The sequence below is a fragment of the Daucus carota genome, chromosome 7, assembly GCF_001625215.2.
Source record: "Daucus carota subsp. sativus chromosome 7, DH1 v3.0, whole genome shotgun sequence".
In the NCBI taxonomy this organism is placed as follows: domain Eukaryota; kingdom Viridiplantae; phylum Streptophyta; class Magnoliopsida; order Apiales; family Apiaceae; genus Daucus; species Daucus carota.
In genome coordinates this window covers 3,100,007-3,157,003 of record NC_030387.2, presented here as the reverse complement: position 1 = coordinate 3,157,003, position 56,997 = coordinate 3,100,007, and the positions used below count along the sequence as shown (strand labels likewise).

At 34.9% G+C, this 56,997-nt stretch overlaps 4 protein-coding genes, 1 long non-coding RNA gene and 1 other non-coding gene across 7 annotated transcripts; 5 read left to right on the top strand and 1 right to left on the bottom strand.

The window, feature by feature from the left end:
• The first annotated feature begins 8,339 nt into the window (after positions 1-8,339).
• On the top strand, positions 8,340-8,446 carry LOC135148094 (small nucleolar RNA R71). The gene has a single exon (XR_010285989.1). It is a non-coding gene; the product is annotated as a small nucleolar RNA R71 (small nucleolar RNA).
• A 13,803-nt stretch (positions 8,447-22,249) lies between these two features.
• On the top strand, positions 22,250-24,353 carry LOC108193291 (uncharacterized). Of its 2 annotated transcripts, XR_001801133.2 has the most exons (7): positions 22,250-22,479; positions 22,565-22,623; positions 22,788-22,848; positions 22,957-22,994; positions 23,426-23,567; positions 23,788-23,850; positions 24,080-24,353. It is a non-coding gene; the product is annotated as an uncharacterized LOC108193291 (long non-coding RNA). The 2 variants fall into 2 exon arrangements; XR_001801131.2 differs by having other exon boundaries at positions 22,251-22,623.
• Positions 24,354-26,408: 2,055 nt separating this feature from the next.
• Positions 26,409-27,814, top strand: LOC108194435 (putative fasciclin-like arabinogalactan protein 20). The gene has a single exon (XM_064081752.1). It carries the CDS (start codon positions 26,414-26,416, stop codon positions 27,599-27,601), a length of 1,188 nt encoding a protein of 395 aa, XP_063937822.1. The 5' UTR covers positions 26,409-26,413; the 3' UTR covers positions 27,602-27,814.
• Positions 27,815-28,119: 305 nt separating this feature from the next.
• LOC108193274 (beta-glucuronosyltransferase GlcAT14A) lies at positions 28,120-32,035 on the bottom strand. Its single transcript, XM_017359864.2, has 4 exons — positions 31,298-32,035; positions 29,362-29,437; positions 29,160-29,275; positions 28,120-29,051 (listed from the first exon to the last, which is right to left on the bottom strand). The coding sequence occupies exons 1-4, from the start codon at positions 31,776-31,778 to the stop codon at positions 28,522-28,524; spliced, it is 1,203 nt and encodes a 400-aa protein (XP_017215353.1). The 5' UTR covers positions 31,779-32,035; the 3' UTR covers positions 28,120-28,521.
• Positions 32,036-40,337: 8,302 nt separating this feature from the next.
• LOC108195552 (uncharacterized) lies at positions 40,338-46,761 on the top strand. Its single transcript, XM_017362526.2, has 13 exons — positions 40,338-40,943; positions 43,013-43,446; positions 43,528-43,740; positions 43,834-43,926; positions 43,998-44,117; positions 44,187-44,621; positions 44,733-45,005; positions 45,121-45,389; positions 45,485-45,649; positions 45,798-45,899; positions 45,991-46,057; positions 46,135-46,233; positions 46,361-46,761. Exons 2-13 carry the CDS (start codon positions 43,018-43,020, stop codon positions 46,448-46,450), a joined length of 2,355 nt encoding a protein of 784 aa, XP_017218015.2. The 5' UTR covers positions 40,338-40,943; positions 43,013-43,017; the 3' UTR covers positions 46,451-46,761.
• On the top strand, positions 41,412-42,803 carry LOC108194434 (uncharacterized). Its single transcript, XM_017361377.2, has one exon. It carries the CDS (start codon positions 41,412-41,414, stop codon positions 42,801-42,803), a length of 1,392 nt encoding a protein of 463 aa, XP_017216866.2.
• Positions 46,762-56,997: the final 10,236 nt, after the last annotated feature.

The following is a 56,997-nucleotide window of genomic DNA, read 5'->3' as shown; positions in this document are numbered from 1 at the left end:
TGCAAGAGGCATTGTACTTTTATGGTCCCCACACTGGACTAATGAAAACTAGCTACTAGCTAACCAAATTTGTATATGCATTCGAGGTCAGCCGGTCTTGGTTTATTACTTTTCTGCTTCCATCTGAAAAAATACTTACACCTGTGTGAGTAGATCATTCAACACCCTCTGCTCGTCTGCTGCATAGCCTGCATGTGAATTGGGGATCTCGCCCGAAGAACTTGAAGACAATACACAACTATTCACCAAATTTTTGCTTGTACTTATATAGCGTTTGTGACAACTAGATGGTTGAGAAACCAGCCATCTGGTTGGGTTTAGGACATAGGAGCCCGTAGACGGTAGAATAAATAACAGTGAAACATCTGGTTATGTCCGGTAAATATTTTTCAAACATCTATCTAGCACTAATAAACAAATCATGTCCATCTTATAATCTCTAGTATTTTACTCAGAAAACTAGTTATTATATATTGCAATGATAATCATAATTTTTTGTTACTATATCTGATAAATGTGATAATAGTTATTTTTTGTATTTTGAGGGAGATTTGGTAACCTGGCTGGGCAATGGACAGCTGGATGACTGGATGTAAAAGCAGTGTACTAAAAGGTGATGAAAATACTGTGGAAAACGCAAAAGTAGCACAATTCAATGATAAAGGACTATTAGTGTCTGAGGATTAAACTGTTCCATACCCTCTGAACTAAATCTCCTCCTCAGCTCTGCCTTAGATTTTCATGTCTCCAGTTTTTTCTCTCTGCATCTAACATCTCTGTGGTGTCTTATGTCTGTATATATATACTCATCTCTTGCTTTGACTCTTTATTACCTTCTCCATTCTCATTTGTGATCTTAAAATAGTATACTACATATGTTATGCAGTGCATGAATAAAATCTGTGCATTTTATTCTCAGTGATTGTTTTTTTTCTAAACCTAACATAAGTGTTAGGGAGCTTTCTTCAGTCCAGTCCGAGGCGGTTCGAGGGCTGATCACACAGCCGCTGACTCGTTTGTTCATGAACACATCTGCAAGGAGATGAATTACGATGTGTTCTTGATCGAACGATGTAGAGGCTGTGTTCAGTTATTGCTGTCACGTCTTGGACTGAAGGGAGCTCCCTGGCTATCTTTTGTATTGCCTGCCTTTGTTTTTTTTTGAAACATGTATATTACTAGCTAGACCATATGCTTGTTATATCATAACATGTTTTTCATTTCCGGATCACAATTCAAAATGATGAAGATTGAGAAACCCTAGATCTGATATATACAACTAGTATTAATCAAAATAGTTTTGTATGCTGCCTTTCCGAAAACTAATTATTTTTGCCCTTAGTAACGGACTAGGGTTTTCGTTCAACGAGATAAGATTTAATGCACGTTGTATATTGAATTGTGTTTGTATTATGTTTAGCTGCTTGTATATTCACTACTGACTCATAACCACTGCTCTTGTTAGTTACTTCTAATTTATAGCTAGGTTGTGCCAGAGCAATTGATCAAGCTCAAGGAATTCGGTGAGGTCAGAAGAGCAACACACAAGTTCAAGCTAGCTTATGGATCAGTACACTTATGGATCAGTTAGCTGAAGAGTAGCAGTGTTGTAATAGTTTCTCATTTCATTTTCTTTATCTTCAAGCTAGCTTTCCGGTGTACAAGATGAAGACAGAGCGAGTGTGTGTTTCCAGCACTTTGTTATAAATCCTATATAAATAACATCGTCTCGGAACTAAAGTTCGAATTTTTGTGTGTGTAGGTGCACATTTGTTTACAGTAATATTGTCCGACTTCTGGATTCTCCAGGAATTGTAAATTATTACACATTTTAAATTGGTAGGATCTGTTTGCATTGAAGTTTAAGATTTGCGATACTTAAGTTGGATCATTGAGAGTCTGAGACAACTTGAGGATGGATTTGTTGGTACATGATGGTAGAAGATCACCATGGACTGTTCTCAGAAAAATGGATTTAATGCACCTTTTTGTGTTTCTAGGGCTACTACGTTGTTGATTCTAATAATTTACAAATCTTTGTTCATATTAAACTTTTTCCCGAACCTAAACTTGAATATTGATCGTTTCTTAAGATGAGAAATCTGTTCCCATAGCAGAATTTCTTACAATCAGACATTTAATCTGATGAAATAGACTAACTGTTATGCTAATGTGAGAATTGAGATCTAACATTTTAATTGTTAGTCCGGAATATGCTAAACTTATCTCAACAGTATACATGTGATAACTCCTTTTTTCGTATAGGGTTCCAATGCATTGTTCCGAGAAACACAGGTCACGACCTGACCTGCAAAACAACGCCGCACGAGGATGTGTCCCGTGAAGCACTTCCGGCGTGATAATCAGTGATCGGAATGCTTGACAAGTAGGGTAATCAGAGAGCCTGAACTCTAAACATGCGTGGTGTATTGTGCTTTTGTGGAGAGAGTTCTGTGAGAGAAAATTGCACTTACCTCTTACTTTGGCTGGGGAGCCCTTTATATAGGCCCTTGTCTGTTACTGTAGCTACAGTGGCGGGCGCGGGTCTATACCTGCTCCCCAACATGGTTGTCTGTTTGGTGTATCAACTGTCTTTTCCTGTGTCATTTAGGGGGGATTTGTGCATGCTTTTTATCTTGTTTGCCTTGTACATTGTAATAATGAGTTTTGCTTTGGGATGTCCGCGCATTGTAGCCGGGGGCGGACACTGTAGCAGGGACTCAGCGGTTGCTGTAGCATGATACTATATCAATATGATTTCACATTTACATGTTTCGAGTTGAAAATTTAGTTTCATGAAAATTACGTATTTTCTTGTATACTTTCAAAGAAAAAAATGACAAATCTAAAAACCAAGACAAGGCAAACGAAGACAACTTTTATTTTCTGTCGAAAAAAAAGACAACTTTTATTTAGCAACAAAATACATAGAGAGATAAGTAAGCATATGATATTATTTCCGGTTAATTGGCGAATGGGGATGCCGTGCAAATAATTATTAAAGTTGTCACGATTCACGAATCTCCTTAGCAACAACAAAATCCTTTATTCACCAAACAGATATTATCCTTCACGAAGATTCCAAGAAAGAATTGGGTCAAGCAGATCTAGTTTAAGATTTGGCTCCCTATTTTAAGGACAATCAAATACGGAGAGTACGTTAAAGTCCAGGTCATATAGCGTGGAGAAATATTTAACGTACATACTTGCCATCGTTACGACGGTTAAGCATTCCATCGATTCATTAAATATCGTGAAAATTTTCAAAACTGAATTGAACTATGATTGTAAGTCAAACTAATCCAACCAAGTTATTTCTATTTGGTTTATATTTTGGTTACTAAAAACCGAATTTCATTTTGAACTCATGTATTATAAATCTATGCATGCTAAATTCAAGAATGAAGATATCCCTCTTTCGATTGGTAATCAATCTCTAACATTTCACAGATAATCAAAATTCGAAGAGTTCAAGATTTAAACAAACTCATGCCTGCAAATCTGCAAGACGAACCTCCAAAATTTATAAATTTTAAAATAATTTGTACTGCAATATATTAGTGGTCTTTTAATGTTCAACAACCTAAATGCATAATATAGGCTGGTAACTCAAGTAACTTGAGTTTTGCAATCTTCGTCATTCTCCCGCTATTCTGTACCAGCAGGTTACTCCCTCTATCCCAAATAAGATGATCATGTTGACTTTGAGCACACAATTTAAAGTTCATTGACCACGTAGCTACGTGACTTATTTTTAAAATTTTATTTTTGCAAATAAAAATTAAAATATAAAATTTTCATTTACAAAAGAAAAATTAAAAAAATAAATTTCGAAAGTAGACAGTCAATGCACCTAAAGTTGCGTGCCCAAAATCAACTAACTCATCTAATTTGGGATGGAAGTAGTATCTGTTATCATGTATATGTGTTGCAAAACATAGATAATGGATTATTGGGATGGAGGTAGTATCTGTTATCGTGTATATGTGTTGCAAAACATAGATAATGGATTATTACAAAATGTGTGAAGCTATAACTCCAACTACTTACAATTAAATGGATCTGGACTACGTATCGCGGAGCTAAAGAAAGTGTGGCTATGCATGAATTTGTATGCACTATCTACTTGTGTGAGCAATGCATGCACATATATTAGAATGTTAAAATTAATGCTAATTAGCATAAGAGAAAATAGCATAAAAATAGCTGAATATAGATATATACTGCAAGCCTTTCGAAGCTTCATGTAATAGGTATCGAGGGGTAAGAAGAATACATAGCCACTTCTCGATCTCTTTGAGCTTGTTGAAAATATTAATTCCCCTAGTTTCTGAGATAAGTCATTCTTCACCACCAAAAAATTTAGGGACCAAAATTTGCATAATCCATGTATGGTTATTAGTATACATCGGTCCAGTAAGCCTAATTCTATCCTAAGTGACTACATCCGTACCTAAACTAATAGTTCTATCAATCATGCACTCACACTCACAGATAAATGTCATCAAACATTTGTTTAAAATTTTTTTACATCCAATACATACACTAAATCGACAAAATTATTTTTCGTGATTTGTTGTTATTTGCATTATTGTTAAAATTTGAGTTTTTTAAAGTTATTTTCTTACTCAAGTTGACTAAAATTTGAGTTTGCATTGCTACAAGTTATATTTTATTAAATTCAATGAAATAAAAAAAGTTAGAGTCCATTTTCTCCTTTCGCTCATGGGCCCTCAAAAAGTATAGAACCGGCCTGTTCACCACAAGCTCACAACTACACATACTAATTTACTTCTCTCAAAAAACACTCTGCTCTGTCACTGTATATTTGATTGTTAATTTTTGTACGTAGTATTCTCTTATCCTTCCGCGCCACATGATTTTCTATCTTCTCAACATAAGAATTCTTCTCTGTCAGCTCTTTGCTTAAGACTCGCAATGTTGCCTCAGAGCTGTGAAAACTCAATTGTAATCTTGTAAGACCTCTGCTCCATTTGTTCACGAGCCTCAAGCGCGGAATTTGAACTCAAATCAGTCCGTCTTAAAAGCTCTTCAACAATTTCATTTGTTCGCTTAATAACTCCATATGCAACAGCCTGCAATCCAGTGTATTTTTGAGACCTAGGCAATCCAGTAACGGTGAAGCTATTAAAATTGATAATTTTTCCTTAAATCTTATCGATTCCAGATTTTCTCCTCAAGGTTCACCTCTTTTTTTCCAAAATCTCAACACACTATGCTTATTGCATTCACCGATTTTTAAAGCCTTTGAATTATATAACTATATTAATTATATGTTCGATGTTCCTATTTCTTTGCTGCAGATATTGTTCTTAGATCAAGAATCAACTTCACGCATGAGACATGTTCAAAACATTACTAATCCATAGATATTATGATTGGTAATGCCTGTAATAATACCCATCCTGCTTACTAATTAATTGACTTTCTTGACATCTAGTCAAATCATTCGGTGAGCAAATTATGATTGTTATCTATAGCAACAAATTCTCAGCACATATTATATGATTGTTTTATTATATTTTTTGCCTTGCAAATTTAAATTTGGTAATTAGTTAATTTTATTCATTACATGTGTTTTTTACTTTCTTCTTTCAGAGTTATACAGTTTTTACGTAACAACAAGAGATGAATGATCACAAAGATAGCACAAATGCCACTAAGAACGAAATTGAGCTGACTCAATTTCCATTCACGCAACACATGAACAATCATGAAGCTAGCACAAATGGCACCAAGAATAAAATTGATATGACTCAATTTCCACATATGTATTGTAAGTATTCTTGAAAAAAATGCAACACTTCAAGTTTAAGTTTATGTTATTTATAAACATGTTAATGTCTATAAAAAAGTTGAAGTTAATTACTCGCTCGTTTTCACTAATTTATCCATGATCAGAAATTCATGTTTTATTCACTCATATTAGTTATGTTAATAATTACATAACACTTGTATAATTTTTTGGGTTAATTATTAAATATGTCACTTACTGCATCCAAATGTATCAGGTGAGTCAATTATTAGATAACTGACTCAAATGAGTTACTCATTTAAAAATTTGTATAAAAAATATCACTTTATCGTTAATCAAAATTCTTAAAAGTATTATATATTAAGTTTCGTACATTTTTTATGAATGATATTACATTTAAATGAAAGGCTTTGAGTTCTCCTATTTTAGATAACATTGTTAGATTTTTAAAATTTTATCAACTATTTTTTTTAATTTTTTGATTGTTTTATTTAATTTAAATAAAAATTAATAGTAGTTAAAATTTTAAAAATCTAAAAATATTATCTCAAATACTAGAACTCAGAATCTTTCATTTGGATATAATACCATTTACAAAAAACATGTGCAAACCTCAATATATAATATCTTAAGAATTTCGACTAACTATAGAGTGATATTTTTGATAAAAATTTTCAAATGAGTGACTCATTTGAGTCAGTTTTTGTAATCAGTGAATCATTTGATACATTTGGACGCAGTATGTGACCTACTTGATAATTAACCCATAATATTTTTAATATTTTAACATTAATAATATCTACTCCCTCCGTCCCGGTCATTTCTATACAGTTTCCTTTTTGAGATGTCCCATCATTTCTATACATTCCTAAAATAGCAACTTTTAGTAGTGTAAAACACTATTACACCAACTACTTTCTTCCACTATCTTCATTTTATAATAATATAAACACTATTACACCCACTACTTTCCTCCATTATCACAAATCCATAATTAAATACAAATGGGTCCCGCCACTTTACCCACTTTTCATCTAACTTAAATCATTTTTTACCCTTTTTCTTGGTCTCCGTGTCCACACCAAATGTATATAAGCTGTTGGGACGGAGGGAGTAATTTATCATATATATATATATATATATATATATATATATATATATATATTAAATGTGGACAATAACTTAGGATAAGTAAATTAGATATGACGACATAATAAATGGAACAAAGACAATAATATCTAGAAAAATAAAGAAACGAGTATTAAATCTCACATAAAAGATAATTTATTTTATACAATTTATGATGCTTTTATCTTAGGTGGTAATTTCTGATGCAACACCACACTGCACTCCTCTATTAAGGCTACAGTCTCCAACTCCTCAAGCTTCAGCTTACGAGATATAATACCCTTCATGAACTTAGCATAGCTCGTCATTTGTTCTAGAGCTTCCGCAAAAGGTATGTTGATTTGCAATTTCTTGAAAACCTCCAGAAATTTGGGAAATTGCTTGTCGAGCTTCTGCTTTTGAAGTCTTTTAGGATATGGAGGAGGTGGGAAAACTTGCTTGAACCCATCATTATGCTTCAGAACAGCTTTTTCGGTGGAATCCTTGCTTGCTTCCACGTTGCATTTATTCAGATCAGCCCCAACAGCAGTTTTTCCACTTTCTGACTCAGAGGAGAGCACGGTGTTTCGTCCTACTGTTTGCTCTCTTCTTTGTTCTGCTCTGCTGCTGATTTTTGTTCCTTCGTGACCTTCCCAGACCTAAGAGTGACTGCTTGTACCTATCTTTCACTTCCTTCTTCCCCGGATTGGCCTCAGTATCACTACGAAGTGTTCCTTGTGGTCTATTTAGCAACGCATTAGCAATCTGCCCAATCTGGTTCTCCAAAGTTTTGATTGACACCGCTTGGCTTTTACACATTAATATCAATTCTTCCAATTCAGATTTTTAATTGGAAAACTGTCCAGCCATTTCGTGATTTTGTTGCTGGAATCACGATGGATGGAATTGTTGCTTCGGTGCAAACTGCTGTCGAAAACCAGAAGGGTCGAATGATCTAGCTCCATGCTGCTGAAAAGGTGGTTGCGGTTATTGCATGAAATTTTGATTGTTGATTCAGCTGAAATTCAAATGATTCTGATTGTTCTGATGATAAGTGGCAGGGGCTGGCTGTTGAGACCTCTGAAAATTGCTCACAAATTGTGTTGATTCACTAGATATGGCACATTGATTTATAGAATATGTAACTACACAAAGCTCGCAAACAGTAGGTGGCTGATGAACTCCCAAATTTGCTAAAGAATCCACCTTTATAGCAAGATCCTTAAGCTGAACGATTATGGATGTAGTAGCATCCACATCCAGAATTCCTGCTGCTTTGTCTTGATGTAGGCGCTGAGTCGGAGTCTGATATTCATTCGCAGCCATCATCTCGATCAACTCATAAGCTTCATCATAGCTTTTAGCCCATAAAGCTCCACCTGGTGCTGCATCAAGCATTGGTCTCGATTGAGCTCCCAATCCATTGTAGAATCAATTAATCACCATCCAATCAGGCATTCCATGATGAGGACACTTTCGAAGCATTTCTTTGTAGCATTCCCAAGCTTCACATAAAGTTTCACCCGACTGTTGAGAAAATTGAGTAAGAGCATTCTTGATTGCAGGTGTTTTGGCCATAGGGAAGAATTTAGTAAAAAATTTCTGAGCCAGATCCTCCCATGTCGTAATAGATCCTACACGTAGAGAATGCAACCATCCCTTAGATTTGTCCCTCAGAGAGAATGGGAAAAGCCTCAATTTCACAGCATCTTCAGAAACATAATTGAACTTGAAAGTATCACAAATCGTGATGAAATCCCGAATATGCATATTAGGGTCTTCCGTTGGAGCACCCCCAAACTGGATTGAGTTCTGTACCATCTGAATAGTGCCCAGTTTGATTTCAAAACTGTTAGCCGCGATGGATAGCGTGACAATGCTAGATTGGATGTCATTGATTTTTGGTAGAGAAAAATCCTTTAATGCCTTAGTATCTGCTGCTGCTGGTTGTTCACCCATTGTAATACTCACTATCGTTTTTGCTTTTACCAATGCTTCTTTACGAGATTGAGAACACGTTCGCATACACTTCGCTCAAGCACCTGAAACACAAACAAACGAAATAAAAGGGAGAAAAAAATCCAAGTCAGTGAACTTTAACGACCACTGATGACAAGCACATAAACTAAAATATAACACCGAGTCCCCGGCAGCGGCGCCAAAAACTTGTTCGCACAAAATCACGCAAGCGTACGTCGTCACAAGTAATATAGAATTAAATTAAGTTCATTCCCATAGAGACTGGTGTAATCAAGTATTATGCACTTATGCAACAATGTATGATTATTATTCACTGCTGCTAAGACAAGTATCAACTTGGAGGTTGTTTATCTAACTTACTAATCCACTTGTAGACTTACAGAACCCGTGATGATTGTGATGTTTAAACTCCGATAAACGATACCCTACTATTCCACATTCACAATTCAGATAGAAGTCGAACATACACAAATTATTCTTAGACCCTATATGTCTATAAGATTTGAAAACATAACGGATTAAGAGCAAGTTATCTATTAAGATTACATAGAGCGATGCAAGATGGTTAAAATTACACCACGAATCATATATGTCGTATACATAAACCTATGCTCGCATGGCAAGTTCTAAATCCATATATCCACTTTCGCTTCAATTGAGATTAACAAACAACTTAAATGTTAGCTACGCATCCAAGAATAATAAGCACAACCAATACGAGGAAATCAAACATTCATCACATACATAGTTAAGGCAAATCAACTACTGAAATCCATAGATAAATCCGCTAGAATCCCATGAGAACGATTAGTTCATAATCGAACGTCTCGTCATCATGGGTTCGAATGTAAACATGCTATGAATAAGTCTAAAACAATATCAAAGTATGAGAATCGAAGTGGGGAAACGAATTCGAAAACGAGCATCCAAAGTTACACCTACTTCGAAGAATTACAAAAGAATACTATGAGCTAAATCTTCTCCTTGCTGCCGTCACGTGCTTTCTGGATTGATTCGGGCTTCTTGTTACTTGTATCTTCTATATACTTCGTGCCCTAAGTTACCGGATCAGCAGCCCATCAAAAACAAGCCAAAACGGGCTTTTCCCACCAGGCCGCGGGGAAGGCGCGCCGTAGTGTAGGAGCATGGCGCGGGCGCGCCGCCCTTGGCCTGGCGTGTCCACGCTCCGTTTTCTTCGTGTTTTGCTTCCTTTTCTCGCCTTCCAACCACCCAGTAAGCTTGGAATTCTCTGTCTCCCTCCCAAGTAATGCTCTACACACATCAAACAAGAAAAAAAATCAAAAACACCACATATTTGTGGCCAATTCATCAATTTAAGCCGAAACGAAGGCTTCCAAGTGGATATAAAATCCACTTATCAGTTGGAAATCAGAATTTACAGCCTGCAGATGATATCATATTTTATGATGTCAGAGTTTGAAGACGCCTGATTTCTAGGGGCAGATCTGGATTAAACGAGAAAGATAAATTTTAAGGAGATTGCACAGCTCAGGACAACAGAAGATAGCTGCTACTAATTGATAGATTTTAGGAAGCAGATCATTATTAAATCAATCAGAATATATCGTGTAACTGTGTATATAAACACAATTTAGGGTTTACTCTAGATGAGTTGAGCATCGAGCATATTATTCTTTGTAACCTAGCAGCTCTTAGTGATAAGGATATAAATCACTAAGAGATTATTTGTATGCTACTGTGATCAAGTTTTAGTGAAGTTAATAAGAGTTAAGTTGAATTACTCTATTGTTCTTTAGTATTGTCTTGATTGTGTTCACTATATATAATTATATAGTGTTTATCTACGGCCTAACATTAAATATTAGTACTATGTCGGTTAAAGCATGAAAGTGAAGTCTTAGATGATCCTTATTAAATAAAATATAAAGCTTAGAGATATTAATAGGATTTTTAACATGAAAATAAAATGGAATGTTTTTCTTTAGCCAAATGGTGACTAGATTTTAATAGGCATGAGTGGGAGTGTTAGTTCTTGTTTTGAGAGAGAGGGGGAGGGAGAGACACAGAATTAAAGTGAAAGTGCTTTAGTTTAATTTTTTTTAATAGATATTCTACTATCTTGCCAAAATAAAATTGTTAAAAATTAAAGTCATTTTGATAATAAAAGTATCTTTACAAGGATATATGCTCAAATTAGAAGAAATATAAAAACTATGAAGACACAATGATTCCTCTTTCCGATACAACAATTCTTGAGGCACCCTCCAGGCTCGCATCCCATAAATTCATGTCCCCACACCATCTAACCACTACGTACACTTGCAACAAGTAATAACAATAATAATGCAAATTTATCCTCACCTATGGGTTTCCAATTCAAAGAACCAAGTATTATCCTACTCATACTCTTTATTACAAAGTTTTATACTTTAATCCTTAACGATTAAGATCACAACCATAAAGTTTTATTATTATAACTAAAAACATTATATAAGTTAAAAGAATCTCCTCCTCTTACGATGCTTGCAGAGCCACTGATATGGATCCTCGAGCTTATACACTGAATCACAAAGCTAATCATCATGTTAGGCCTGACCCTTGCTCTTGGTTTTCTTTTTACTAGCTAAAGTGCTCATCCTTCTCACACTAAATTTTTTTAAAAAGATTTCAAAAAAAAAAAAACAGCTAGAAGGAGAAACTAAATGCTCAGCAAGTATATAGAAACTAATATTTGTGATAAGAAAGAATAATTAATACTCGACATGAGTGAGTTGTAGCTCTGTATCAATCTTAAATGTCGAAACCTACTGTAACATATTCCATCAATCAAAACAACCAAATAATTTTTTTTCTGTAGTTCATTAACAAGAAGAATATAAAATTATAATCTGAATTTTCATCCCCTCACCAGATAATCTAGTCATATTTCCATCCCGGTACCTCCATGATGCGATCAACTATCACAGAGCAAATATTGTTATAAAAGGATACCGCACCTGGCCCGATAACAAACATAGCACCATATTACTCTTTCTTTGTTAGTATTGAATTTGTAACCATAGTATCTCTAGATTAATTGATCACATTCGTCCGTTCTGGATAGATCTTCATTATATTTTAATCTTATCTTATACATGAATTTGGCCAGGCTACTTTAGTTGAGGATGCCTTTTCATTAGGAGTTAGCCTAAATTATTGTACTAGAATTCATGTACTAGATGACTTTAAATGTGGATGATGCTTCTTTGTTGAGCATGTTCATTTTCATAAGATTGTTGTTCTAATTCTTGAGATTTTAAAACTGGGTGGCGTTTCACGTTTTGGGTGATGCTTATTCATTGAGCATTGTCATTTTTATGATATTGTTGCTCTAGTACTTGGGATTTTAAAACCAGATTACGTTTCACATATTGGGTGAAGTGTATTTTACTTATACACGCTTGCAGCGTCGAATCCTCAAATTCATTTATTCTAATTAAAAAAATTTTAACAACCCTTCTTATTATACATGCCTAGGCCAGTGCTTGATAGTGACCCGCATATTGGGATTTCAGTAAATCTGTTAAAATTATAATGATAGTGTAGAAATATCTCATAAATATAAAAGGAAGTTTTTTAATAACTCATATAAACACTATTATTAGCTACTATTAATTACTATCACATATATAGAAAAAGAAATTATAATTTTTTGCGGATACCTTAATCTTCATAATAATATTTAACAGACTTAGATTTATATGTATATACATATATTTGAAGATAATAAACACCGGTGCTCCCTAGCTCAGCTGGTTGTATGGTTGAATTTGTTACTCCAACAACAAGGAGACGCGGGATCGAAGCCCGGCACATGGGGTTCAAAGCACACATCAATCTAAGTAGATTTTCATGTATATATGTGATTAACTAACTCTTGAAAATATGTATATATTGTATATATTTGTGTAATCCTCTTTAAAATTTTCAAACTTTTTTAATTTTATGAATGAAGTTGTGTTTTATTATGTTTTTAGGCTTCTCTTACTAAGCATCTGTGAACCTTCCCATATGTTGAACTATTGGTATTGTATTTTTTTCCGTACTGCTTCACATCTCCATACATGTTTGAACATAAGTGGGGGGCTACTAATAAAAGTAATAACAACATACATCACATCTATACTATACTATTAAAGCCGAAACATTAAAAGTTTGGTCGGTCGGTCGGTACTTGGGCCTAATTATGGGTTTTTTATATAATTAGTTATCCTTTTTACCTAAAAGTTTGGTCAGTTTGGGCCTAATTATGGGCCTTTTTATATAATTAGTTATCCTTTTCAACTAAAAGTTTGGTCAGTCGATACTTAGGCCTAATTATGGGCCTTTTTATATAATTAATTATCCTTTTTAACTAAAATTATTATTATTTTTATATTTTCTAACTAAAAATCTCAAAATTCTAAAAATAACATCGAACAAAATAGCAACTATCCTTTTTAACTAAAATACGTTATTTTTTTTTTCAGATTTCTAACTAAAAAACCGATTTTCTAAAATATAACACATGTAACATACATGTAAAAATGATATTATTGCCCGCAAGGGTTGGTTCAGCTGGTTAAAGAGAGGACATGTATCCTCTTGGTCACAGGTTCGACTCCTGAAAGGAGCAGAATTTGTGATTATGCCTCCTCGATCAGAGCACCCGAAGGGTAGTGGCTGCGGGTTCCTACGTTAAAAAAAATGATATTATTATAATCTATACTATACTATTAAAGTTGGAAATCGGAAGTTGGATTCGTCGGTATTGGGCCTAAATACAAGTCTATCTATATAATTAATTATTCTTTTTAACTAAAATATATTATCTCTTTTATGTTTAATAACTAAAAAAATTCAATATTCTAAAATAACATCAAGCAACATAGTAGTTATCTTTTTAACTAAAACATGTCATATCTTTTAAATTTTCAAACTAAAAAAACCGATCATCTACAATTAATACGGGTAACGAGTGTTGTAAAAAGTGGGAATCAGATTTAATCGGTAAAGACACCGAACAAAGATTAATCGAGAATTAATTGGACTGATCGGGGATTAATAGAATGATTAATAGCGGAACAAGGATTAATCGATGATTAATCTTTATTAATCACCGAGTTTTGGAACAAAGCGGATGACATATTTATAATATAAGAATATAATATTATTATATATAATTAATAATAAATAGCCGGTGATACTTTTCCACCAAAATATATTAGCATTATTTTTAAATACTCTAATGATCTCAGTTTAAAATTAATATTATAAATCTATACTATATTGTACTCCCTCTGTCCCTCTGAATTCTTTACAGTTTCCTCTTTTGGACGTCCCACTCATTTTATTATATTACAAAATTTTCCTAAAATAGCTAATGGGTCCCACCACTTTCTCACTTTTTCTTCCTTTTCAAACTACTTTTACTTCACTATCTCCCTTTTATATTAAAAATCAATGGGTCCCACCACTTCACCCACTTTTTGTTCTCTTTTCCACTACTTTATACATATTTCTTAACCTCCGTGCCCAAACTCAATGTAAAGAATTGAGGGGGACGGAGGGAGTATATTATTATTATACTATTAAAGCTCGGTCGAGTTTGGTGATCCGGTTGATATTCGACCCGACCTTCTTAATTTATAACATATTATAATATACTTTTCATTATCTATTAAACCAAACCATTAATAATTAGGTTTTGTATGCTGAGTCGGTATTTGGGTTTACACGTCTCTTTAACTTATAATATGTTCTATATTAAATTATTAAATTTTAACATTTTCATTAAAATATAAATGTTCGAACTAATTTTTAATTAGTCATTTGACGTACCTGACTATTAAGAATTTATTTAGCTGGTTAAATAAAAAAATTTATTTAGCTACATTATTCTATCATAATTTTATTTTCACAATGAAATTAGTTAAATTAAAATATATACGATAAAATAACAAATATTATAGCCGCCCGTGCTTTGCACGGGTTATAAGCTAGTCGTTCCTAAATCTTGAGATTATGATTTACCCCTACATTTGGTGGTTTGTTATATATTTTTGCTAATCAATACATGTATAAATTCCTCTAGGCCTTCATTATTTTTTAGACGTATCTTATATATACATGATATTAGCTAGGACACTTTGGTTAGGGATGCCATTTTAATTAGGAGGTTATCCTAAATTATTGTCCTAGAATTCATGTATTGGACGACACTTAATATAGTCGGTGAAGATGGTCATTTTCATGATTTTATTGCTTTAGTACTTGTAACTTTAAAACAGGGTGACGTTTCGCATTTTGGGTAAAGCCTATCTCCCTTGTACACGCTTGGAGTGTAGGATCCTCAAATACGCTTCTTCCTGTTAAAAGAATTTAGAATAACGCTTCTTATTATACGTGCTTGGCCCAATGATCGAAAGTGATAATCATATTGGGATTTTAGTCAATCTTTTAAAATTAAAATAGTAGTGTAAAAATAGTTAATAAATATTGAAAGACTTTTTTAATAACTCTTATAAGCACTAACATTAGCTACCATTAATTCCTACCCCATATACGGACCAACATATTATAGTTTTTTACGCATACTTTAATATTCATGATAATATTTAATAGACTTAGATTTATATGTATATACATATATTTTAAGATAATCAACACCGGTGCTCCCTAGTTCAACTGGTTGTACAGGTGAATTTGTTTCCCCAACAACGAGGAGACGCGGGATCGAAGCCCGGCACTAGGGTTGAAAAACGTACATTAATCGAAGTATAATTTCATGTACATACCTGAGTAATTAATTCGGTAGATTATGTATATTGTATATATTTGTATTTTCCTCTAAAACATTCAATTTACGAGCTTTTTTCATTGTTTGGTCGAGTTTCTTGACTTTTATTGAATTGAGTTGTTTTTTTATTATGTTTTGAGGCTTATCTTAATAAGCATATGCGAGCCATCCCATTCGTTGAACTATTGGTATTGTATTATTTTTCCCATTAGTCAATAAAATCATAAAAAGATTATAATACAATTTTCATACTTTATGTTTAATATAGATATTAATTTTTCAAATATTAAAATAATTAAATGACAATAATGGTGACTAGTGCACGTAGTTGAAAACTGAAAGAAAGCAAACTATCTAAATTACTATTTTGATTTTTTCCCGTCTTGGTTTGATTTTGATATTATATTAATATCACCGAAAGGTTAGTTTAAGTTTAAATATAATTCACGAATAAACTTAACTGAACCGAATTATAATATATATATATATATATATATATATATATATATATTATCTAGCTATGATGATGTAAAATAAAATATATTTGTTATTACATACCTGTATATTCATTTTACAAGGATACAGAAAGGGAACCAAGTTTTAACATTTGTAGTAAATAAAAATAATAAGGATCATTGATAACTTATTTTGATGTTATTCTTTTTTGGTGTACAGTTGAGACCGACATAGGTATTGATAAGATTCTGACCGATACTCATATATATATATATATATATATATATATAGGCTCATGATCAAATAGAAACCACTCTTAAAATAAAAACTAGAAACCAATACAAGTTAGTGATATTCTCAATACAATTTAGTGATATTCTCTTTAGAATTTAGTGATATGTATTGTAAAAATTAGTGAAAATCTTGAGTCAGTGAAAACTCCAGATCTGTGCTTAGATCTGTGCTTGTTATCGATTCTGGGAGTAATAACGACGGTGGAGATAGTGGAGGAGGCGGAGGTGGAAGGGCGGGAGCATGGAGGGGATGGGGTGAGGCAATAACAAGGCGGCATAGGAGGCGGGGCGGCATATAAGGCAGCTGAGATGGCGGAGGAGGTAGACAACGGGATGAAGCTGTGGTTTCAGACGGCGTAGCTTTGCCGGAGCTGTGGAAGAGAACTGGGGTTGCAATTAAAAGGCGATAGTGGAGGTGAGAGAGGCAGAGGAGAGTAGGCGGCAGCCGGTGGAGGAGGATGCAACAGTGGAGGCGGCGAGGGTGGAGGAGGCGGAGGTGGAAGTGTCGGAGATAGAGGTGGAGGTGAAGATGAAGATGGTAGGGAGGATGGAGAAGAAGATGTAGGTATTAGTGATATGTGCTTTAGAATTTAGTGATATTTAAGGTGGGTTTATAGTTTCTAGAATAAGGAGGTTTATATTAGAGTAAGACTCTATATAGGCTCATGAGACAGATGAAAAATCGAGGGACAATATTTATCATAGTCTTCTTCCAATGTATCGGTTTGAACTCCCCCATTGAATGTATCACCGGGTCATATTATCCACCCCCGTAACCGTCATTCCTTCCGCATCATAGCTTTTATAGTTTGTATTTGTCTTCTTATTTCATCTACTATTTTCTTATCGACATATATTTACATAAAATTGACTTCACAAAAAGTTGTCCTCCAACCTTCCACAACAAATCTCATTAGTTTTAATATTAATGATAGCCATGGACCTCTCAATGTCACTTTTTCATATACATTCTACAATCCAAATTTTGAATTGAATTTGGATGTACATAATGGGACAATGGTCCTTTACTCTAGCCTTCTTCGTAAACATCTTGCAACTAGTTTTAGTGATTTGTCTCTCCAATTTCATCAACAAAAATTTGTTGATTTTAATTTTTTCATAGAAAATCCCGATTTTAGATTAGATAGGAGTTACACAGAACATTTATTAACAAACAACTAGTATTACTTTAAACTCACCGTCAAAGTTAGAATGAGAATTTATTTTATTTATTTTCCTTTATCATTTTATAGTTCTAAGATGCATACATGCTATTTGATAGTCCCGGGTTAGCCTCCTACAGGATTTGTTCTTGCAGGAAAAATTATTTGTCAATAAAAATAAATTTCATTTAGCGAAAAAAATACATTTCATTCTAGTTTTGACGGTGCGTTTAAACTAATACCGGTTGTTTATTATTAAATCTTGTCCATCCGCTTCTAAATCTAAATCTTTCTTCATAAATCATACGCAAATCACTTGTTCAAGTATAGTATTCATGTTACAACCATTCCTTGTTCCATGTAATGCCTTGAATTCATAATTTCGATTAACCCATTTGATATATATCAATTTTTCCACTGGTCTGTGCATCTTGTGTGCATCTTCAAATTATGTATATTATCTGAACCCATTTAATTAATATCAAATTTTCTATTGGTCTGTGCATCTTCTATGCGTCTTGTGTGCATCTTCAACTCATGTATATTAATTTAGGCAGTAAACTTTGTCATCTTTGTTTCTTTCACTTTAATATAGCTGATAAACTTAAAATATGTATATATATTAAACTGACTCCGATACTTAATGTATCAGCGGATCATATTATCCCCCCTCGTAACCGACATTCCTTCCACATCATAGCTTTTACTTTTTGTATTTGTCTTCTTATTTCATCTACACTTTTCTTACCGACATATATATACATAAAATCGACTTCACAAAAAGTTGTCCTCCAATCTTACACAGTAAATCTCATTAGTTTTAATACTAATGATAGCCATGGACCTCTAAATGTCACTTTTTCATATACATTCTACAATCCAAATTCTGAATTTAATTTGGACGTTCATGATGGGACAATGGTCCTTTACTCTAATCTTCTTCGTAAACACCTTGCAACTATTTTTAGTGATTTGTCTCTCTAACCTCATCAACAAAAAGTTGTTGATTTTAATTTTTTTCACAGGAAAATACCAATTTTAGATTAGATGGTAGTTACACAGAACATTTATTAACAAACAACTAGTATTACTTTAAACTCATCATCAAAGTTAGAATGAGAATTAATTTTATTTATTTTTCTTTATCGTTTTATAGTTCTAAGGTGCATACATGCCTTTTCACCGTCCTGGGTCAGCCTCCTACAGGATTTGTTCTTGTAGGAAAAATTATATGTCAATAAAAATAAATTTTATTTAGACAAAAAAAAAAGAAGAAGAATAAAGTTCATTCTAGTTTTGACCGTGCGTTTAAAGTAATACCGGTTGTTTATTATAAAATCTTGTGTATTTGCTTCTAAATCTAAATTTTTCTTCATAAATGATATGCAAATCACTTGTGCAAGTATAATATTCATGATACAACCATTCCATGTTCCATGTAATGCTTTGAATTCATAAATTAGATTAAGCCATTTAATAAATATCAATTTTCCACTGGTCCGTGCATCTTGAACTTATGTATATTATCTAAAGCCTAATAAATATCAATTTTCTATTAATATTTGCATCTTTTGTGCATCTTCAACTCACGTATACTAATTTAGGCAGTAAAATTTGTCATCTTTGTTTATTTTACTTTGATATAAATGGTAAACCTAAAATATGTAAATATATTAAACTGACTCCCTCATTTAATGTTTCAACGGGTCATATTATCCCCCTCGTAACCGTCATTCCTTCCACATCATCGCTTTTGTTGTTTGTATTTGTCTTCTTATTTCATCTACTCTTTTCTTATCGACATATATTTACATAAAATAGACTTCACAAAAAGTTGTTCTCCAACCTTCCACAGCAGATCTCGTTAGTTTTAATACTAATGATAGCCATGGACCTCTCAGTGTTATGTTATCATATATATTCTACAATCCAAAATCTGAATTGAATTTGGATATATATGATGGGACAATGGTCCTTTACTCCGGCCTTCTTCGTAAACACCATGCAACTAGTTTTAGTGATTTGTCTCTCCAACCTCATCAACAAAAAGTTTTTGATTATAATTTTCAAACAGAAAATCCCGATATTAGATTTGATAATAGTTATACAGAACTTTTATTAACAAAGAACTTTTATTACTTTAAACACACCGTCAGAGTTAGAATGAGAATTTATTGTATTTATTTTCCTTTATCATTTTATAGTTCTAAGGTGCATACATGCCATTTCATAGTCCCGGGTCAGCCTCCTACAGGATTTTTTCTTGTAGAAAAAAATTATTTTGTTAATAAAAATAAATTTCATTTAGTGAAAAAAAACAAGAATAATAAAGTTCATTCTAGTTTTGACGGTGCGTTTAAAATAATACCGGTTGTTTATCATTTAATCTTGTGTATCCGCTTCTAAATCTAAATCTTTCTTCATAAATCATATGCAAATCACTTGTTCAAGTATAGTATTCATGATACAACCATTCCCTGTTCCATGTAATAACTTCAATTCATAAATTAGATTAACCCATTTAAAAAATTATCAATTTTTCCCCTAGTCTGTGCATCTTGTATGCATCTTCAATTTATGTATATTATCTAAACCCATTCGATAAATATAAATGTTTCTATTGTTCTATGCATCTTCAGTGCATCATGTGTGCATCTTTTGTGCATCTCCAACTCATGTATATTATTTAGGCAGTAAACTTTGTCATCTTTTTATATTTTACTTTGACATAAATGATAAATCTATAATATGTAAATATATTAAACTGACTACCCCATCTAATGTATCACCGGGTCATAATATCCCTCCGTAACCGTCATTCCTTCCGCATCATAGCGTTTATTGTTTGTGTTTGTCTTCTTATTTCATCTACTCTTTTCTTATCGACATATATTTACATAAAATTGACTTCACAAAAAGTTGTCCTCCAACCTTCCACAGCAAATCTCATTAGTTTTAATACGAATGATAGCCATGGACCTCGCATTGTCACTTTTTCATATACATTCTATAATCCAAATTCTGAATTGAATTTGGATGTATATGATGGGACAATGGTCCTTTGCTCTGGTCTTCTTCCTAAACACCTTGCAACTGGTTTTAGTGATTAGTCTCTCCAACCTCATTAACAAAAAGTTGTTTAATTTAATTTTTTCACTGAAAATACCGATTTTAGATTAGATAATAGTTACACTGAACATTTATTAACAAACGACTAGTATTACCTTAATATCGGTATGGGTGAAGTAGTCGACGGCACTTCGGCTAGTCGCACTCTCAAAAGCAAAAGATTTAGCGACTGTCTTGATTGCTGCAACACTGATGAAAAGAATGAATTATTTTCATTGGCAACTGGCCTCTCTCAGGGCGAGGGTGATGACATGCTGGACAATAACTTCTACGCCCCTCCCCTAATATTCCCATTGCTGGGGAATCACCTTGCTATATGGCTCCTAATTAGCTCCTTTAGGCGAATAAAGGTAAGGACAAGCTATATGAAGGCTATGCCTTCTATGACATTAATGGTGACCTCTCTCGCCGAGCAGTTTACATTCTTGACTCTGGAGCACTCATTCACTTCGCATCGGTCTTTTGTCAGAAAGCATTGGACCTGGAAGCCCCTATAGGTAACGGTCTTTTTGCAAAAGACATCCTTTACCATGCCTGTCTCGGTACCCTGAAAATGATATCTTTTATGCTGGAGGATTCCCATACTCTAAACCTGGCTGATATGGAACTCATGTCGGTTGATCAAGTGCTTAAAGGCATGGGATTTGACAACCCAAACGAGCCAGATGAGGATGCTGCAGAGGCAAACAAGAGGGGTCGTACGGCTGCCAACATTTGATCTCCTTCACGGATGCTATCTATAATTTATTGTTTTATTTGTTGTAGTGTTTTGCTTGCTATCGATGATGTTCTGGGGGTTTCTTGCAACCCCCATGGTGTGTATTTGTAGGTTGGCTATATGCCTTTTTGTGATGGCTTGCTTTTGTGGCATTTTGTAAGACAATCCGAGAATTTTAATATATCCTTTGGCTTATAAAAAAACACATTTGTGATTGGGGTTTAACATCGGGTGTAGAACATTAATTATCATTGTGTGTTGAAAATATTTATAGAGATGCTTAAACTATACCTCTGGGGTTTGGGTAGGGTCTAGAAAAATAAATATTGGTTATATAATACGTTCAACTTAGTTCATACGTTTAGAACCTAGTTTCACTACGCCATAGATGGCTTTTCCCAACGTTTTAGCCTCCTGTTGCCATTGCTAATTGTTGCAGTAGGTGTGTTTGTTCTTCTCTACTACAACATTATTTTAAAGTGTTACTATAAATATTAAGAAATGTTGCAAAAATTTATATCTATTATTTTATTTATGATGTTATTATAATGTATTTTTAGTGAATAAAAAATGGGGAAAATTGATATTTTATTTGGTGTGTCAATTTTATGGTCAATACGGTCAAATTAATTAGTCCTTAATTGAATATTGGCCCGAAAGATGAAATAATTTTATTAATAATCACTTCGACGATCCAACCATACATATATTATTACAAGATTTTTTAGTGAATAAAATGAATTAAGAAAAAATTAGAATTTTATTTGGGGTGTCAATTTCGTTGACAAATGTGGACAAATAATGTTATAATACAGGAGGGTGCGACTCACACCAAAATTTCTCTCCCTTAGTCTCCCCCTTTTCCCAGACTCGCTTTCTTCATCTTTTTCCCAAAAAAATATATCTATCTCCCTCCCTCCCTCTCAAAATCGCTCATTAAAGTCGGGTTCAATCTGAAGCTTCAAATGTACAGGTTCAATCTCGATTAGGGTTCTAAACTTCAGTTGGATCTCGATTGGGCTTCGATTAGGGTTCAATTTGAAGCTTCGAATTTACAGGTATCTCTCTCCCTCACTTACTCTATATATATTTGTGTATGTATATGTTTTTAAACTAGTTCCATTTTGATTTGGTTGTAATGAGGCCAAGAGCGGAGTGAGCGGAGTAGGAGTAGCCTCGATGGGGTGATGAGGCCAGATCTGGTGATTCCTCTTTATTTTGTTGCTAGCATTCTTTGTTTAATGGCTAAAAGGGAAATAAAAATGTTTACATTCTTGTATAATAATTGCAAATCTTTTGACTTGATTGTTTATTAGACAAAATTGAAGTGCTATTTTATTGTTTTGGAAATTCTGATGACATTCAGGGATTATGGTGTGGAATTTGTGCTTCTTATTACACTGGATGGCACTACGGAAGATGCTCTGGTATATTTGAAGCAACACTGCAATAGGCAACGAGTGTTTTTTTACACACACAAACACTCAACTCTTTTTTTATATGCTTTGATAGTGTTCTGTTTTTATTTTATACAGAGGATATTCACCATGTTATCTTTTGTCGATTCCCTCTTGTAAGTTTCTTTTTTAAATCAAGGTCATTAAAGTTTTGTCCTAAAATATAAGTTAAGATGCTCATTTATTGATGATTTACATATATGTTAGGTACATCCATACAACAGATTAAGAAAGAAACGAAGAGATCTACATTTCAATCGAGATAATTCAGAATTGGAATAAAGAAAACTAAGAAATATGTGTATTCGTAAAAGTATATATTAGCCTATAACATATATATATATATATATATATATATATATATATATATATATATATATATATATATATATATATATATATATATATATATATATATATATATATATTATGCATATGTGTGGCATATGTAAGTTTAGATTGACATCAGCTGCCATTTTGTATTTTGATATTCCTCTGCTAGTCTATGACTGATCTACGTTTCATCGAAACAAATTTGCTATCATAGTTCACATACCTTCAAGTGTGTAATCACTCTGGAAATCCTGCTTTCGTGTACCTTGCTTGCTGTCACAGGCTGAAAATTAATGTTGCCTACTTCAGCCTCGGAGGTTCTGTTGATAGAATCTTTTGATGGTTGGACCACTCAGGTATATTTTATCTTCATATAATCTCATATTGATTGAAGTAATTACTTTATCTTTATAAAACAATTAGGAAGGCTTCTGACTTGTGTACTGGTATATTCTCTGTGACCCTACAACTGTATTGAGACTAAGCAGTTGATCAGACTTGCATTATTTCGATTGCATCTTGTTCAGTACAGTTACTGGTGTTTCCCCACACGCTACTAACCTTATTGTAAAACAGGGTACAACGATATTAAGTCACTACAGGAGAGCTCTGGTGCATCCATTCGGGTTCTTTCAAATGGTATATTCTAGTTTTGAATAGTGCTATATGCAAGCTAAGTAAGATTACTCTTAATCATTCTAACACATCTCTTCAGTTAGAATCTTGATAATTTATTGATAAATTTCCTTCTGGTTCGAGTAATCTAGAGTATAAAATCTCCTCTGGTTATATTGATATCCTAGGTTCCGCTGTCATTCTTAAACTTCAAGATCGTTAGTACTTAAATAACATGTTTTTCTTTTGGTAGAGAGGGGGATTTCTCCAAGGACAGTAAAAGACTTGAAGGTAAATAGTGGTGGCAGAATTTTAGAGAACATTTGATGGCTGTACTTCTCAAGGTAGAGGAGATCAAGAATGGAAGACTTGCAGCAATGTTTGTGATGCTCGGATTATTTATGTTTTGTTAAGTGTTGGCATTTAGTAGTAGGGATGTATATTTTGGATGTTGATATTGGAATATAAGGAAATCTCTATATTCAAACCGTACCTTTCAATTTGATAATTTAAAAATTATTGATGTAGCTATAAAATGTGCTGTGTTTTATATTTATTGTTATTATTTGTTAAGAGCTGCTGCAAATATTATAAATAAAAGTTTGGCCCATGTGGGCCCCATTTTTTTCAAAATTGTGCCTTTTTGGCAACGGAATTAAGATGTTGCATAAACTGTTGCCTTTGCTGGCTAAGGCAACGCCGAAAATACTAACAGCCCAAAACCGTTGCCATTGCACATTTTCAGCTTACTGCAACAATTTATGGGCTTCTGGCTACGTTTTTGAAATGTTGCTGAAAGCCATCTATGGCATAGTGTTTATTTACTTCTCCAACAAAATTTTAACCATGTTCAACAAAATATGTTAAAAAATTATATATGTGTTAAACGCATAATTTATTTATATGTTTTCTATATGAACAGTGATGAATTTTCAATTATTTTCAACATGGATACGTTATATAACTAATAATTAGCACATACGAAAAATAAAAAAATAACAAAAAAGTTTGTAAGTTTGTAATTAAGTTTGTACCGAAACACCCCCCCTATATATATATATATATATATATATATATATATATATATATATATATATATATATATATTAGAATAATTATAAATATAATATATAACTATATGACAAAGACTCTGATTCGGTAAGAATCTCATTTTTTATATCAAATTTTCAATAATTTTAATTGAGTTTTAATTTAACTATTTAATAAAATCTAAATAGTCTATATTTTTTTATATTTATATTTTAATAAATATCATAAAAGTGAGGATACGTGTACACAGGGGCGGATGCAGAAGGGAGGCTCGGGGGCTTGAGCCCACCTCTGAGTCCATAGCACCTTCATTTTATTTTTTAAATTTGTCTATTTATGCAATGAGCCCACCCCAACAGAATTTAGTGCATTCATTTTTATATTGAGCCCAGCCCATTAACTAAACTATTTACATTATATATATGAGACTTGGATGTCGTGAAGTGAAAAGATTAAAAAAAATTGCTCTCTCTCGTTGCTCTGCTGCCTCTTGCTCTGCCTCCATACCTCAGTCTTTGGTGCTTCCCTTCGGCAATTTTTTAAATATAAATAAAGCTCCCTCCTTGCCAAAATTCTGGATCCGCCACTGCGTGTACATATAGACATATATATATATATATATATATATATGTGTGTGTGTGTGTGTGTGGGCGCGCGCGCGCGCAACTGCTCGAATATATAGAAACCACTAAAACAAAATCTAAAATGTAAACCCAAGAGAAACTATACCTAAATCGCCTCACCCACCCTCTATATGTCATCACCCACCTAGGGCCCACCCCCACCCCCACTCAATCCACCCCGGGCCCGCTAGGACCTCGCCGAGGCTCCTCACTCACCCTGGACAGGCTCTAGACAGTCTTAAAGAGCCAAACCATGGCCCCACCTTGGTCCCACTAGGCCCCGACCTGGCCCCACTTAGACCCCGTCTAGGCCCATCTCGAGGTCCATTTCCGATCCCAAAACCCGCATCATTCTACTTAATCGCATTGGTATCTATTTAGTTTGTATTCTAGTAGTTTCTATTGGAGTAGGACCCTATATATATATGGGTTTGTTCATTTTCAAGTAATCGGAAGAAAATATAGTCAACTTAATAATATTATTTAATTAAAATTCAATTCATTAATTTTAAAATACTAATAAAATGATGTTAAAATTTAAATTATAAATAATAATTCAAAAAAAATTAACATAATAATAAAAATAATTATTATAAAAATTTTATTTTCAAATATCAAAAATGATATCGATCCCAACATACTTCATGTTTTTTTTTCAAATAAATGAAAATTATTTTCATTTTACACTGCCACCCCTTTTCTTTCTTCAAAATCCTGAAATCTTCATACGATAACTATTTTAATTATTATTTTTTATTCACGATGACAATTTTTTAAAAATAATATGAAATTTATGATGATAATGAATTCGATAAGAAACTGCCACGTCACTCACTCCTTCCCGCCAAAATCAACAACCTCTTTTTATACCATCATCTTCTTCAATTAAGCAAACTGATCATCATCATACAACAATGGCGAAAGCCTCACTAACTCTCTCAACTATCTCTCTCCTCTTCCTCTCTCTCGTCTCTCTCGCCGCCTCCTTCCCCGCCCAAACAGTCGTGAACGCCGTCGACACGCTCTCCAACTCCGGCTACATCGCCATGTCACTCACTCTCCAGCTCACCTCCAACACATTGCTCACGCCTCAGCGCCGCTCCGCCACCGTGTTCTCGCCGCCCGACGCCGCCTTCTCGTCCTCCGGCCAGCCGTCGATCTCGCTGCTCCAGCTCCACTTCGTCCCCGTCGCTTTCTCAATCGACGGCCTTAAGTCTCTCCCGTACGGCACGAAGATCCCGACGTTCTCGTCATCTCACTCGCTCACTATCACCACACCGGCCTCCGACAACTCCGGGAACGTGTCGCTGAACAACGTCAACGTCACCGGATCGCCGATCTACGACGACGGAGCGCTGGTGATATTCGGCGTGGAGAGATTCTTCGACGCCGAGTTCACGCCTTTATCGCCGATACAGAGCCCTAATTCGGACTTAGGATGCGTGATGATGAAGGATTATCCGAGATTATCGTCAGGAGGATACTCGTTTCGAGAAGCTTCTGGAATGCTGAGGTCTCGCGGCTACGCCGTGATGGCGAGCTTCCTCGATTTGCAGTTGTTAGGGTTTTTAGGCGAGCCGAAACTTACGGTTTTCGCGCCTGTTGATGAATTGATGATCGAGAAGGCCAATAATTTCGCGGACTATTATTTGTTGTTTTTGAGGCATGTTGTCCCCTGTAAGCTTTCCTGGACCGATTTAGCGAATGTCGAAAACGGAACGGAATTGCATACTTATTTGGAAGGGTTTAATTTGAATGTAACGAGATCAGATGATTTGTTTATGGTGAATGAAGTCGAGGTTACCTTTCCTGATATGTATTATAGTGATTGGCTTGTTGTTCACGGCGTTCGTCAAATTCTCTCGTTGAGGACTAATTCGGATGAAGAGGGGAATGTGCCTGGTGATGAGAGGATTAGCGGTGATCAGAATCCATCGATTGTGCCTCATGATGAGAGGTTTGGGAGTGATCAGAATCCGTCGAATGTGTCTGATCATGCAAGGGTCGCCAGTGATCAGAGCTCGTCAATTGCACCTGAGAGCGCGAGGGTTGGAAGTGATCAGCACTCTCCAATGGCGCCTGGCTCATCGTTAAGCTCGTGATTGCAATGCAGGTCTGAAGATCACTAGTAATCCCTGTTTTCGGGTGTAAATTGGCTGTGTAGATGATTGCATTGCATTGATAGGCTGTCAATTTCTGTGATTGATGTATCGTTCTCTGTTATCATTGTATAAGAAAATTGTTGTTGATTGTATAAAACATTTGCTGTAGTTTCTGTAAAGTGAACAAGTATGCTTGTTTCAGAGAATTCAAATACCTTGATTCAAGTTCTTAGCAGTGTCTGTAACAATGTTGTTGCTAAAAAATTTAGCCCATCATGACCAGACATTTCAGGCTTCAACCCACATAAAGCTAATTTTAGTACTTTGCAGATTGTCTCCAAATCCACCGCATATTTTCTCATGCAGACATTTTTATAGTAAGAGTCTATGATCCTGTTACTCGATACAACTACTATATTTTATCAGGTAAATAAATTACCTGATTAGATTCGGCTACCACATAAAGCTTGAAAACAGAATTAGAATTTTCAACAGCTGTAGCCTGTGTACAGTTGTACTGAACTGTCCCGGAAAATGGCTCATCTAATTTTCTTTTAATAAACGATTCAGATCGACAGATCAGACCAGTATTCAAAACTGAACTGAAGCCTCCTCAATTATACAACACTGCACACAGATGAGACTTAATATACAACCGGAGTACAAAGGGAGAGAAGCTTCTTATAAACTGAAGAGTTTTGATGAATATCTGATCTCAAACATCTGATCTATGGTAGACTTGGCGAAGCATCCGATCTGTGTTCACTTTGACATACTATTTCCATGTGTGGATATAAACAATGAAGAAGTCTGTTTTTAGATGAACTCCCGGCCAAAAAAATGTGAGTGAAGACCAAAAAATGGACATTGCTCATGTGTGTCTAAATGGTAACAGCAAGCAGCATCGTCCTAATCTGTTTTTACTTGCTCTGTTGTATTATGCATTGATTGGACTGTGATTCCAAGTCATCAAGTAGGTTTTCTATAGACTCCTTGAACTTTGTAGCATGGATTTCCGGCTTCAAAATATTAACATCACCCCATTGTGAACACGGATCACTGAACCAGCTACTACGGCCAGTGCACCATGCCCCTGGGGTGACTCTGTTACTTCCACGGTTCAGAATATTCTTGTCAATCATGTCCAGCACTGCCTCATCTTTTGTAAATTGTCTTGCAAAAGCAGCTCCACTTTCAACCATCTGCTTATAATCCGAGATATTTAAATACACAGGCTCCATCTTCGGGGGATCGTCCCACACCATGTATCTTAGGTCACTATTGACCGTTGTGTTCCTGAATTCAGGTGAGTTGCAGATGACTGAATGAAAATACACTTCTTGGGACAAAACCACATTCGTAGAAAACATCAGAAGGGTTCGAGGAAGATTATCCCATCCAAGAACACAATATTCTAAGAAAGACCTGCTCAAGGTGACCCATGGAGAACCTAATAATAAATAATGAATTAGCAAAACTGTACAGAGATCTGTACAATACCTCATAACTATCAATTCAAAAATTTTAATTTCAAAAAAATACAGAGAAGAAGGTTTGCCTGTGAAAACTTTGAAAGCATCTGGCATTTTTCGTTTTTCAGTGGCATGGAAAATCTGAACTCTCCTAGCCAAGTACAACCCTGGATCAACAACAATTGGCCGGATCCTTTGACCCCTGCAACAATTATACATATATCAATGTCTACTAACACATGCACCATAATATCATTAAAGATATACTATCCTAACGAATTTGCCTACTCTTTCCATCCCAGGTCATTGGTATGATCGATGAAGTTGAGATCTCTTCTGACAGAGGAGAATACATTTGATAAATCTGAAATAAGAAGAAAGAATCCATTAAAATGCAGTGTAAAAATCCAAATGTAAACTATACCAGGTAAACAAGCAGAGCACTTGAAGAACAAACACATTTTACCATTCACCCAAACTGGGGAACCCTTCTGCCTTCTACACAAAAATATTCTCAATGTTTACTAAAGTCCCAGTATAGTGTGATGTATTCCAGTATTTCCATGCATCAGTCAGGTTATACCCCACTATCTACACAACTGCATATTAGATGATTAGTGTTCATGACTAGACAAATTGCAGACAGGTTTCTCTTCCCTAGCCATTTTATAAATAAGTAATAACACTCTTCTACTTGTATATATATTACTAGAAAGTGATCAAACAGAGCAGAAGAAATGCATAAATATGAACCAAGCGACAAGCCCGGTGCAGACATTAGGAAATTTTGACTCACAGGCATATTCCTCATTTTCAAAAACAGAACATATAAAACTCTTCAATGTAAAGGACAGTTCTTGTAAAGGACTCTTCAATGCAGAGATATTTTGTAGGATCCAGACACCTACTTTATCCCGAATCATACAGCCAATGTCATGGCCAAGCTCTATATTTTGGACATAATTCACAACAAACCATGGCACCAGGTGAGCAACCTTCTTGGAATATAGAATTGATGATAATGACAAAACATATAAAATTATACATTTATATCAGGGACCTTCATTTGGTTTCAGAAGTAGTATATAAATATGGTGCTATTAGATCATTAAAATGTGAAATAAATACAGGCAAGGTTTACATTTCACTGCAACTGTTGCAAAGGGTAATTCTGGCTCCGTGTAACAGTTCGTTAAACTCTGCAGCAATTTTCTACCCAGATAAATATTAGTATGATTCAAGTTTATTTCCTTTCCATACAAGAACACAAGAAATATCTTTGAGACTTTGATAGAAAGAATCACAGACATACTCGATACTAGGTACTTCTGTTACCAATTTTGACTCTAAACTACAAAATGATGATCTTTAGTAACACCAGGATCAAGTAGAAATAAAGTTCTACGTGGAAGTACCTTCCACATGTTTTTAGCAACAGTTTATATCTTTATTTGCAAACTGAGAAATGAAGCTAAAAGGACTTGAACTTAACAACACGATATCCTCATCCTAAAAGGACAACACATCTTTCCAAATCAAAACCAGATAACAATTGCTCCAACGAGCTCAATATGTCACAGAATGACGTATTTCCAATCAGCACAAAAAATCACATTATTTTCTAGAAAACCAATACAATACAAATTTACATCACTTATGACTACATTTAGTAGCCCCCCGCCCGCCCCGCCCCCCTCAAAAAAAAAATAAAAAAAATTAAGCCTCAACAAGTAAACACATACAATTATTCAAACAATGAAGCTAAACAAGAAAATTTGAGAGACGACATACCATCTTAGGTAAGCATCAACGAACATCACTAGAGCAAGCCAAATCAGAAACACACGTCATATAACCATCGAAACCAACACATAAGAGTTTTTCTTTTTTAATAGCTGATCAACCAATTGGAAAATTGATAAACGACATACCATCTTGGGTAAGTATCAACAAACATCATTCGAGCAAATACGCCAAAACACACACACACACACACACACACATATTTAACCATCGAATCCAAACATAGAGTTCTATTTTTTACCAGATCAAAAATTTGGAATAGCAAATCATAGTGTTAAGTTAGATAATGCTCTTGCATCACTACAATTACTAGTTCCCCATCCCAAATTAGCCACAAGCGCTTATCATCATTCAAACACCGAAGCACACATATCATTCGAATATCAAAAAACCAAACAACTCAATCCAAAACCCAACATACCATCTTGCGTAAGCAGCGGATAATCCAATGCCGTCAAATACACAAACCAACTCCACCCACCATCCACCTTCAACAAAATCGACGCCCCCCTCAAAATGGCAGCAATATTCGACGACCCCATATACGTCATCGCATCGGGTTTCCCCACAACATCCACATTCCCAAAAGCCCTCATCACACCAACCCTCCTCACCAAATACCCCAACTTCCTCCTCTCAAAATCCGAACTTTCACTCCCCAAGTGCAACAAATACCTGTTTCTAGGATGATACACCGCCAGAAGCAACCGAAAAACCCGGTCCGCATCGCCAGAGCTCCCGGAGATGTAGTAAGCGAAAGCAGGTGGGTAATTGAGGCCTCGCCGGAGAATCAAAGGGTAAGGGGTGTGAGAGGAGAAGCTTGAGAGTATAGAGAGAAGGAGAATTAGAGAGAGAAAGGCGGTGATGAAGAGAGTGAAGAGCCATTTCTTGTCAGCTGCCATTGGAGTGATTGTGTGTATTGTGTGTGTTTAGGTGTTCGGACATGGGAGGGTTTAGACTAATGTTAGATACGAAATGTGTGTGTGTGATGGATCTCGTGACTTCAATTAGATGCAGAGAGAGAGAGAGAGAGAGATTCTGATGAAATGGGGAATTAGGGTTTGAGATTCAGGTGGGAATTGAGACGGGGATGGCCGCAAACGAGTCAATTTTGATTTCGGTGATCTGATGCGTATCGATCGTAATTCTTCCGTAATTCCGTTCTAACGGGGTGTATTCGATTGAGATTTTAATGCATTGTTTTTAGTCCATGGATTTTAATGGATTGTATGAGATTTTGATTTTGTGCGGATTCTTGATGAAATGTCGCAGAGTTGATAGGATTTAAGTACAATGCTTCAAAATCCCATTGAATTTGGTGGGATTTCAAAAAACTTAAAATACTAAAGAATGCCACAAAATCTATCATTTTATGAAATGAAAAAAAATCCATACCATCAGATTTTAATAGATTTTAAACAATCTCAATTGAATACATGAAAAAAAATCCATCAGCATTTGAATACCATCAGATTTTAATAGATTTTAAACAATCCCAATTGAATACCATTAGATTTTAAAGTATAATTTAAAATCTCAATTGAATACCACCAGATTTTGTAGCATAATTTAAAATCCCAATTGAATACCTCAAGATTTTAATAGATTTTAAACAATCCCAATCGAATACCCTCGGATTTCATGAATGCAAAAAAATGCTTTAAAATCCTAATCCAATACACCCCTCTAAGTATTTTTATCCATTTCATCGAATTTTATTTCCAGATAAAAGCAAATATATAATTTATTCAAAAATATAATAAACTCGGCAGTTTTGTATTTAAGGGCCTCCGCCTCCCATTGTTGTTGAGAAATATCAGATGATTATCGATCATCACGAAAATCATTTTAATCATTACAATTACTACATTTTAACAAGAGCATCTCCAGCAGAGTTCTAACCGCTTCCCTAAATATATAATAAAATATGTATCTTTTAAGAGAATTTTACATTTTATTGAATAAGTTTTATTGAATGAGAACTCCAATAACATTCTCTGTATACTCCCCTTATTATTATTATAATATTATATTCAGACATTCAGCTTGTAATAAGAGAGAAAGGAGGGAAAGGGTGGGAAAAAAGAAATAAGTAAATATTTTATTTTTCAAAATAAGATGGGGAATGGTTCCACAATCCTTAAAAATGAGGAATGAAGGTGGCATCCTAACTTTTTAAGAAATTGCTAGGATTTTGTTGGAGTCGTGTTTTGTATCATATTCCTTATTATAATAATTTAGGACACCATTTAATTAAGCTGCCGGAAATGCTCTAAGCTGTAATCGTGAGGAATATGCATAAAAATTCATTTGAGCAGATTCTTGCTCATTCTCTAAACGTTAGTATCCATTTTCCATTCCTCATAGATAGGTAATCCATAAACCATTCCTCATATGATATTTAATAATTAAATATTAAACTCTCATCTTTTGCACACTCTTTCTCATATTTTTCTTGTTAAAGAAATTTGAATTTAACATTATAATAATAATAAGGAAGACAAATAGGGATCATTCTTCGAGTTGTCAATGATTCCCTATTATTTAGAACTTGAATTGTTTATTATATATTTAGGAAATCTACATAGAACATTGCTGGAGATGCTTTTATTATGTTAAATTTTATAAAACAATTAACAGGAAATAATAAAATCCTAATAAGAACATGATAAGTGAATCATATGGATTACTTCATCAAATTTTATTTATGATTTAAAGTAGATATATAATTTATTTAGAAATATGAGAGAAGAACCTCCGGAGGAGAAATTCAGTAGTTTTATGCTAAAGTGCCTCCCCTTTTTATCAAAAACCGCAAAGTGAATATCCAATTTAAATGAAAATTTTATTTATTAAAATCTTTACATATATTACTATATTAAATTAAATCTTCTAAAATAGTTAATAGAAAATTTAATAAAACTCTAATCAGCGGAGATGTGTGAGTCACATGGTTAAAAAAAGTTAGAATAAAAAATTACAAAGAATTATAATAAATTTGTATCATCATCTGTTTACTAACATTTTCATTAATATTTTTGAAAAAATTAACAGAATGATATATATAATTATTAGAGTAGTTTAAATGAGTTTCGTAGGAATCAGATAGTCCATTCATTACTTTTTATGAGAATGACGGACAATTTGATAAAATATTTTAATATTTGTAAGTAAAAATTTATAGAATATATTATTTGTATAATATATGAACCGAAATTTTATATTTATCATACAAATATACTATCCTCTATAAAATCTTTCAAATATACTATTTTTTGAATCTTATTTTCAAAAATACTACCTCCACTATTTCACATTTTCATTTAATTTCTTTATTATTTATCTCTCCACCTCTCTCACCTCACCCCTCTCTCTTTATTGTCGTCGACTGATACTCCACTATCATCTCCACGACTCCACCGACACCTCCTGCTCCAGCTCCAGGTGTATCTCCCACCAGCGCTCCTACTCCATCCTCGATCTCCGCTCCGGGCGGTGCTCCGGCCGGTATTCCGGATAATGTTGTCGGTTTGAACAGAGAACCGTCGTTGGATCTAGCGTCGCATTGTTCGCCGCCATTACTTTGTTGATGTAGAGATCGGGGATTGAGTTCTAATTTTTTATATTAAAATTTTGCACTTGTGTTATGGTGATTTAGGATTTAATTTCCCCATTTTTTATTAAAGTTTTCACTAATTTAATTGATTTTTAGGTAGTTGTTGTAGTTGCTTTTTAGGTTGTAATGTTTGGCCTCGCTGGAGTTATTATTCTATCTTACAACCGGTTGTAACTTATTAGGCAAAAAAATATAATTTTCATTTTTTTTTCAAAATTGCATTCCTGGTTGCATATGGTTGCGGGTATGGTTGCATATGCAACCATCGTATTTTTGAAAATAATTTCGCGAATATAGTATTTTTGCAATTTAATTTAAAAAGTGGTAGTATTTTCGCAAAAATTCCTTTAAACTTGGTTATGTATAAAAAAAGCTTTTTTTTTAAAATTCTTTTACCTAAATAAAAATTTTGATGTTTAAACTTTATCTAAAATATAATTAAAAAATACCTGCAAAATCTTTACAACCTGCAAAATATTTAAGTCGCATAGTTTTTAAGTATACAGGAACAATATTTAAGTCCATAGTTTTTTTGTATACAGGAACGAAGGAGCTCATGACACCGTGACAACTGACACATGTATTTTGCGGGATCCCAGCAGTTGCATCTACCACCGCATTGTGGAGGGACCTCTCCAACAAAAACGTCCAGGATTCTGTCTTTGCCTAAAGCAAGACTTTTACTATAGGTAATAGGAGTTCTTGTTTAATTTTTTGGACAAACTCATGTTATTACAGACCTGATGATTGATGAATCTTTGTTATTACTGAGTTTCGTAGAAAGCTGGTCAGCCTGAAATTGAGTTTTGAGATACATCAAGATGTGTTGTACTGCTATCAAAGGAACTAAGGAAGAAAATGAGCTGCCTTTTAACAGTTGAAATAATTAAGATAGGAATTTTCATATTTGCACCAGGTCAGCTCTTTTAATCGCCATTTCGGAACATAGCTCTTGTAGCGTGTGCTCTGATTTACAATATAAAATTTAGATGAACCCTGATATGTTGATTTCACATTAACTAAACGGCTAGCTTCTCTCCTTTTCTCCCACTAATTTTGCTGTAATCATGTAAAATATAAATTGTTTTAGTAGACTTCGGGAAAAACCTAGCATATATATATATATATATATATATATGTTCTGAGGCACCTCTTTCAAATTCTAAACATCTTAAAGTTGCCAACATTGGCGGAGCCAGGATGAAATGTATAAAGGGACACCATAACCCTGATCACATAGTTCAGCTGGGGGCACCTGTTAATAATACATGTGGGATCCACAAAAATATAGTTGTTTTTTTGAAAGTTGGAGGGGCACGAGCCCCCAGGTGCCCTAATGTGGCACCGCCACTGGTTGCCAAGAAAAGTTTGTATGAGTTACAACTATACCATATCTAAGAAGTAAGAAGTTTTTCCGAGCATCTCCACAAACTCTGATTATCCTATATGATATGCTTTGGTTGGTGGTTATGTTAAAATAATTCAGGCATTTCACTTTTCTTATGTGCATATATACTGTTTCATGTACTAAAACTTTTTAATATGCTTTTCTGCCCGTTTGGGAACCTAGAATTCATTTAAAATTCTGGATTTGATCAAATAACTTGTTTGAGAATTTGAATTTGGATTTCATATGAAATCCAGACATTCAAATATTAGTATAAACCTGAGAATTTGGAATGACAACCCAAATCTTGTCATTTGAAATCCATCATTTCAAATGAAATGCACGTTCCCAAACGCCTTCTAATTGCAAAATCCTTGGTGACCAGGGCACAAGAAGAACGAAAGTCTCTTTCAGAAATTTATTCACTAATTTCTCTAGATCTCCACATATCTTATTGAGTCAATGGTATGCTTGATTATGTCCCTACTCTCAGACACTAATCTCTGCATGGTTCAAGCCCTTTTTCTTAGTGAAAAAGAATAGTAAATTATATGAGTTACTTATGTTACACGATCGAGCAAAGCCTTCATGTGGACAGTATACAGCTGATTAAGCTTTCAAGAAGTATCTACATGTTGACTGTGCCATTGTGTAATTGCAGAGGATTATCAAGTGTTTGAGAATTTCTAAGAGAATACAATATCTTCCAAGTGTTGGAAAATTAATCTAAACTTGTATTATAGATTTAACGTGTTTAATTTAGTTTTATCTAATTTAGTCTGCATGTTTGATTCAGTCGTGCAAAATGCAGTTGTAGAGTGTTTTCAGGGACTGGATGAAGATAAATAATTAGAGTTAGAGTAGCACTAGGAGTAGTTTAGTGAGTCCTGGTTTTTAGCCATGTTCATTTATCTGCATGTTATATAAGTGAATAACACCAGCAAGGGTGTTACAACAAGGAGATTTAGTTTTCATTCATTTCATATATACAAACACGAGCTTGCTCATTCTTTGTGTATTGTTGCATTTATATATATATCAGTATATCGATAGTTATATTTTCAACACCAAGAGCCTGAACCACAGCCTCCATTCTACTTGAAAACCCGTTGCAATTGATTTTCTTGGTACCCGGAGAAAAAAATATGCTTGGATTACTAGAAATTTAGGTCAATCTCAAGTGGATCCGCCACAGGTCTGCTTGTTTCAAAATATTACGTTTTTAGGCGAACACAGCCTTTTGCAGAAGTAAAGAATTATATGATCACTTTAATTTTTTACACTTTTGCATATTTTCCTGTATTGCGGATGAATTGAATAATAGTACACTCATATCCAAAGGGACTTGTTGATGTGTTTCCTCTATCCATACTGACCCGGGGCAAAATATTCTGTAACAAAATACTCTTTAATTTTTCTGGATTAACAGGGGCTCAAGAAAATTTTTCACTAATTTTCCAGAGATAACTAACGCTAAGATTTACAATTCCACCTCCGCCAGGATTTTCAGCCGGGGTTAGTCACATTACATGACTCTGTCAATTGCGCGCGATATTCATACATCGTCCGTGGACTAATTCAAGTCTACTTATATATATAATAGCCCAACACGTTCGTGTCAAGCCTCCCTCCTGAGCAAATAAATTACCTAGCTCCGAATCCGAGCCTAACTCCGAACCTAACTCTTCCTCATACATATAAAAAAAATGTTGTTAAAGGGACTCGAACCCAAGCCCTCTTCATTACAAGTGCACCTCTCAAACCACTTGAGCTACACATGCAATTAATTTTTTTGTTCAAAAGCATTAAATTCATACATTAAAACTGTTGTATTTATATTTTTTTTCAATATCATATTTATTTGAGATAAGTTATTATTTCAGGTAAGTCTCGTATGTTTTTTACATGATAGATTAATATCCATAAATTAATTACTTACGTAATGAATTTAAATTTGAAAAAGAATTTGAACAATTGGGCTCGAGCCATGTTTCAGACTTCAAAAAATGGATATAATTCATATTTGAATAAAATTGGACGAATTCAAATCTAACTTAATGCTTTAAACGAGTACTGATACAATATTAGAAAATTTTAAGCCATGAATGTGAGAAATAAGCACAAAAACTAAGATTTCGGTGAGCATCTTTGAAAGGAAAAATTGATGGACTTTCAACATGGACTATGTCATATTTTTCTTTTAATTATAAAAAGTGACTTATAAAAAGATTACAATATTTTGAAGAACATAAAATAAGATAACTGAAAGAATATTTTTATTTAGATTACTTTTTTATTTTAAACTTATGATGAATTCAGAATTCGACGTGTAACCAAATCTTTTCAAAAAAAATTTTATAGATATAAGAATAGCGACAAAGACATCAAATTTGGTGTTAGAAAATATGTCTAAATGATGTGATTTTGGTGATATATGAATTTGAAATATTATAACTTGTGATACAAAGGTGAATTTAGGGAATTTCTATATTGTTAATCAAAAGTCAACCAAATAATAATAAAACGCGTTTACGAGACCTACTAAAAAAATTGAGTTATAAATTTTACTTGCTTAAAATAAAATAACACAGAGAAATAAGTTATATATATATAAAAGTCTTAAAATTATAATTTTAATATGCCATCCATCAATGTATAACATACGAATTAAATAAAATGATTCGAAGTATAATTAAATTAATTAATCAATTACAAATTAAACTAATAAAATATAATTAAAATTCTGAAATGGATAATCCGACGCGATAAGGTGAAAACTATAATCTAATTAAACGGGAATAGAACAAGAATAGTTTTTCATAAGCCAGAATATCGAACACCTGATTTGATCTTTAACAATTGAACATGATATGCTACATTGCTCACCCCTAAGAAATAAGAGTATCAAAATATTTAGAAATGTGAGTTTGCACAAAGCTAAAAAAGTAACTATACGGCTAATTAAACTAAATATTTCTTATTTTTATGAACTTCATGGTGCCTAACTGACATCTACTTTATTTTTGCTATTTGAGATCTGGTTTATTACAATTACATGAAAAATCATTAAAAGCCTAAATCAACAAGCTCAGAAAACTAATGATAAAAAATTAATATTTTATAACAAGACAATATTATAACACGCGGTATCAAATTAATAATCATCTAATATTTTAAATTAACAAAAAAAATTATAAGACATTGAAATGCTATATAATTGATATGAAAATTAAAAGGGTAAACCAAATCAAACGTGTCGACATTTTTCGGGTACAATTATAAGGTTAATAGTTCAATGGATGCTTTTATAATAAAGTAAGGTAGGGTCTTTTACATACAATATATGTTTCAATTATTATTTATACAAGGTGTGTGCAACATATGATAAAAAAGAATGTGTTGATGGTATGTCCATCATATATCACTTAACTATTACACAAACGTACGCTCAAAAAAAGAGAAATAAATATAAAACAACGCGGACCACACATCTTCATCTAATCATGATTTAGGATATCGTAATTCGCATATCAAGAACAAGTTTTCATATTGGATGAAATAATTTAATAATTTTCAACAATAAATTACAGATCTTTTTAATGAGGTATAATATATTTACATTCTAAAAGTTTCAGTATTAATTTCGAGTATAATTTTGAACATGTAGATAATATGGTAGTGACCTCTATATCCTAACGAATTTGAATATAGAAAAATCAGTTCAAATGTTGTTTTTGATCCATAATTTTTTACTATCAATGCTATTAGATTGCAAATATTACATTTCATATTTACACATTATGTTAAAAAATAGGACGTAATAGTTATGCTCGAAATAATATGATGACACACGAATATTATTTAAAATACAACAAAAACTAGAGTCCCGTGCCTCGCACGGGTTTTTATGCTAGTTATATGAATATTTTTCGACGCGAGTTTGAGCTAGCTTCATATTATTCACTGAGACTAATCAAACTCTTTATTTCATATATCATTATATAAGTACTTAATATTTAATCACATTTCATTTTTTTTCATCAAGTCGAACCCGAGCAGAAGATATATCGCTTTCGATCGGGAAGATATAGTGGAACAATTTTGAGATTTCGAGCCGTGTGAAAACTTTATGTAACTCATGTTAGCCCGAGTTTCGAAATTTCGAGATTTCGTTCGAAAACATTGAACTTTCCTGGCCATATATTGCACATCTAATTTTTGAAGATTCAGTGATCAAGAGGGACGGACGGAGTTAGTATAAGTAATAGTAAAACAAAAGGCAGCGGTTAGTTTCTTGTGGATGGAGAATTTGACAACTACGGACAAGCAAGTTAAACACAATGAATCTATATATATTGTGAGGCGGATCTAGGAAGAGGCATGCACTACTAGAAAAAGTAGAATAGACATCGCCTCTTAGACATCGGTTGCTCTATCCGCCGATGTAAAAGCTGTTTCCCACATCGGTTTTTAACGACCGATGTCTTTTGTTGATATAAACATCGGTGTTTTAGTCAAACCGATGTTATAAGTCTGTTTTAAAAAATAAACAAGCGCGCCTTCCCCCGTTTTCCCCCCTTGGCCAAATAATTCATTCCCTCCTAAAACTTCCCCCTGTTTTTTTGCCTTAGCAAAATTTCCCACCCCCGCTCTTTTCTTTTCAATGTCCTTAATCTCCTCAATAAATTAAAAATAAATATAAATTATAATAAAAAACATAAAATATAAAACTTAAAATTCAAAACACATGAAATTCAAAACACAGTCTCACCTCACTCACTCTCACCTCGTCACCTCGTCACTCTCCTCTCTCACCTCTCCTCTCACTCTCACCTCGTCACTCTCCTCTCTCGTCACTCTCTCACCTCTCTCACTGCTGTGAAGCTGCTCTCTCTCTCTCTGGGCTGTCTCTGTAGTCGAAGTCGAGGTTCCAGTCGAAAGTCGAAGTTCCAGTCGGGTTAAAGCTGGGTTTAGAGCTAAGTTGAAGGTTAAAGGGTCGTCGGAGCTCAAGTCGGAGTTCAAGTGGGAGTTTAGAACTAATTCGGAGGTTACAGCTTGAATTGGGTATGTTCTAAACCCTAATTTTAGAATTGGGGGTTTCACTTCGAAACCCTAATTTTTAAATTTGTAATTGGATGAGTGATTGTTCTTATTGTGCATGTTACAGAGCATCTCCTAATTTTTAAATTTCTCATGCTGCAGTTCAGTTGTAATTATATGATGTTGAGCATATTATTGTTGTTAGTAGTAATTTTATCGAGCATATTTTCATGTTTTTATGTTAATCTAAGTTTGAATTGGGTATTGTTGTTATTATGATGTTTTCATTTTTGTTGCTCTAAATTGGGTAACCTGACTAGTACATGTATATTATAATATATATTATATTCTTTAATACTATATAATTTATAGTTGCATTTTATGTGTGTGTATATATATATATATATATATGACCATGCTTTTGTGATTGTACGTTGCTTGTTTTAAATATTTGATATGAAAATTAGGTAGGAAATAGGTTATCCTATAGATATGGAGAAAGATTGGATTTCGAAAGAGAGGGATTCGTTGGAGTATGAAGTCGGGGTTGAAAAGTTTTTGATTTGCGCCGAGCAAAACTGTAAAAATCCTAAAAAAATACCTTGCCCCTGCTGCAAATGTGTCAATTTCAAGAAATTTCCGGTAAAAATAATAAGGGGTCATCTTTACGAAAACGGTTTCAGTCTCGGGTATATTGATTGGATTTGGCACGGAGGCAAGGCTGGTATTTCGTCTGCCGGTAGCACACTGCCCCCTCAGGAAGAGGAGCATAATGCAGAAGCATTTCTTACAGCCTTTGAAGCCGCATCGGAAGCGGTTGCTGCATCAGAAGCGGTGGCTGCTGGTGCTTCAGAAGCTGCTGCAGTTTGTGAAGCAGCATATCGTAATCCGGGGGATAATTCGGGGGGTGATGAGTACGATAAAGACTCGCATGATTTTAAGAGGTTTGTTGTCGATGCTCAACAACCTTTATTTGAGGGCAGCGACTGCACAAAATTAGATTCAATGTTGAAATTACAGAACTGGAAAGCGAGATATGGTGTTAGTGATAGTGCGTTCAATGATCTGCTCTCGACAGTTGGCTCATTCCTACCTCAGGATAATACATTACCTGTTAACTCATACGAAGCAAAAAAAACTCTTTCGAATTTAGGCCTTGAGTATACAAAATTCCACGCGTGTCCCAATGAATGTGTTCTATACAGGGGTGTATATGAGACTGCTTCGGAGTGTCCAAAGTGCAAGCTTTCACGCTGGAAGGTGGGTAAGGATGGTAGAGAACGGTATAAAGTCCCGGCAAAAGTTATGTGGTACTTTCCGGTCATTCCAAGATTTAAACGGATGTTTAAATCTTCTTCGACAGCTGAGTTGTTGACATGGCATTCCACCAACCAAAGAATTCAGGATGGACAGATGCGCCATCCTGCCGACTCACCTTCTTGGCGGAATATCGATTACAGGTGGCCTGCCTTCGGAAGTGAGCCAAGAAATCTTCGACTAGCTTTGGCGGCTGATGGTATCAACCCACATAACAATGGGCTGACCAATCGTTATTCTTGTTGGCCGGTAACATTGGTAACATATAATCTTCCTCCGTGGTTATGTATGAAGAGGAAATTTATGATGTTAACTATATTAGTCTCCGGTCCACATGAACCAGGTAACAACATTGATGTGTTCTTACAACCGTTAGTTGATGATTTGAAAAAGCTTTGGGAAGAAGGTGAACCGAATGTATATGATGCCTTCACAAAATCTTTTTTCACTTTAAGGGCGGCTTTGTTATGGACGATTAATGATTTCCCGGCGTATGGTAATTTGTCTGGCTGTGTCAACAAGGGTTATTTGGGTTGTCCAGTTATGGATTGTTATGGATTGTTATGAATTGTTATGAACTTGTTATGAAATTGTTATGGATTGTTATGAATTTTGCAATATATTCCATAAATATAAAACTGAATCTTTTTGTGTGGCAATAGTATCTCTTTTCTACTCCATTTGGTTAATTGTATCTCTTTTCACTGTTTATAGCCTTATTTCTATTTATTTTGATTGTATCTCTTGTATATTCCTACTCCATGTGGTGAATGCAGGAAATATGGTAAAGAAAGAGAAAAGAGCTAAAGAACAGTCTAAAGAATCCTTGGATGAGAAGAAGCACATAAATGAATCCCCAGCTCTCCTGGAAGAGAATCCAGGAATACCAGAGCCTGACCCCGTTACTCCAGCGGACACCATTGTTTCCCGCCAGACGGGTCCACAACCCACAGAAAGTAGTACACAATCTAAAAAAAGGTCATCTGGAGCAGCACGAGGTGTTTGTGCTATGCACAAAGTGGTGATGAAGAAAGCGAAGGGAGAGAAATTGAATTTACGGTTCAATCAAGTTGCAGTTCCAGTTGGAGACGAACGGCACAAACTGCAGTCCTATATAGGCATGCTAGCAAGGACAATGGTGCCAATCGACATTCCAAGTTGGCCAAAGGTTGACCCTGAATTAAAAGAGAAAATATGGAATGATCTTGAGGTACGTCAGTTACAATTTGTACTGTCATGGTTTTTATTTATAGAATTTGTATTGTCTGAACTTGTTAAATTTGTGCTTCAGGATACATTCGAGCTGATTCCTGAAAGTCGGAAGAGGATTCTACAGTCGGCAGGCGCAAAATGGAGAAATTTCAAGGCTAAATTGACAGCGGAATATGTGTTGCCTTATGTTGGACAGAAGAAGAAGCTACAGAAGCCACCAAAACAATATGCTTTTGTCGGTAAGAAAGCATGGAGACGATTCGTTGCAGTTAGAGTCACAAAAGATTGGCAGGTGTGCTTTACTTGTTACTAAAAATTTGTTTGTATTACTTGTTAGTAAAATTGCATTACTTGTTAGTAAGTAACAAGATATGTTTGTATACAGGAAGAGAATAGAAAACAGAGTGAGAGAGTGGGAAAACGGAAATATCCACACCGAGTGTCAAGAAAAGGATACATCGGATTGGAAGAAGAAGAAGTAAGAGTCTTATCATTTAAATTATAGTTTTCACATTTCTATTTGTATGAGTGTGTTAATTTTTTTTATAGATACGGTCAGGGAGGTTGGAGCCTGCTGAAAGGCCAGATAGGGCAATTATGTGGAAAAATGCCCGTAAGCCAAATGACGGGAATATTAGCCCAAAACTGAAAAAGAAAATTGAACAAATTGTAAGACTTCTAATTTTCTACTTCTTTCATTTTCAATATCATGCCTAATTAATTTCATTTTTTTAACAGGATTCGTTACTCGAAAAGCAGCAAAATGGTGAATTCAAGCCGGATGGAACTAAGGATGTGCTCACCACTGTATTGGAAACTCCCGAGCATGCGGGAAGGGTTCGTGGGGTTGGAAACTTCATACCTCCAACTGTGTACTTCGACTTGCCGAAAAAGTCGAGGAATCACATTACCAAAGAGCAATTTCATAATCTTGAGTTGCAAATTGCTGAGTTGAAAGCTTTGATTGCTGGGGGCAATTATCAAAATTCACCAATTCATCAAAATTCCGAGAAAGCAAGTTGTCCAGGGGCGGTGAAAGAACAAGACCAAGAACAAAAGACCAGAAAGCAACCTGTTGCAAAAAAACTGATGGCAGATGAATTGATGACCGATGAGGATAAAGAGGGTGCTGATTTGGTTATTATTCCTCCTCCTGGTCCTCCGGAACAAAAGGTATACAGTTACAGTGTTTACTTGATTCATTTGTTTGATAATGTCGAATATAATTAAATTTTTTGTAACGGTGATGTAATGTGTCTATTTTGATGTATAATTTTAAACTAGGGTCCTCGCAAATGTGAACTGGCAGTGGACAACATCGATAATAAGGTAGCTTTTGGTGTTGTTTTTGATGAGGAAGATGGATTAAGTACATCGGTTCATGGAGTGCCTCTACAACCAGGATTTGTTCGTGTTAGTGTGGACGGAAGCATTCAGGATGATGCTTTGGTGCCTGTTCCTGTAATTGGTGAGATAGAAACCGTCCACCAAGCCATCGGTTCTCATTTAGCATGGCCCAAAGACATGATCAGCTACATCTCCAGTACTGGATCGGAGGTATATAATTTAAATAAACAGTTTAAATTTTGAGGTATATATTATAATATACATGTACTAGTTCTGAGGTATATATTATAATATACGACTTCTATGCTTAAATGTTTATTTACAGAAAATTAAAAAGGTGCGGAAGATGACTGAGGTGGAGAGAGTGCATAAAGCATTTAATTCTGTGAAGCCAAAGGACAGTGTGCCTCCTCGTTTTAGGGTGTTGTACAAATTTGCATCGACAGTCATGAAGGAAAGTGGAAACTCAATACCGGTTCCATGTGATTTTGAAATTTTTGGAATTGAACGAACGATTTATCTACTTGAAGAGAATGTACTTGCATTGCTAGAGTTTAGAATGATTGGACAGTCTGCTATATCAACATACATGGCGTAAGCTTCTTTTTTATATTCTTTTCGAATCTGGTCTAATTTTATATAGTAATGATATTTCTTCACCAAATGTAATTTTTTGTTTGTATTTTTAGGTATTTGTATTCATTGTTTCGGGATACGCCGAGTAGAGATTTGTCAGCGATGTTTTCTTTTCTTCATCCGTCCACGTACAAGCTCAATGATGAATTTAATGATTATGTTGTGCAAAGGCTGAAAGACGGAGTTCTTCGCATGAACTTTTTGCCTTTTAACTACAAGTACGTCTCTTTTTTATGCGTCCTGTTTTACAATATTGTATCGCCTTGATTAGTCATATATATAGTTGTTGGTAAATTAATTATAATATTAGATATTATAATGAAAACAGTTTAAATTCTCACTTTAGTTTATATATAATGAAAACAGTTTGCATTGGATATTGATTGTGTTTTGGGAGTCAGAAATTTTCATCCTTAATCCATTGCCTCATTATCCACATCCCCAGGACCTTGAAAAGGCTTTAATGCGGTAATTTTTTACTTCAATTTATAATAATATATATAATGTAATGGGTAATTTCTTGATTTGACATTGTATTTTGTAATTATACATTTTACAGAGCAGTGAGATCTTTTAATGCCCAGGAAGGACGGGTAAACAAGAATCCCAAAGTTAAAAACGTTCTAGTGAGTATTTATTTGATTTGTTATTTTTCATTTTTTGTGAAATGTCTAGTGTCATTAAAAAAATTTGGAATGTATAGGGCTGCCCTAAACAACCAGGCGGTACAGAATGTGGATATGTGGTCATGCGTTATATGAAAGATTTAGTTGCGGACGAGGAGATGAAGCTGCTAGACAAGGTTTATAAGTTTTTCAGTACTCAAGTATATATAGGGCAGCAGTATTTAATCTTTTACAGTACTGAATTTTTTAGTATATAAGTTTTTCAGTTGGTTAAGGAATGACATAGGTTTATTTGTGTTCCAGTGGGCTTTAAAGAGTCGCAAGACTTATACAAGGGAGGAGCTTGACGTCGTTCGCTATGAGACGCTTGATTATATCCAATCCATCATGTAGCTGCTGGTGACCGGTAGTACTTGTCTTGCAATCTAAAAACAGCTCTATATATTTCGCTTGAATGTTTTCGGATATCGTAGCTAGCTAGCTAGTACAGTTAGAACTTAAAAATCATGGATGAATTAATGTCAAGTAGTAGTAGTAGTTGATGTTTGATGGTTTAGTATACTGTTGGGATATATTGGTGTTATTGATTTTTGGATGCTATGGTGGATGTTAATTTGGATGCTGGTGGATGTTTGGATGTGTAGTAGAAGTTGGTTAGGAGAATGACAATTGGTATATATATTTGGAGATTGTTTGGATGTTAATTTGGTTGTTTGATTTGTAGTATTTTGGTTTTGGTAATTTTTTGGCAGCTCTGTTTTTAAAATTTGCATAAAAAAAGCAGGTTATCAGACATCATTTCTTACAAAGCAACCGATTTTAAAAGCAGATAAATCAGACATCATGTTTTAAAAAGCAACCGATTTTAAAAGCAGGTAATCAACATCAGTGCAACCCATTTTACACAACAGTGTATAAAAAGAAAATGATGTTATTAATTTTCATAGACATCATGTTTTAAAAAGCAACCGATTTTAAAAGCAGGTAACAACATCAGTGCAACCCATTTTACACAACAGTGTATAAAAAGAAAATGATGTTATTAATTTTCATAGACATCAGTGCCTTCTACAGAGACATTAGTTCTAACTTAAGAAACGATGTTAAAAGCTCTACTAACATCGGTTTATTTCGAAAACAAATGTGAGAGATGTTAGTAACATCACTTTATAAGGAAAATGGAAGATTTTTGCTTGTCTTGCATATCTTCAAATTGATAAAACTATCATGTTATAGTAATATATAAATTATAGATGTGCATTAAAAATTTAACATCAAGAGATAGATATCAGTTTACAACTGAAAAAACGATGTCATTGTCATCTTTTACATCAGTTTAAAACCGATGTTAAATGGGGGGACCTTTAACATCGCCCACAAAGACATCGTTTTTTGTTTTTCATAGACATCGGTGTTTAACCGATGTTTATTGACGTTTTTCTAGTAGTGATGGGGGGACACGTGCCCCCCTAAAATTTTTTTTTACATTTTTTCACCATTCTAAATTTTAAAAAATTATAGAAGTGCCCCCCAAAATTTGAAAATATATAGGTGTTTTCCGAAAATTTGCTTAGTGGACCCCCTGAAATTACACACCTAGAGGGGGGGGTGAATAGGTGTTATGGCTAATATACCCGATTTTTATAAGTTACCGAATAATTAATCTGTCAATGACAGCCTGCTGTTAATTTTCAGAGTAAACAGTTAGCCTGCTAACAAGATAAATGCAATGCAGATAATGTAAAGCAGTATGCTAGCAACACCAAGAATTTTAGCCAGGTTCGACCCCTAACCCTAATGGTCTACGTCCTGGTCCCCTACCAACTGGTAAGAGATTATATTATTAATCAATAATATCAACAATTACAAGATTCAATAATATAACTCCCTTTCTCCCTTGTTCCTGTTATCAGCCTGCTGAAACCCCTGAACCACGAACCAAAAGCCTACCAAGACCTATACTTCCCAAGTATATTCTCCAAGCTAACTAGTCCCCTTGTTCCCTTGTTTCACAAGCTCGATACACAGCAACAAAACATTACACCTTGAACAATACAATGAATAAGTGTAATACAACCGAAACTATGAACTCTCAATATAGATATATATATGCAAATATAAGTACTAGAGCTCAATAAAAGATTTAGCAATGTAAAGAGTTGTATTTCAGAAAGCTTGGTGTGTTCTCCTTGTTCTCTCCCGAAAATGAAAGCACACACAAATTTATATACATCATACCAACGGTCATAATCCAACAAATTTCCCAACGATCTTGGTAACAACCTCACGTTTAAATTTGAATTGAATAATGAACGTTTGAATGAAGTAAGATTACTGAGTAAAGAATAAGTCACGTTTGAAATCATCTCAGTAAAGTATTTAAAAATAAAACCCGTTTGAAACTAAATAGGAGTTTGTTAAAGATAAAATCGATTTGAAATAAAATCTCCTATTTGTTAGGAAAACGTTTTTGAATGAAACTCTTTATAAAACTGAGCTCTAATATTTATATCAGATATATATAAATATTAGAATCCTTACAAAGTCGTTTCCTATTAAATCTCCTTGAAAATAGACTTTGATCTTTATCCGATTGTTTCTCTGTTCACGCTGTAAGCCTGCTGATAGCTTGTAAATATTCCTGTAAGCTTGCTGACAGCTATAATCATGCTAACATCCTGAAATACGGTTAGTCCACATACACAACCTTTGATAGCATGCTAACACATATCAGTTTCATGTTATTAGCTTGCTGTTAGTGTCATCATCAAAACCTTGAGAGTATCAATCTCCCCCTTTTTGATGATTACACTATATTAGGAAAAGTAATAAACTCCCCCTAAATATAGCAATCTAATATCACTTAACTTTCACAATTATCACAGAGAATATAATCTAACAAATAAATCTATTTCACAGATATGCAAATTTAACACAGACACAATTAATCAAAGCAAATATGCATAGATAATTCAAATATTCTTAACCAGGATAAACCACCTGGTATCCAACCAAATTATCCAAACACAACAAACCAAGTTAACTCAGTCCTGAGACCAGCAAATTCAAATCCAAACCAGCAAACAAAAACTTAGTCTTAAAAGCAAATTAAACTTAGGGCCAATGTACTTAAGCAGATTAAACAACCTTAAGTAAAAGTATTATTAATTTCCTAATTTCCTCCCCCTTAATCATTAAAAAGGTGAGAAAATCAAGTTCCAGCCTTGTCCTGATCATCCTTATCCTTGGCAAACTTTTTGGCAAGTTCAGCAGCAATCAGATTTTCAGCCATCAGTGCATTCCCAGCAGCAGCATACTTAGAATCAGTTCCAGCAGCTTCCTTCAGTGCATCCAAAGCTGACCTTGGCCTTGGGCTATCTGTAGCATCATCTTCTGAAGTGAAAGTTGCCTTCACATCAGATGAACCCCCAGAGCCATACATCCGCTTGCAGAGTTCATAAGCAAAGCTCCCAGAACTGCATTTCTCTGAAGCAGTTGAAGTTCGAGCCCCAAACATCATGTCCTTCCAGAAACTAAACTGAGAATTCAACGCACCCATCTGCTCAGACAACTGCTTCTGTCCATCCATCACTTCCTTGTGATTTGCTCGGAGTTCCTCCATATAATCATTAATATCTTGAGCAGAGATTCCCAAATCAACCACATTCACAGACTGTGCAGGAGGTGGAGGTGGAGGAGCTTCAACAACAACTAAATGGCCATCCTTGTCCAGTTTCAAACTGGATTGAGCCAAAAACTTCACGTCAAGAAACTCCTTGGCAGTGACAGTCTCTTCATCAACAAATGAGACCCCAAACCACTCAAACACCCGAGTTAACAACAACCCATATGGTAAACCACCAGATGACTTACCCTCAACAGAATCCAACATATTTTTCAAGATTAGATCAGGCAAATCAAATTTCCTACCAGCCAAAATCATAGAGACCACAACAACATCTTGAGAGGACAGATTAGAACGAGTTCCAAGTCTGGGACTGACATTCTCTATCGACAACTTAAACAAAGCTTGAGCAAGAGGAAGTAATTGAGTAGTCGAAGGAAAAGCATTCTCAGAAACATTTTCTAACCCAGTGATCAATTTTAATTGATCTAAATGAGAAAAACCCTCAACATCTTTAGGTCCTCTTTTAGTATGAATTGACACAGTGGATGGAGGAATTTTCAAAATAGCACCCAAAAACATAGACGACAGACAGATTTTGACATCCGAAACAAATGACACATATTGATCCGACCCAACCAGTTGAAGATTTGCATAAAACTCACGCACTAAAGCAGGATAGCATATTTTAGGCAAATCAATCAGAAAAGATTGAAACCCTAGATCCTCAAACATCTTAACGATTCCACATGTAAAGAAAGTTTTGCCGGAAATAGGCTTACCCAAAATGACCTTACGGCCGGCAAGACCACGAACAGCAATGACCTCAGATTTAACCTTCTTCTGACCCGATTCAACACCAGCATCACTTCGATTAACCCCGGACAACTCGTCGCCGCTTTCGATAGTAACCAACTCATCATCCTCTTCATCGATTAACTTCCGCTTTTGAGAAGTGGGAGTGGGCTGAGGAGTGTGTGCCTTAACATTCGCTCGCGTCTTCTTCCTCATAGCTAATCGCAAACCGATGGAGGCTATTGTGAATACTAAGAGCTTTCGGAGTAGGTGAGATAAAACCCTATTATCTCGTGTTGGAGTGTATATGTAGTTGAAGAGGCGCGGAGAAAGGATATATTTTAACACTCTTTTAACAATTATCAGGGGAGTAGTTTTAGGAATAAAATTAAACGAAGTAAGACTCCTAAAATAATTCATGTTAATCTATTAACTCCCGAACGATTTAAAACATCTAATAACCACTTATCACTTATCATACCTATATATACTCAGTGTAACTAATTTAAATTTTAAACTTATCATAAATTACACAGATAAGCACAAAGTCACGTATCAAAATTCAACACAAAAATTCAACTTTCTAAACTTACATCCGCAATATCATTTAAGAGCACAGATTTCAAATAAACACTTAAATTAACAGGCATGCAAAATAAACAAAAATTATGTAAAATGCTAGGAGTAAGCTGATAGTACCCGGACCATGCTTAAGAGCCTGCTGACTGCACATCACACATACCCAGTTCCCTTCTCAGCACGACATATCGTTCTTCAGGAAGAGGTTTTGTGAAGATGTCAGCTAATTGATCTGCTGTAGTCACAAAAATCAGCTTGACAGCACCCTTTGCAACATTATCTCTCAGAAAATGATGTCGAACATCAATATGCTTTGTCCTTGAATGATTGACTGGATTTTCTGAAATGTTGATTGTACTTGTGTTGTCACAAAAGATAGGAGTTTGCTTGCATTTGATTCCAAAGTCCTTCAATTGTTGTCTCATCCATAGCATTTGAGAGCAACAGCTACCAGCTGCTAAATACTCCCCCTCAGCCGTAGATAGAGCAACTGAAGTTTGCTTCTTGCTTAACCAAGAAACTAAGCTTTGACCCAAAAATGCACAAACACCACTTGTACTTTTTCTATCAGTTTGACTACCTGCATAATCTGCATCACTATACCCAACAAGATCAAAAGCATTTGTGATAGGATAGAATAAGCCCAAAGTAATTGTTCCACTTAAATATTTAAATATTCTTTTAACAGCTTGTAAGTGAGAATCCTTTGGTTTTGCTTGAAATCTAGCACAAACACAAACACTATACATAATATCAGGTCTAGAGGCTGTAAGATAAAGTAAACTACCAATCATACCTCTATACATTCGAATATCAACATCTTTACCATTTTCGTCTGCTGTCAGCTTGCTGACAACGCTCATCGGTGTTGATTTCGCCTTGATATTCTCATATCCAAATCTTTTGAGTAGATTCTTGATATATTTGGATTGATGCACATAAATTTCTTCTGGAGTTTGCTTAATTTGGAGTCCCAAGAAATAATTGAGCTCTCCCATCATGCTCATGTCAAACTCACTATGCATGCACTTTGAAAACCACTTACACAAAGAATCATTAGTAGATCCAAATATAATATCATCTACATATATTTGAACAACTAATATATCTTGTCCTTTAAAGATAGTAAACAAGGTAGGATCAATTTTACCTCTAATGAAACCGTTTTTGATCAAAAATTCACTTAACCTTTCATACCATGATCGAGGTGCTTGCCTTAATCCATAAAGTGCCTTCTTGAGCTTGTAGACACGGTTGGGATATTTTTCATCCTCGAATCCTGGTGGTTGCTTGACATAGACTTCTTCCTTTAGATATCCATTTAAGAATGCACTTTTGACGTCCATTTGATGTAGCTTGAACTTCTTGTAGCATGCAAATGATAACAGCATCCTAATAGATTCCAATCTTGCAACCGGAGCATAAGTTTGATCAAAATCAATTCCTTCTTGCTGATTGTATCCTTGTGCAACAAGTCTAGCTTTATTCCGAGTGATAGTACCAAATTCATCAACTTTATTCTTGAACACCCATTTGGTTCCAACAATTGAAGCATCCTCTGGTGGATCTACAAGTTCCCAAACATCACATCTTTCGAATTGGTTGAGTTCTTCTTGCATTGCCATGATCCAATTTTCATCTTGTAAAGCTTCTTGAACATTCTTTGGTTCCTCTTGAGCTATGAAGGCAGCATAAGCACAAATGTTGGCTTGAGCTTTCCTTGTCTTGATTCCAGCTGATTTATCTCCAATGATCAACTGAGGAGGATGATTCTTCACTGTTCTAGTTGACTTTGGTAGATTATGTTGGCTATGACCTCTTCATTCCTTGTAGTCTGCCTAGGAGGAGTCTGATCAACAACATTTTGGCTTGCTGATGAAGTTTGACCTCTGGATTCATCCAATGTGAGCTTTGACATCTTATCCAAAGTTTCTTCAAGAGATGGAGTGGATTCAGTAGCTTTATTGCCTTCTGAAGTTGTGGCAGTTGACTTGTCAGCTTGCTGATTTCCAGTTTCCTGCACTGTCAGCTTGCTGCCAGTACCTGTACCTGCACATTCTTCCTCATCCCTTGCAAGATCATCAGTAGACTCTTGAAATGAAACATCAATAGACTCTTCAACAGTATGTTTAGCAAGATTATACACTCTATAAGCACGACTTGTTAAAGAATAACCCAAAAATATAGCTTCATAAGATTTAGAGTCGAATTTACCATCCCTATCAATGGTTTTGAGTACGAAGCACTTAGATCCAAAGACTTTGAAGTAGCTGATATTAGGCTTCTTTTTCCTTAGCAATTCATAAGGAGTCTTGTTGAGAATTGGCCTGATAAGCACTCTGTTAAGAACATAGCATGCTGTGTTGACAGCTTCTGCCCAAAAACTTCTTGGCAGCTTGCTCTCCTGCAGCAATGTCCTAGCTGTTTCTTGTAAGGACCTGTTCTTACGCTCTACAACTCCATTTTGCTGAGGTGTACGAGGTGCTGAGAACTCATGTGAGATTCCTCTTTCTTCACAATAAGTAATGAAGTCTTTTTGGAATTCCCCACCATGATCACTTCGAATACCTACAAGTCTTGTATCTAGTTTGTTCTCAAGCAACTTGATTAGCTTCTCAAATTCACTAAAAGCACAATCTTTAGTACGCAAGAATAATACCCAAGTGAATCTAGAATAATCATCAACAATAACAAAGGCATATTGTTTACCTCCAATACTCTTATAAGCTTCGGGACCAAAGAGATCCAAGTGAAGAAGCTCTAAAGGTTTAGAAGTAGATACCATTTTCTTTGCCTTATGTGGAGTCCTTGTTTGCTTTCCCAATTGACAAGCAGAACATGTCTCCATCTTGACATATTTAAGCTTTGGTAGTCCTCGAACAAGCTTCTTTGCTGACAGTTTGCTGAGATGATCCATATGAGCATGTCCAAGCCTTCTATGCCAAATTTCTGGATTATTATCCACAGCTGCTAAACAAACACCTGCCTCCTGTTCTTCAAAGTTCAAAACATATATATTTCCTTCTCGTTTTGCAACTAGAGGAGTTTTGTTAGCACCAACAAGTATAGTACATTCATCCTTACCAAAGTTAACAATATGACCATCATCAAATAACTGACTTATACTAAACAAGTTATAAGTAAGACCTTTAACATATTGTACCTTGTTAATAGAAATGATACTATTACCTATAGTTCCTTTGCCAAGAATAGGAAGAGTTTTGCTATCACCAATTGTGACACGACCACCCTTCTTCATCTTCAAGCTTAGAAACTGAGATTTGTCTCCACTCATGTGCCTAGTGCATCCACTATCCAATATCCATTGATTTGGCTTTACTTTAGACACGAGACAAACCTACAAAACAAACACAAACAACTCAACGTTTTGGTACCCAAATTTTGTTGGGTCCAGCAGTGTTAGTTGATAAAACATATAGAACATTAAGATCAGATTTCTTGATCCACATTTGGACCACTTTAGAACTCTTCTTCCATGTTCTGCTGGTCTTATCAGCATACTGTCCCGGAGCTGTCTTCTGTCTGTTTCTGTTGTCAGCATACTGTCTGTGAGCTGACTTCCTTCCCCAGCTTGCTGATTGAGAATTCTTCATTGGACAATTATTAGCAAGATGGCCCTTCTTTCCACACTTGTGACAAGTCACCCAAGGCATGGCATAATTATATGGAATGCCATTTTTTCCTTCATATCTCATTGAAGAAGTGGATGTAGAAGCTGCACCAATGCCTCCTTTGTCATGAGAACCTTTAGCTTGTTTCATTATAGATTTGAGACTTTCTTCTCCTTGAACAAACTTTCCCATGGCTTTCTGAAGATCTTTGACTTCTTGCTCCAATGATTTGATCTTTTCAGCTTGAATAGAGATTTCGGCTAAGCTTTGGGATTTGCTTAACTCGAATGCCTCCAAGCTTGCATCCTTAGCTTTAAGATCTGCTCTCAGCGAGCTGAGTTCCTTCATAAGTGTATCATTCCTTCTTTGGATTTGCATGTTGTTCCCTTCAAGTTGTGAGATCTGTTCCTTGAGAGTAGCAATGATTCCACTACTAGCTTTGGCACTCTTTTCATTTAAGAAATCACCTATGACTTTCTTTAAATGAACATTTTCTTTCTCGAGCTCATAGTTCTCATTCTTTAGATCAATGAGTTCCATAATTGATAGACAACTCTTATCCTGCATGGTTAGTTCACACGATGTTGTATCAATAGAATGTAATTCAGAATTAATAGAATGTACCTCACTATTAGTCTCTGAATCCGAATCGGTTGTCTCTATTGAGCCATCGAGACCAACAAGAGCCAAGTTAACCATCTCATCACTTGAAACTTCAGAAGCTGATTCATCCTCATCATCACTCCATGTGAGAAGTGCCTTTGATTTCTTTTTGTTCTTGTAATCAGCTTGCTGTTTAGACGGCTTAGACTTGTTTTTCAGCTTGTAGCAATCCCTTTTGAAATGTCCTTTCTTGCCACATTCGAAACATGCATCATCTTTTGGATCTTTCTTTGCACCAAAAGCTTTGCCCTTTTCTCTTTTCATCTTATTTTTCTTTTCAATCATTCTCTTGATTTTCCTGGACATAAGAGCTAGATCCTCATCTGATTCTGTTTCCTCATCTGATTCCAGCCTGCTGGCAGTAGAGTGAAGTGCAAGATTCTTCATTTTCTCTGTTGGCAGCTTGCTGCTTTCTGAGCTGTTAGCTTCAATCTTAGCTTCAAACTGTTCCAACTCAGCAAATATAGCCAGGTGATCCATAGTATCAATGTTGAGAGCTGACTCCAATGCTGTGACCTTGGCACCATATTCGAATGGAACGGCATTTAGAATATTCATGTTGATTTCCGATTGAGGAATCTTTTTGCCAAGTCTTTCAAGACTGTTGAGAGTGACTTGGAATCTAGCTTGGCTTTCTCGAATGGATTCTCCCTTCTTGATAGCGAAGCTTCCAAATTCTTTCATAAGCTTTCCAAGTTTGACCTTCTTTAACGCCTGTGAGCCTTCGTGATATGTCTCCAATGCATCCCAAATTTCCTTTGCTGTTTTGAGAGATGAGACCTTGTCATATTCAGCTTGATTCAGCCCATTGATCAATGTACTCCTTGCTTTTCCATTGGCAGCAACCTTTGATAGCTCGTCCGCTGTGAGAACATCAACGTCCTTGACTTTGTCATCTTTATCAAGATATTCATAAGGACCTCTTTGCACAACTCTTTGCATTAGGGGATCTCTGGATAGATGAGCCTCCATTTGGCCTTTCCACCAATTGTAGTTGTCAGAACCCGTGAGGAGAGGAGCTCTAAAATCGGACTTTCCCTGAAAGTTATCAGCCATATCGATCGATACTATTCCTGTTACAGAAGTATTAGTACAAACACAGCTCTGATACCAATTGAAATTACACACCTAGAGGGGGGGGGGGTGAATAGGTGTTATGGCTAATATACCCGATTTTTATAAGTTACCGAATAATTAATCTGTCAATGACAGCCTGCTGTTAATTTTCAGAGTAAACAGTTAGCCTGCTAACAAGATAAATGCAATGCAGATAATGTAAAGCAGTATGCTAGCAACACCAAGAATTTTAGCCAGGTTCGACCCCTAACCCTAATGGTCTACGTCCTGGTCCCCTACCAACTGGTAAGAGATTATATTATTAATCAATAATATCAACAATTACAAGATTCAATAATATAACTCCCTTTCTCCCTTGTTCCTGTTATCAGCCTGCTGAAACCCCTGAACCACGAACCAAAAGCCTACCAAGACCTATACTTCCCAAGTATATTCTCCAAGCTAACTAGTCCCCTTGTTCCCTTGTTTCACAAGCTCGATACACAGCAACAAAACATTACACCTTGAACAATACAATGAATAAGTGTAATACAACCGAAACTATGAACTCTCAATATAGATATATATAT

Bases quoted from the DNA above. Each gene is read 5' to 3' on its own strand.
- LOC108194435 (XM_064081752.1), top strand. From the start codon at position 26,414: ATGGCGAAAGCCTCACTAACTCTCTCAACTATCTCTCTCCTCTTCCTC.
- LOC108193274 (XM_017359864.2), bottom strand. From the start codon at position 31,778: ATGGCAGCTGACAAGAAATGGCTCTTCACTCTCTTCATCACCGCCTTT. The intron at 29,438-31,297 runs GTATGTTGGGTT...TTCTTATTTCAG, and splicing joins TCCGCTGCTTACGCAAGATG to ATTTATCAAATGTATTCTCC. The intron at 29,052-29,159 runs GCAAACCTTCTT...ATTTATTATTAG, and splicing joins TGCTTTCAAAGTTTTCACAG to GTTCTCCATGGGTCACCTTG.
- LOC108194434 (XM_017361377.2), top strand. From the start codon at position 41,412: ATGGAGAAAGATTGGATTTCGAAAGAGAGGGATTCGTTGGAGTATGAA.
- LOC108195552 (XM_017362526.2), top strand. From the start codon at position 43,018: ATGGTAAAGAAAGAGAAAAGAGCTAAAGAACAGTCTAAAGAATCCTTG. The intron at 44,118-44,186 runs GTAAGACTTCTA...TTTTTTTAACAG, and splicing joins AAAAGAAAATTGAACAAATT to GATTCGTTACTCGAAAAGCA. The intron at 45,900-45,990 runs GTAATTTTTTAC...TACATTTTACAG, and splicing joins CTTGAAAAGGCTTTAATGCG to AGCAGTGAGATCTTTTAATG.